The sequence below is a fragment of the Cannabis sativa genome, chromosome 9 (genome assembly GCF_029168945.1).
Source record: "Cannabis sativa cultivar Pink pepper isolate KNU-18-1 chromosome 9, ASM2916894v1, whole genome shotgun sequence".
NCBI lineage: Eukaryota > Viridiplantae > Streptophyta > Magnoliopsida > Rosales > Cannabaceae > Cannabis > Cannabis sativa.
In genome coordinates, this window is record NC_083609.1 from 27,910,838 (window position 1) to 27,982,926 (window position 72,089).

At 30.7% G+C, this 72,089-nt stretch overlaps 5 protein-coding genes and 1 long non-coding RNA gene across 10 annotated transcripts; 4 read left to right on the forward strand and 2 right to left on the reverse strand.

The window, feature by feature from the left end:
* The first annotated feature begins 4,015 nt into the window (after positions 1-4,015).
* Positions 4,016-6,239, forward strand: LOC115723557 (B3 domain-containing protein LOC_Os12g40080-like). 2 transcript variants are annotated; one of them, XM_061103591.1, is made up of 5 exons: positions 4,044-4,530; positions 4,620-4,912; positions 5,000-5,297; positions 5,583-5,683; positions 5,791-6,239. In XM_061103591.1, exons 1-5 carry the CDS (start codon positions 4,470-4,472, stop codon positions 6,061-6,063), a joined length of 1,026 nt encoding a protein of 341 aa, XP_060959574.1. In that variant the 5' UTR covers positions 4,044-4,469; the 3' UTR covers positions 6,064-6,239. The 2 variants fall into 2 exon arrangements, with proteins under 2 accessions (XP_060959575.1, XP_060959574.1); XM_061103592.1 differs by lacking the exon at positions 4,620-4,912 and having other exon boundaries at positions 4,016-4,530.
* A 5,390-nt stretch (positions 6,240-11,629) lies between these two features.
* LOC133031103 (B3 domain-containing protein REM19-like) lies at positions 11,630-13,381 on the reverse strand. The gene is made up of 5 exons (XM_061104422.1): positions 13,220-13,381; positions 12,598-12,714; positions 12,386-12,476; positions 12,118-12,293; positions 11,630-12,022 (listed from the first exon to the last, which is right to left on the reverse strand). The coding sequence occupies exons 1-5, from the start codon at positions 13,325-13,327 to the stop codon at positions 11,756-11,758; spliced, it is 759 nt and encodes a 252-aa protein (XP_060960405.1). The 5' UTR covers positions 13,328-13,381; the 3' UTR covers positions 11,630-11,755.
* Positions 13,382-17,213: 3,832 nt separating this feature from the next.
* On the forward strand, positions 17,214-18,760 carry LOC115723259 (uncharacterized). The gene is made up of 3 exons (XR_004012933.2): positions 17,214-17,916; positions 18,009-18,090; positions 18,174-18,760. It is a non-coding gene; the product is annotated as an uncharacterized LOC115723259 (long non-coding RNA).
* A 570-nt stretch (positions 18,761-19,330) lies between these two features.
* Positions 19,331-20,909, forward strand: LOC115723442 (B3 domain-containing transcription factor VRN1-like). Of its 3 annotated transcripts, none has more exons than XM_061103593.1 (4): positions 19,331-19,638; positions 19,748-19,883; positions 20,036-20,235; positions 20,314-20,909. In XM_061103593.1, the coding sequence occupies exons 1-4, from the start codon at positions 19,618-19,620 to the stop codon at positions 20,542-20,544; spliced, it is 588 nt and encodes a 195-aa protein (XP_060959576.1). In that variant the 5' UTR covers positions 19,331-19,617; the 3' UTR covers positions 20,545-20,909. The 3 variants fall into 3 exon arrangements, with proteins under 3 accessions (XP_060959576.1, XP_060959577.1, XP_060959578.1); XM_061103594.1 differs by having other exon boundaries at positions 20,041-20,235; XM_061103595.1 differs by having other exon boundaries at positions 20,054-20,235.
* LOC133031336 (B3 domain-containing protein REM19-like) lies at positions 20,807-21,769 on the forward strand. Its single transcript, XM_061104819.1, has 3 exons — positions 20,807-20,891; positions 21,246-21,346; positions 21,503-21,769. The coding sequence occupies exons 1-3, from the start codon at positions 20,807-20,809 to the stop codon at positions 21,767-21,769; spliced, it is 453 nt and encodes a 150-aa protein (XP_060960802.1).
* An 11,466-nt stretch (positions 21,770-33,235) lies between these two features.
* Positions 33,236-35,277, reverse strand: LOC115723005 (isocitrate dehydrogenase [NAD] catalytic subunit 5, mitochondrial). Of its 2 annotated transcripts, XR_009684298.1 has the most exons (4): positions 34,947-35,217; positions 34,476-34,796; positions 33,839-34,115; positions 33,236-33,690 (listed from the first exon to the last, which is right to left on the reverse strand). XR_009684298.1 is itself a non-coding variant. In XM_061103603.1 (3 exons), exons 1-3 carry the CDS (start codon positions 35,127-35,129, stop codon positions 34,044-34,046), a joined length of 576 nt encoding a protein of 191 aa, XP_060959586.1. In that variant the 5' UTR covers positions 35,130-35,277; the 3' UTR covers positions 33,236-34,043. The 2 variants fall into 2 exon arrangements, 1 of the variants encoding a protein (XP_060959586.1); XM_061103603.1 differs by having other exon boundaries at positions 33,236-34,115; positions 34,947-35,277.
* Between the last annotated feature and the right edge of the window lie 36,812 nt (positions 35,278-72,089).

The following is a 72,089-nucleotide window of genomic DNA, read 5'->3' on the forward strand; positions in this document are numbered from 1 at the left end:
AACATGTATTTTCAACGTAGAAAATACCCTAAAATCTTACTCCAAGCTCAACAAACATAAGTCCCAACCAAATCATGCAATTTCACCAAGATTAAACACCAAACTTAACAACATGCATACACAAGAACACATCAACTATACATGCTATTAAACCATAAAATTCAGCAAGGAAAATCAATTAGAAACTCAATTAAAAACTGTAGAGACTACCTCAAGACTAAGCAAGAATAATCCCCACAATCAAGCTCCAAAAATTAGCTCCAATTCACATCAATTTTCTTCAAATTCAACTTGAAATAACAAGAGGGTTTGGGAGAGAGAGGGGGTCGGCCAAGAGTGAAAGTAAAACCAGAAAATTGCATTTCATTTCATCAAAAATCAATTTTAATCAAACATAGTAAATAGGGGTCAAATGACCAAAATGCCCTCATGGCTTATTATTCACACCTACACCCTTACAAGGGTAAATAAGTCATTTCAATACTCAATTAATTTCAAATAAATTTCAGATTATCATTCATCAAATAAAATGCCAAATTATCAATCCAATTTACATTTCGGGCCCGAACGCGGTTCGGCCCGAAATTCCTGATTGTGACTATACCGCGCTAACCTGTCAGAACACACCTGAAAAGACAACACATGCATACTATATAATAATATAGTTCTATTAAGCACGTAATTAAATTAATTTCATCATTTTACCCTTCTCGGGTCATAATTACCAAAATACCCCTGGCTCACCAATGGAGTCTTTAATATATTAAAATTCATATAAAATCACATATATTGAACTATATAATAATATAATTCCTCCATTATACATAATTATCTAGTTAGGGTTTTGCTAATCCATTTCTTAATTCCGGGTATTACATTCACAGTGAAAAAGAATCTCAAATTGTTAGCTAACAAATTCAATATGAATAAGACTTAGATGTCAATGTGTAGAACTGGAGAAAAAAGAATTGAGGCAAATAAAAATAATTTCTTATAATTGTCTAGCCACTAAATATTTAGAGTAAAATTCCCAAATTAACAGATGGAAGCATCAAATCTTGGCTTGTAAAAACAAACCTACTGTTGTAAGACTGCAGAGCACATTAACGATTAACCTATTCAAGACCAGCCCTTTTTTTTTATCAACATCACAATAAGCCCTTCCTTAGAATCCTTGATTCCAAGATGTAAAGCAATTTAAGTTATTTTGTCCAAACACTCAAATCTCTCCCTCAATATATTCTTTTAACCGGATATTTCACATATATATAAATTCATAATAGATTTTAGGTACAACTCATGTATGGCTAATGGTAGAGGAAAGGATTTAAAGTGGAGTAATGATGTTTAATCCAACCAATCTGAGCGAAATTACCTTTCGCCGATCAGTTAGTGAGAGAAGAAACACAAACAAGCCAATAAATCATGAAGCTTTAGCATGTATGGTTACCGTCTTCTGCCTCTGAAATGGTGGTTACGAATCCTTAGAAGCTAAACTTCGAAGATCTCAATGGGAGTAGCAGTGTTTTTTGAGAGGTGGAGAAAGGTTTCAGCAAAATCTAAATGAGAGGGGAATAATGGCAGGGACAAAATAGGTACAGTGTTTGAAAATAAAAAGTAGAAATAAAAGACTAAAAAAGAGGGTATAGAGTCTAATTTCCAAACATCAACTCCTCGCAACGCATATAACTATGTCGCAAAAAATGGTACAGATAGTCTTTGTGAAAATTCTTACAAAACAACACTACCACCTAAAACACACATGAAACCTCATGCATCAAAAGAATTCCAAACAACGTACCCATGAAATAAAATAGATTGAAGCCCACCATCATCACACAAAACGTAGTTTAACAGAAACTACTATGACATAGAAAGTGAACCAACCAAAATAATCCCTACTTGAAACTTCATCAAAATGTTCACTTAAAAATTGTCACCACTCCTAACCAAAAACAGAGCCGACTAGTATCAATATCAATGAAATCCTAGACTTTAGCCACAAAGAATACAGCGATCTAAAGTTGACGAAACACAATTAAACCAAATGAAACATAACAATAAAGCTAAAAACAGCATGATATGATAACTATTGAAAAGAAAACAGACTCGTGATTAACAACTCAAAATAAGTCTTCCTACCGATTAAACCAGTTAAATCAAAAGAACCACACTAAATCAAAATAGAATGTAAAAAACTAGATGTAAAATTCTTAAAATGCAGAAACAAATTCATGAAGAACCACATCATGAATCAAAACAGAAAGTAGAAACTAATCTTTAAATTCACTATAAAGCAAACACAAAACAAATCATGAGGTACCTCATGAAGAACATCTCTATTCAACTAAACAGGCAACAATTAAACCCCACCAAAATCCCAACAACACAGTTATCCAACAAACCCCAAAAAATGCTCACCCACAAAATTTTGAATATAAATCTCTGATAAAACATCGAAAACAAAACATTCCAACTAAAAGACAATCACAGAAAAGCCAATAATAACCCCAAATAATATTGCAGAAAGCCCCATAACTTCCAGAAAAATATAAACAAACATCCAGCGATTACCAACCAACAATAAGATAAAAAAAAAAAACCACCAGTAACAACATAGAATATACTTAATAAAACCATGAAAGGGTGAAATTGTTGTACCTTCAAAAAGATGGTTAATCCGCTTGAAGAAACTATATGTTAGATCTATTTTTGGTTCCGCCAAAAAGACAGCCTAGATCCAGTCCTTCACCTAGTAGTTCAAACTCATTACAACTCTCAAAAGACATTCGAAGCTCAAATAAAAACCCAGAAAGCCAAGAGTGTAAAAGGTGTTACTACCAAATCTTAAATTTGAATTTCTTGAAACTATAATGTTTATAGCTGTTGGAGAGAACTTATTTCATTGATTAATATATTATTCATGACTTGTAGAAGAAATCAGTTTACAGAGTCTTGAACACATTGGTTTATTCTCCCTTCAATTAAGTAAAGAACACAGGCATTCAACTTTGATATCTATATAAATAATTTCAGAAGCATTTAGTCAATTACATTTTCTAGATAGAATTCAATGAGTACATAGTAAATATATGAAATTCTTTTTCTTTATTAGTCAAAACCGTTGTCCCCAAATCAGGGACTAAAGCACAAAACACACAACCTATTAGGATAGTCACTGTCTCTTCTCTCTCGGGTCCAAAATTGACTCAAATCCGATTCCAAATATAATAAATCCCCACAATGAGCTTAACTCACAACCAATTCCTCCTAACAAGCTCACAATACTCACCAAACTCTTAGCCACCAACACTATCAACGTAACATCTAACTAAATCTCTTTAGTGAACATACATTGGTAAAATAACACATTACCTAATTCGGATGGTCACTCTCTCTTGATCCAAAACTGACTCAAATCCGATTACAAACATAATGAACTCCACAATGAGATTAACAACCAATCCCTCCTAACAAGCTAACGATAGTCATCTAGCTAATTCCCTTTAGTGAACAAAAAAAATAGTAGAATTCCTTAGTGCACAGCACAAGATACTTGACAGACTAAAAATTCAGCTTCAATTTTGACTCAAACTATCTTTGAATAACAAGACCGCTAGACCAATAGTTCGAAGAAGTCACAGACGACACAAGCTTCCGGCTGAAGAGTATATTCAATACTAAGTTAGGACGCACGACTACTCTTTATCTTTAATATTTTTGTATTTAGTTACTTTTTAACAATGAAAATAAAATGTATGCATAGAACAATTTTAACAGTATAATCTCTCTAAGCAGCAGTATCAAGGACCAAAAATACCGACGAAAATAAAATGTCAACTTCAATAGTTTTGCTAGACCTGATTCAACTTCCTAGCTACTACAGTGCATCCAATAGGCAATATAAGCATAACCTAACATGAATGGCCAGTAGTACTATGCACAGAAAAGTATACAAAATTCCTTATTATAGAGAGCTGAAAGAAAACTTGCATTGTTTCTTCAAGTCCTTCCAATATCTTCAAAATATTATAAGAAAGCAAACGTACTTGACAGGACAAAAAAAGACTGAAGCTCTTACGAGAGCTAAAGGTTTTAAGTCTGATGACCCATTTTTCATTGTTCTAATGCAGCCATCGTTTGTTGGAGCTTCATATAGTATAGTAATTACTTAATTAGATTCTTGTTACAAGTTCATCCTTTGGGAATGTTTGTCATATTGACATTGTTCTTTTGTCAAGGTTGTACCATTTAGCTTTGCGAAAAATCACCTCCTAAGTGTGAGTAAGCATGAAGATGTGATCCTTAAGGTTCAGGATGAGCGGATTTGGCCTGTTAGGTACTATTATAGAAAGTATACAGGGCGTTCGCAATTCAGATTCGAGTGGGGTTGGAAGGCCTTTGCTAGAGACAATGATTTGAAAGTAGGTGATGTTTGTGTCTTTGTTAAGAGACAGAACATTGGGATAATGTTATTCGAAGTTGTTACTTTTTATAAGAATGGAGTACCAAATTCCCCTGTGTTACCAGGTAATTAATCAAGAACTCGATTATTTTATAATAACAATCTAGGTGAGAATTATAATAATGTTGTTGACATATATAAGTGTTGTTTTCAGCTGCAAATAACAGAACCCCTTGTGTGAAAGTTGAGCCTTCTTTTACTAGCAATAATTATGACAATGCAAGTATGATTTCACATGACATAATTCCAAAGAAAGAAGTAATTGAACCTTCATATAAAGTATGTGGAGAATCTCCTGAACTTGAAAATTTTATAAGAAATCAGGAGTTGAGTAGAAAAGAAAAGGATGAAGCTTTCAAGAGAGTAAAAGACTTTAAATCTGAAGATCCCTTTTTCATTGTTCCCATGCAACCATCATTTGTTGGATCCAAATCCAAGTATTGTATGGTAAATAATAAACTTCTTAATTACAAGTTTATCTTTTCAAATATGTTTCTCATATTGATTTTACTCTTGTGTTCATCTAATGTCTAGGGTATGCCATCTCTCTTTGGAAAAAAGTACCTTGTCGGGACCAGTACTAGTCCTCAAGATGTGATCCTTAAGGTTCAGGATGGGAGGACCTGGTGTGTAAAGTACTATGTCAGGCCACTAGGAACATCTTCGAAAGCCACAATCGAGGGTGGTTGGAAGGCATTTGTTCAAGACAATGAGTTGAAAGTAGGTGACGTTTGTGCCTTTGTTTTGAGAAATATCATTGGAATAATATCATTCGAAGTGGTTATTTTTCATGGCAATGGAGTAGCAACTTCCTGTATGTTACCAATACCAGGTAAACAAGAACTCTGATTTTAATAATATACATTCTTGATCATTATAACAGTCCAGGTGAGAATTATAATAATGCTCCTTGCATGAAAATTGAACCTTCTTGTTCTAGCTAGAATTATGATAAAGCCAGTACGATTCCCTATGACATAATTGTAAAGAAAGAAGCAATTGAAAGCACTCCCCAAGAAAAGTCGGCTTATATACATTTTGTTTATATATTTAATTTAGAAAAGTTTACAAAATACTATTAGTCAAGGCATTAATAATAAGATGCTTTCATCTTCAGGATTTGGCATAGTTTCTGAAGCAGCCAGCAAATTTTGCTCAAACAATCCTTACTTCGAAGTGAAATTGAGATCATCTCAAGTGCGTGGACGTCCAACAATGGTATGTAGAAAATGCTGCTCATTCATATACATTATTATAATGACATCTTTGTATCAAAATTGTCTTTTTTCTTAGATAATTCATTATATAAATTCTTGTTTGTGCAGTATATTCCAATGGCTATTGCAAACCCTTGGTTTGAGAAAAAGGCACAAATTGTTACTCTTTGGGTTGGTGAGGAATATTGGCATGTGAATTTAACTGTTAATAAGGGGTCATCATCTTCTGGATTAGATCATAGGTTTTCTGGTGGATGGCATGCATTTGCAAGAGACAACTCTCTTCAGCCAAATGATGAATGCATCTTTGAGCTGATCAACAAGAATAAACCTGAGATTAAAGTTACCATATTTAGACAAAATGGGATTTCTCAAGAATAGGCTGTTGTAATTAATTAGTTTAGCTACAATTTACCACATGTGAAGGGGTTTCTTTTGTTGGGATAGGTAGGTTTAACTGACACTTAATTAATATGAAGACTAAAATGGTTGGTTTTGTACATGTTATTGGTGTTTGTGAGTTTGTGATTCTCTTAAGCTACTACACCCAATTGATTTCTACACTTCACTTGAAAGTACACTTTAAACAACTTGATTTAGCATATCTTTTAAAAGGGAATTCTGTATGCATCAGAAATGAAGGAATCTTATAAAGAAATGTTAATTGCAACTTGGATAATATGGTTTGAAAGGAACAGTAAAACTCATCGCAAACCGCTGAGAAATCCACAACAAGTGATGATATGAGTCTATTCTTATTGTATTGAATACGTAATGAGCAAAATCAAACTAATAGAATGTCTTCAAGAGTGGATATTGTTAAGGCTATCTTTAGTTTAAGTTTCAAGTCGATTTTAGAGTTGTTTCTTTTGTTTATGTTATTTTTTAGAATGGTGTTATACTTGATTTTACTTGTTTCAGGTCCCAGGTATTAGAGTTTAAATTCTACTAATTGGTGAAAAGACGGAATAAACTGGAGAAAAATCTGCTGAAACTGGCAATTTGCTTCAATTGTCGCGACCACCACAATCCATAGTCGCGACGAATTATGTGGTCGCGACTAGGCTTTAGGAAGTTACAAGAATGGGCTAAACACGAGATTTTTGGGTAGTTTTTAAATTTTGCCATTTGAAGATATCAACGTTAATTTCTATATAAGGGTCTCGTGTTTTAGAAGCAAAATACTCAAAAATTAAACCCTAGAACTAAAGAAGGAAGCAAGTGAAGCAATTGTGGCAACTTGGAGCGAGATCACCAACTAGTTCTTTCTTTTCCCTTTTTATTTCTTCATGTTAATTTCTGTTTCAATTTTTATTATGGATGTGAACATGAGTTTTATGAACTAAATTCCCAATTTAGAGATATAATGAATGTTAAATGATGTTTCTTCAATTTAGTTAATGAGATTATTAGTTTTTCTTCTATATATTGTATGATTTGTTCTTATTTGTTTTAATTACATATTTTAGACTGGTCATCTTAAATGTGATTTATGATCTTAATATGAAATCCGAAAATTGAATATTAGAAATGCTCTAATAAGACAAACATAAGTTTTGATGTAAAACGGGAGTATTTACATAGCTTATGCAATTTTTAGATTCTGAATTTAATGCAAATTATATGTTAATTTACTTCAGAGATACAAGTATATAATATATGATTTACGACTTTATTGATCTGAGAAGAGTTAGGGTTAATTTGATAATTTGTCATTACCAAAAGAGAGAGAATTAATAATTAACGTTAACAATTGGGAAACGGAACTAACATGATTCATATTCCTAAACATTCATCCATAATTAATTACACTTTTTATTGTTATTTTTCTGTTTTTCAATTTTTAGTTATTTAATTATTCAACCTTATTATCGATTTTACCAAATAGAAACACAAATCTAATTTAGTGGTATTCAATATTAATTCCCTGGATTGACCTCACCTGTGTGAGTATAAAACTGCAATTTATCACGTATACTTGTGTAGCTGTTTACAATTTGCGTAATAAATGCTTATGCTGCTGCCATGTACTCAGCTCCAACAATTTGCATATTAGACTTCCAACTCACTATGTTTTTACACACACAAAACACCATACTAGTAAGTGATTTTCTTGTATCTACATTTAACAATTGTACGCTCCAATGCACAATAGCAAAATAAAATATAAATTGACATAAAAAATAATTATTAATAATGATAATTAATAAAATAATTATATTTTTTAATTTAAATAATGATAATATTGTAATTAAAAAATATGTTAAAGTTAATTAGTAATGTTAATAGCAATATTATAAGATAAAAAAAAATATATTAATTTCATGTGTGCTAAATTTGACACAATGACATGTTTTATATAAAATTAAAAAACAAAATGCGTTTCATGTACGATTATATTTTGTTGTGATATTTTTTTTTTAAAAAAATTAGTTTTAATTTTTCTAATTATTTTGAACTTTAAAAATAATAATTTTTAATTAATTAATTAAGTTATTATGAATATATCATTTGAATAAATAAATATGAATTTAAAATACATATTTCTAATAATTGATAAATCAAGATATTACACATCATCATTTGAGTTAAAAATTTATTTTCATGACCATATCTTACTTATATTTAAATGAAATCTAATAATTAATAATGACAAAATAAATATAAATATATTTAAGTAAAGGAAGAAAATATTATAAATAAAAAAAATCATCCTACAAAATAAAAATCTATAACAAAGACTATTAATAAATTTATGGAAAACTCATTATATTATTTTAAATTTACTATCATAACTGTATCTCATTTGTAATATTCACTATATTCAAAAATATTATCATCATCACTGTATGTTACTTATAGTCATTACTATTTTTTTAATAGGTTTGTTGTAAGTAAAACAAATTAAATATAGAATTAACTATATATTTATTTTTATACGATCTGTAAAAATATATACCAAATTATTGGAATTAAATTTTGACAAAAAAGACTAAAAGGTTAATGCATGAAGAAGGGAAAGAAGAGAAGATTATAGATAGAGTATAAGAGCTTGACAATTACATACATGTTTTAATGTAGCCTATGTAAAAGCTACAAATAGTTCTTTATATTTTAGCCATATGAGACATCATAAGCAATCTTAGCTTTGACTTTGGTAATTGGTATGTGGTACGGTTATAGTTAACAGATTTTTTTTATTGGTTTATTAATTTATATAAATTATAAAAAATGAGATGCAACACCCTAACTAACATAGGCGTATTACGTGATTTTTAAATATACTGTGCAGCTCGTTGCTAATCAACGAGATTTATGGAAAAACGTGATTAATTAAAATTTTTGCTTTTTAATTAAAACTTATAAAATAATATTACAAAAGACTCGGGATCCCGATTATAAAATCATTTACAAAAGATTTAACTGATTAACTGATACATAAAATAAATGTCGTCTAACGACCAATTACAAAAATCAGCCTCGCTGTCCCGATGATCGTACGCTCGGGCCTAACTTAGCCCCAGACATGTACAATCTTCACAAGCTCGCTCACGGTCCATCGACTTTAGCCTTGCCTTTACCTACACATAAACGTAGATGCGTGAGTCGACGGAATCGAGTAAGAAAAGCATAATAATACTCGTACATAATTCTAGCTGCCGTGTCCAACACGATGCGAGTCCCGCTCTTTGCCGTGTCCAACACGATGCGAGCCCTTCTTGCCATGTCCAACATGGTGCCGAGTTACGAACGTTCATAGGGACGGTACTATTGACACGTAACAACTTTGATCGGTCGAGCCGGTCATACTCATTCTTGGTCATACTCCATCCTGTACCGACGTGTTACTATATCCTCACGATCGGTCGAGCAGGTCATACTCCGTGCTGGTCATGCTCCGGCTGTCAGGCGGGATACGTCAATAGTACGGAACCACCAACCAAGTGTCGGCTGATCGGTCAAGCTAGGTCATACTCGGCTAGCCGGGTCATACTCCGGCTACATGCGACGTGACGAGGGTTGGATGGTTCGAAGCCAACATACATAACTAATGTAATCTAATAGGCTTCCTACATGCACGCTAAACATGTAATCTACATATGCATCTTGTTATACTAATCTTACTGGATTCGAATTCGGGTGTGCGTCAACTTATTTGGAACTTTAGGCTGAGCGGCGGATTACGAGCTCTAAACCATAAAAATCACAACGCTATAAGTGACACGCTAAATCACTTCCCGGGGACTTAAACTAGGAACTAAAAGTTTCCCTATCGATAAAAAGCATGGCAATACCCCTTAAAACATAAAAACGAGGAAAAACACGGGTTACGAAAATTCCCCACGGCGGACGGTTGCTTGATCGGAATTCGGTTCGGGAATTCTTGGACCCTCATCCGGAATTCCGGTTGCACAACCGGAATTCCAGTTCCTCGCAGGAACTTTTCAAAAATTCCTAACTCATTCAAATCGAACCCAATTCAAACCAAACTTTCTAGACCTGCTCTAAATACCCCAAAGAACATTTTCAAGGCACAAAAACAACCCAGAAACCTCAGATACAAAATTTTCCATTAAAGCTCAAGCTTTGAGTTCTAAACTCAAACTTGAGCAAATCCCTCTAACATGCATTCAAACCTGGTTATTTCTACTTAAATATGCATGATTAAGCTTCTGAAAACAACTAAAAATATCATCAACATCACAGCAACAGAATCTAACCAACTTTCTTTGAAAACCATATTTGGAGCTAAAAATTCCAAACTTGAGCAAAGCAATTAACATTCATTACTAACAACCTAAATAACCACAAATTAACATGCTTAAATCTCAGAAACAACAACAAGATTTCAGCAGCAACAAAATCAAAGATTCAAGCATGCATCAACCATTTTCATCATAAATTTCAAGAAAAACAAGGTAAGAAACTAAAACAAAGAAATACCTCAATGAAAATCACTTTGATCTTGCTAAACCACTAGAATCAATCAAGCAAAACCTAGCCCTTTGCACAGCCACAACAGTTAGAAAAGAGAGAGGGAAAAGAGAGAGAAAGCTTTTCCAATTTTTTCTAATTTTTAACTTAGTAATTTTTTTGATAAAATGACATCAACTCACATTACATAAATCTCATTTCAGCCAAATAATACTAAAAATAAACATTTATTTCATTTAATAAACTCACATAAGACAAAACACTAATGGGGCAAAAAGACCATTTTGCCCCTCCACCATAAAACCACATAAATCATACTAAAGGGGTATTTTTGGGAAATTCTAAATTCTCGGCCATTCCCGACATTCCCAATGTCTAATAAACCGTCCCAAACTAAAAACATGCTAAGTTGTGATTTCTCTGCGGCAGAAACGCCGAGGTTCAAAATGCGAGACATAGGAAATGCAAAATATGAAAACTACTGAATAACATAACCATGCATTTCTGAATTCCATAAATAACAGTATAATAAATTATTTAAATAGCTATAAATAATTTCATAATTAATTATAAACAACTGCTAATTTCCAAATTAACTAAGCGGGCTTTACATGAGAAAACTTAAATATATAATGGTTGTGATATTTGGGAATTATACGATCAGTTTGGTGATATAGTTTAGAGATTTTTTTATTGGTTAAATAATTTTTCTGGAGAGTACGGCTGAGAGAAAAAATGTGTTAGATATTTTAATTTTTTTGTAATTTAAAAAGTGATATTATTAATTATGTCAAAAAAAGTAATATTATTAATAAATAAATGGTGTGTTTTAGATTGATTTATAAACCGACTTAACAATGAGAAAAATGGGAGAAATAAGAAGTAAGAAATATTCTTTCAAAAAAAAAAAACAGAGATGAAGTAAGAAAGATGGTTTTAGAAATCAAATATGCATGCATGGCTTACGAGAATTAGTTACAAATTAATAAAACACTAATAACATGTACATTAATTAGCAACCATTTTAGTCCTCATATTAATTAAGGGACAGTTATAAAAAACAAACCCCTTTAGGTGAGTAAATTGTATAAGTAGAAGATTTGGTTGTTAAAACTTGTATATATATAATTACAAGAGTTTATTGTTGAGCCATACTACTTTCACTTTGTCTAAATATGGTAACTTTGATCTCTGCAGATTGATTCTTGTTGATCAGCTCAAAGAAGCAAACATCACTTTTCTGAAGAGAGTTGTCTCTTGCAAATGCAGCCCATCCAGAAGAAAACTTATACTCTGGTCGCTTATTAATAGTTAAATTCACATGCCAATATTTCTCACCAACCCAAAGACTCACAATTTGTGCTTTTTTCTCAAACCAAGAGTTTGCAATAGCCACTGGAATATACTGCACAAACAAGAATTAATATAGTGAATTATCTACAAAGAAAGACAATTTTGATACAAAGATGTCTATGAATGAGAGCAACAACTTGTACATACCAAATTTCCATTTCCACGCAATTGATGTGCTCTCAATTTCACTTGGAAGTAAGGATTGTCTGTAAAGAATTTGGTGGCTGCTTTAGATGAAGGCCTCTTATTATTATTATTAGTGCCTGTGCCTTGATTGTCATGATCAGTATTTGCTTCAGATACTGATTTTGTCTTATTTGTAGCTGAAAACAACAATTGCATAATTAAGTTAACTCTATAGCCATATTTGCATTCAATTATGATGATGATAATAATAATGATGATGAATATATACCTTCAAAATTACCATAAGGACTAGTCTTCCTTATCTTGTTGGGTCGAGAGTCTAAATCTTCATTAGAGTCATCAATATCAACATTATGCTCCTGAAAATGATTAAGATAATTAAATACCATAACATTGAACTCAGAGTTTACTTAAAGAAAAATAACATTAATTAATTGTGTTGTGCAAATTTATTCCAACTCTTTTTCTATTAATTCATACCTTTCCATCACTACTTTTGGTGAATTCTGCCTCCTCTGTTGATCCACATGGAAGCTTAGGAAATATTTGATTCGATAAGGACTCACAATATTTCACCCAAAATGCTTTCGAAATTTGCTGCACAAGATAAAACCATAAAAATAAATTAATTATGGAACATAAATTACCACTAAAGTTAAGCTATTACCAGAAAACATAACTACACACTGCAACCGATAAAAATACATGTATTGTATACATATATTCTACTCATCATACAAATCAAAGAAGCACCTTTTTCAAGTTGCAGAGATTACGATTAGGGATATACAAAGGAATCGAAAATTGAACATATCACAAGAACTTACTTTAACATGCCATCCTCTAATTTTGGCACATTGACAATATTTCCAAAGTAAACAAATTAGACAAACTTAGGGTAAAATTACAAAATCACAAAATCAGGGCTATCTATAAATATATGAATACATAATAAATTTGGACGAATCTAACCACAAAATCAAGGCTATCAAGCTGTAATATCTGGTGTGCATAGATAATAAAATAAATAATCGAAAAATAATGAATTGAAGTTGATGCAGAGAGAGAGAGAGAGAGTAGAGTAGTAACAATGTATGCTTACCAACTTGGTGTTGGGAGGAGTTTGTTCAATAATAATACTGAAAATTTGGTGAGCAGGAAACTGTGTCTCAACCTGGGCAATATGACTATAAGAATCAGAAGAAGCCATTGTTGAACAATTTTTTCGTTTAATTTTGCTGTGAAACAAATGATTTAAACACTATTAAGTAAACAAAAAAGAGGGAAATATATAAGGGAAAGTTTCTTGTGTATCAAGTTTGGGAAACTTTCCTATTTATTGATATAAAAATCTTATAATTCCAAGATTTTTAACGGGAAACTTTCGTGTTTTTTTTTTTTTTTTTTTTTTGAAAAGTCGTTTAAAGGTATAGGTTACAATAAAAAAAATAAGGTTAGGTTTACAAAAATAAGATATGTATTTTTTTTAAAAGAAAAAAAAATTCTGGAAATTTTTTTAGAAAAAAAAAGAATATAGAAAAATGGGAGTTAAATTTACACTCAAAATACCTAAGACTAAAAAATAGGTATGACTGTATGAGTACATTTCAATTTTTTTTTTTTTTTACAGATAAGTTAAAATATATTTTTATTATTTAGTGAAATTGTTAAAATACACAAGTTTTATTTTTATTTTTAATAAATATATTCCCCCAAATTAATGAAACTAAAATTGTTTTTTAGTGCCTGAAACTGTTTTAAAAGAATAAATTCATGTTTAGTGTAAGTTATAATAAGGAATAATTACATAAGACACAATTTTTTTTTTGTAAAATATTTATATTTTTACGTTCAAATAATATATATATTTTTTTTTTACATTTTTACGGTTTTTTGAGAAACAACACGAATCAACATGAAAACGACATAAAAGTAACATCAAAATAACATCAAACTAACAATAAAAAATAACAGATAATAAAAAATCAACAACAAATTAACAAGATTACAATATAAAAAGACCGTATTTTCTGTAAATAAAATAAAAAAAATCGTAAAAATATTTAAAATTCCGTGAAACCGTATTTTTGTAATTTTTTTTTTGTTGTTTTTATGTTTTTGTGAAATAATCCCTTATAATAATTACAGTGTCTATTAATTACATTATGTTTTAAAATATAATGTGGTATGTGTTGTTAATGATATATAAATTCTTAATATTTTATTTGTCAAAATAATTAATAATTATATAAGAAAACAATATTTTTTAATGTTAATATTTAAAATAAAAAAATTATAATAATTACACTCAATTTTCATAGGGCCATAAGATTCGTAGAGTGTAATTGAAACTCCTCAATAACTCTTAATTACACAATTACAGTGTAATTATATACATGGTCATGGTCAACAAACATGTAAATTGTGCAATTATCTCCAACTACACTCATACCCTGTTATCTTTGGTAAGCTTAGAAATACTAACTAATTTTTAGTGATACTTATTTAGTATTGGAGATGGTCTAATAAAAAGATAACAACAATATGTGACTGGTAAAAAAAAAAATTGAGAAAGTTTATTGTCCATTTAAAGGCATATTCAATCAATCCATATATATTGGACTTACATTGAACTTACATGATAAATAGATGTAAAATAAAATAGGCAATAATTAAAATTTTAATATAACTAAAGATAATAATAAGTCTAAATCCGACCATATTTTAAGGAGTTGAAATTGATTTGCTTGTAGGATTGAAAATTGATTTTGATTTTCCTCATTACATATCTCAATACAATAAAAATACTCATATCATCATTACTTGTTAAGATGTAATCTTCTTGTTGGTTTAAAGTATTTTTTAAAGTGAACTTTAGAAATCAAATAGGCATGCATGGCTTAAGAGAATTAATTACAAATTAACAAAACACTAATAACATCAACATTAATTAGCAACCATTTTAGTCCTGATATTGATTAAGGGTCACTTATAAAAAATAAAACCCCTTCAGCTGGGGTAAATTGTATAAGTAGAAGATTTGGTTGTTAAAACTTGTATATATATAATTACAAGAGTTTATTGTTGAGCCATACTACTTTCACTTTGTCTAAATATGGTAACTTTGATCTGTTGATTCTTGTTGATCAGCTCAAAAAAGCAAACATCAATTTTCTGAAGAGAGTTGTCTCTTGCAAATGCAGCCCATCTAGAAGAAAACTTATACTATTGGTGGCTGCTTCAAATGAAGGCCTCTTATTATTATTATTAGTGCCTGTGCCTTGATTGTCATGATCAGTATTTGCTTCAGATACTGATTTTGTCTTATTTGCAGCTGAAAACAAAAATTACATAATTAAGTTAACTCTGTAACCATATTTGCATTCAGTTATGATAATGATGATGATGAATATATACCTTCAGAATTACCATAAGGACTAGTCTTTCTTATCTTGTTGGGTCGAGAGTCTGAATTTTCATTAGAGTCATCAATATCAACATTATGCTCCTAAAAATGATTAGGATAATCAAATACCATAACATTGAACTCAGAGTTTACTTAAAGAATAATAGCATTAATTAATTGTGTTGTGCAAATTTATTCCAACTCTTTTTCTGTTAATTCATACCTTTCCATCACTACTTTTGGCCAACTCTGTCTCCTCTGTTGATCCACATGGAAGATTACGAAATACTTGATTCGATAAGGACTCACAATATTTCACCCAAAATGCCTTTGAAATTTGCTGCACAAGACAACACCATTAAAATAAAATAAGTAATGGAAGATAATTGATGTTAACAATATAATAATGTATGGTTACTTACCAACTTGGTGTTCGGAGGAGTTTGCTCAATAATAATATTGAAAATATGGTGAGCAGTAAGAGGAAACTGTGTCTCAATCTGAGCAATATGGCTACCAGAAAAAGCCATAATTGAAGAGTTTTCCATGCTTTAAAAACACTAAATAATGAAGGGGAAATATGTATGGAAATAATTAAGGTGAAAACGCAGACAACAACTCTTTGTTGTTTCTTGTGTCTATGATCAAGTTTAGTATTCACACCCCAAACTTTCCCTTTTTATAGATATTCAAATCTTATAATTACACCATTTTCATTTTTAACGGCAAACTTTCTTTTTTATAGTTTAAAAAAGTATAGGTCTTTTTTTTAAAAAAAAAAATATTATTTTATGGAAATATCTTTTAAAAAAACGTTAAAAATATAGAAAAATAGGAGCTACATTTCCACTCCAAATACGCGCCTATGAGTACACCCTAATTTTTTTCTTAGAAAAAATAATTAAAAATAATTAATCAATTAACAAAATTATTTAATTAAATTATACATATGACATTCAAAATGCCACATAATCAATTTGTATAACTTAAAATAAGATGAGAAAACAAGAATAGTTCAAAAGAAAAAAAAATCAGACGGCGTAATTTGAAAATAAAAATTGTTCAGAGAAATATATCCAATTTATTATTTATAATTTTAATTAAAACTGACTAGGATAATTTGATAATTTATCTATTTTTTTTTTTTTTAAAAAAAAATATCTCTATTTTCTCTCGACTTCTGGGAGGATATTTTGATGTAGGCCCTACACTATTTTTTTTCTCTCTTAATATTTTCTTTCCTTTGACTTTTCTATTCTACTAAACACAGTCTACAACTAAAGCTGATGATACCCTCTGACTCTGCTGTTTGAGTTTTTGTTTCAGAGAAGAAAAAAAATGAAAAAATTTTCAACCATGGCTTTTGATAGTCATATTGCCGAGGTTCAGATAGAAATTCCTCCTACTGCTCACCATATTTTCAATACTATTCTTGAACAAACTCTTGAGAACACCAAGTTAGTAAGTATACATTATTACTAATCCCTCTCTCTCTCTCTGCATCAACTTCAACACATTACATTTCTATAATTTATTGTGTATTGTATATCTATTCTATATAAAGTGTGCATATATAACTGAAATTTTGGTTTATGAGAAATTCATGAGTGACTTTTTATTTTTATTTAATAAAATAATAAAATATTATTTATATATAATAAAATAATAATAAAACAAATCCTATTAATATTTGAACTGATATTAAATATTCGCTTATACCATCAAAATTTGCACTGCCCACTTCGCCTTCTCTGCCTTTTGATCGATATCAAACCTCAAATCGACGTTTGATGGTGGAGTGACATAGATGAGAGCAGGTTTTTAACTGTTCATGTATGGCTTATTCTAACACAGATATCCATGGAGATGGTAGTGGTTGTGCTATGTGGTTTGGTGACTTAATTGATATTGAATAAATTCCTGGGGGTGGCCAAGATGTATACATGCGAATGCCAGCTTTAGAGTTAAGTAAGTATAAACTTTAGCCTTATATTATATACTATTAAGTGAGATGTTTACATTTATTTGTTGTGTTTGTCCTACAATTTCGCTTTAATTTTCTTCTGTCTCGGGACGATGACAATAAATAAAAAAATTAGAAGCAAAAGGTGATAGTAGATTGTAAACATTGATCGCTGCAAGTGTTATTGGAGCAGTTTGTGGGATGATAATAGCTGGATATTTCATTCGGAGAAGCTTATTTACAGGTAATTATTGCTCAACAGAAGAATAATCCATCTGAATTAATTTGAAATCAGAATGAGTGGCAGTGGAGAAGGTGAGTCCTTGGAGTATACTCCCACATGCTTTTGGCTTTGTTTTCGGTTTATTGCGATTCCTTGGCTCTTGCTGAGTCTCTTACTGTTGCTTTTCCTGTTTCTCGAGCTCCTGAGGTGATTGAAATTTTGGGATCTTTTTTTATGTTTGGGCTGAAATTTTGGATGAATCACTGATTGAATGAAGTGTTTTTGTCTTGTTTGCTTAGGTGAATAGAGTTCAACGAACTCTTGTGGAGGCTTGGGGTTTGATTAGAGAGACATCTGTTGACCCAACATTTAATCATCAAGGTAATGGGTTGTTTGTTTCACAAAGTTATAATTTATAATTTGCAAGTGTTTAGTGAACTAAATTGAAGAGAGTGGTTTTACAGATTGGGATCTGAAGTTGCAGCAGACAATGGTGTAGATGTTTCCCCTTAACTCAGAGTGGTTTTAGTGGTTTTATTTCTTATCTTTTTTTTATTTATTATTTTTTTTTGTTATTTAGCTTTTGTTTTATTTTTTATCTTTTTTTATTTATTATTTAGTTCGCCATAAAGAATTTAAAAATTAAATATCTATGTATTCCTTTTCCTATTATAATTTGGATATTCTTATTCTAATTTATATCAGAGCTAGCTGAGAATAATAATATGTCATCAAAAAACATATGATGTTATTGAAATTAAGTTAAAATAAAAAAATATACTAACAATCTTATTATGCATTTTACAGTGCTATAGCATATGTTGAACTTGATGACAATACAAAGAGCCTATCTGCTGTCATGTTCGCAGATATTGTGAAAAAAATATTTTCGTGTAATGCTGCCCAACTAATGAAATATACTGCAGAGGTGTAGTTTTTAAAAAATTAAATAGTTTTACATGCCTTTCATAAGTTGATTTTTTAATTAAATAAATTATGCACACCATGTCTAATCATCTTAAATGAAAATACATCACTGTTTGCAGGAACACCGCCGCTTTGTCGACACTACTATATTTAATTTATCAAAGAAAAAATGGATAATCCAGATATATGCGGACCCGGCTAGAATGAAAAGTACAAAATACAAAAATTACACTATTGTCTCTATCAAAGAAAATGAAGATTGAAATCCACCAATGACTATCATTAGTTTTCTTATCTACAATTTTTAGACTAATGCTATCTTCAATTATCAACAATTTAGAGATTAATTTTTAATTTTCTTTTATCTTACCCCCATTTAAGTAATGTTTCTTTAAGTATTGGAACATCAATTTTTAGTTTATTTTTGAATTAACTTAAGAACATATTTAAATCATTAAGTTTTCTTAAACACTAATATATTGCATTCAGTAATAATAATCTCACTTTCAAATAACATAAAAAAAACCTAGCATAAAATTTAGTATACGTGCCTCGCACGTAGTTTTTTGCTAGTATTTATATATATGTATGTAATTATTTTGGCAATTTTTTTACCCTAAGTTTGTCTAATGTGCCAAAATTAGAGGATGACATGTTTGTAAACCTGCATGTTAAGTCTTTTTGATATGTTGAATTTTCAATTCCTATATTATAATACTAATCATAGTTTCTACAACATGTAAAAGGTAATTTGTATGATGAGGAGAATGTATGTATACAATACATGTATTTATATAGGTTACAGTTATGTGTAGTTATGTTTTTTGGTAGCTTAACTTTAGTGGTAATTATCCTCCATTAACATTTTTTTTATGGTCTTCTCTTATCCAGCAAATTCCAAAAGCATTTTGGGTGAAATATTGTGACTTTTTATCGAGTCAAGTAAAGCCTCCATGTGGATCAAGAGGGGAGATAGGATTGATGAAAAGTAGTGATGGAAAGGTATTAATAGAACAGGGTTGGAATAATTTTGCACAACACAATTAATGCTATTATTCTTTAAGTAAACTCTGAGTTCAATGTTATGGTATTTACTCATAATCATTTCCAGGAGCATAATGTTGATATTGATGATTCTAATGAAGATCCAGACTTTTCATGGTTTTCTAAAACCAGAGACAAGTCTCCATTACCTTGTTCTCGGCCCCACAAGAAAAGGAAAACTAGTCCTTATGGTAAATCTGAAGGTATTCATGATCATTTTAAAACTGATTAAGCCATATAGTTTTAGCTGTTCTAAGGAGCAAAATAATGCATGACAGTGAAAGATAGATATAATTCTCATGTAATTATTAAATTTTGTTGTATGTTTTGACTAATCTGTTGAATAAGTTTTCAGTGAAGTTTGATTTGTCAGATAACATAAGTGGAGAATCTTCCCTACCAAGATGGAAGGAACCTCAAAATATTGTAAGGAAGCAAATGTTTACTGGAAAAGAAAAGGCTGAAGCTCTTACGAGAGATAAAGGTTTTAAGTCTGATGATCCATTTTTCATTGTTCTCATGCAACCATCGTTTGTTGGAGCTTCGTATAGTATGGTAATTACTTATTAAGCTTCTTCTTACGAATTCATCTTTTGAGAATGTTTGTCATATTGACATTGTTCTTTTGTCAAGGTTGTACCATTTAGCTTTGCAAAAAATCACCTCCTAAGTGTGAGTAAGCATGCAGATGTGATCCTTAAGGTTCAGGGTGAACGGATTTGGCCTGTTAGGTACTATTATAGAAAGTATACAGGGCGTTCACAATTCAGATTCGCCTGGGGTTGGAAAGCCTTTGCAATAGACAATGATTTGAAAGTAGGTGATGTTTGTGTCTTTGTTAAAAGGCAGAACATTAAAGGTTGAAGCTTTGAAGATAGCAAAAGATTTTAAATCTAAAGACCCCTTTTTCATAGATCCCATGCAACCATCATCTGTTGGATCTAAATCCAAGTATAATATGGTAATTAATAAGCTTCTTAATTACAACTTTTATCTTTCAAATATGTTTCTCATATTGATTTTACTCTTGTATTCATCTCATGTCAAGGTTATACCATCTTTGTTTGCGAAAAAGTATCTCTCAGCATCAGTAGTGGTCCTCAAGATGTGATTCTTACGTTTCAGGATGGAAGGACTTGGTCTGTCAAGTACACTGTCTATGTCAGACCGCAGGAATATCTTCGATATTCAGGATCGAGGGTGGTTGGAAGGCATTCGTTCAAGACAATGACTTGAAAGTAGGTGATGTTTGTGCTTTGTTTTGAGAAAGAGCATTGGAATAATATTATTCGAAGTGGTTATTTTTCATGAAAATGGAGTAGCAAATTCCCCTATTGTACCAATTCCAGGTAAACAAGAACCCTATTTTGTAGTAATATACTGTCTTGATCATAATAACAATCTAGGTGAGAATTATAATAATACTCCTAGCCACTATTATTGAATGCAAATATAATTCAACCTTTTTCTACTAGCAATAATTGTAAAGAAAGAAGTTTACAAAACCAGTATCTGAAGAAAATACTGGAAATCAAGGCACTTATACTAAGAGGCCTTCATTTCAGGACTTAGCATAGCCTCTGAGGCTGCCAGCAAATTCTTCTCGAACAATCCTTACTTCCAATTGAATGTGAGATCAGCTCATGTGCGCGGACATGCACAACTGGTACTTAGAAAATGTTGCTCATTCATATCATTCTGAATAAAGTGACATATACATTATTATTATGACATCTTTGTATCAAAATTGTAAATTTTTTTAGATAATTTCATACCATGAATAAAGTACTAATGATGAATGTTTGAATATTGGCCACTGCAGTATATTCCATTGGCTATTGCAAACTCTTGGTTTGAGAAAAAGTCACAAACTGTCATTCTTTGGGTTGGTAAGGAATATTGGCATGTGAATTTAACTATTAATAAGGGATCATCATCTTCTGGATTAGAGCATAGATTTTCTGCTGGATGGCGTGCATTTACAAGAGACAACTCTCTTAACCCAACTGATATATGCATCTTTGAGCTGATCAAGAAGAATCAAGCCGAGGTTAAAGTTATGGGATTTCTCAAGAATAGGCTGTTGTAATTATGTATGGAAGTTAATTATAGGAACCAAATCTTCTACTTATTTAATTAGTTTAGCTACAATTTACTCCAGCTGAAGGGGTTTTGTTTTTATATAACTGACCCTGACCCTTAATCAGTATCAGTATCAGAACTAAAATGGTTGCTAATAAATGTACATGTTATTAGTGTTTTGTTAACTTGTGATTCTCTTAAGCCAAAATGAAGACGTATCTTTTATAGGGATGTTCTTTATGAATCATAAATGAATATGAAAACATATTGAGCAGAATTAAACTAATAGAATGTCTTCAAGAGTGATAACAATTGAGCAGATGAGGGAAGGAGTGGATGAAACAATTTCAACTCCTTGAAATATGGTTGAATTTGGACTTTTTCTTTTCTCTTTAGATAAGCCAATTAAGGCAGCCTTATCTAAACCGCTCTATAATTACTCAATTAACAATTTTATCTATTTATCAAAATGAATGAAATTTTAGATTCTCACCCATGGACTTAGAGACTATAAAATACTAAAATTTAAAATTATATGTTTTTGATTAGGGATTTTTTATGAGGGATGGTTTTTTTGTGTTACAAGTATGCTTTTAGTTTCCAGCAGAAGTTTTAGCTTTTTTGTGGAATTAAAATGGACTCATGATGTTAAATTACCTGCCAATGGGATCTTTTCAAGTTTGTTTTCTTTGGTCTTAACCTTGGAGAGTCCTCTAATTTAGGAGGCAATTCGTGTTGTCGTGTGATATTCGTGTTTGTGTTATGCATATTGATATTGATATTGATATGTATAATTAGTCAATCTTAACTCGACTCATATATATTTCGTGTCAATAAATCTCAATCCGAATAAGAAATAATAATGTATGTGTCACTTTATTCAGAATGATATGTATAATTAGTCAATCCTAGTCCGATTCATATATATTTCGTGTTAATCTAAAATAAGAAATAAATCATAAAATTAAAGAACAATAAAAAAAGAAAAAAATAATTTCCCAAAAAATTTCTCTTTTTCTCGTTCTCTCTCACTGCCCTAAATCTAAGTAGTCGTCCACCACCATTCTCCTCCGTCCCATACATCGCCACCATCTTACGGCCCAGACCTCACCACCTGAGCATCCTTCCTTCTCGTCCAGACCCTTCATCGTGAAGTTTAACCCAAGTCGTTGCGAGCCCAAAATGATCCATCCCAATCGCGAGCCCAAGTCGATCTATCCCCGTCGAAGCCCAAGAAGAAGAAGAAGAAGAAGAAGAAGAAGAAGAAGAAGACCTTACAAACATCAATTGAACGACAATGGTGGCTTGAGAAGAGGCTTTGCGTGATGATGAGAAGCTACATATGGTGATTGTGCGAAGACGAGTGTGAAAGCTCGATAAGCTTGATGAGAGAGTAAGAGATGACTTGTTGAACCCAGATCTGAATGAGGTTAGATATGAGGAAGAAGAACAAAAGGTAAATATGTAATTATAAAACTTTAAAAAAGTATTAAAGAAAATTTTAAAAAGTAAAAATGTTAAAAATTAGAAAGGATAATATAAATGTTAAAAATTGGTCAAAATAGTCATTTTGCGTAAAAATTCTTATTTAAAATTACTTGTAAATGTTTAAAATATTTTGAATAGTTTATAGTATTTTTAGTCGAATTTTTCTTCATTGTGTTTGTTATTATTTAAGTTTATTTGTAAATTTTTTTAAAAAATTAAATAATTTATTGTGTAGAAAATAAATTTTAAATAATTATTTATTATATATTAAAAAAACAGTCATATTTGAAATTTATTTTCGGTACTATTTAGATATGGATAAATACTATTTTGGACCTTGTGTTTTGTAAAAGTTACTGATTGGACTTTTTGTTTTGTTAAATGACAAAATGGACCCTGTATTTTCCAAAATGACAAAAATAGGACACTGAGTTTAATTTTTGGCAACTTTTTTTTTAATATAAGACAATTCCTATTACGGACAAATATAGAAAATGTAAACAGTTTTGTCATAGCACTTTTAGATCGGATTATAAATAAATTTTATTTTGATAAAAAAATTAATTAAGGATCTTATTTGTATCATTTTAAAAAATACAAGGTTCATTTTGTCATTTAACAAAACTCTTTAGATATTTAGTCGTATATCACCTCATAGTAATTGTTGTGTATGTGGTTGTGAGAATGATACTATTGCACTACATTTTTTTTACTTCACTTTTTTCACAAGATATCTGAAATAATTTCATTTTGCATTTCTATTAAGCCAAAACGAAGATGAGGAATTTAAAGAGGTAATCTTTATGGATGGAAATTCTGGAGAAGGAAGCTGACAAATAAATGCTAATTTTTTTATTTTTTCTTTCGCAGTGATAATTAAATATTAATTACAATTTTTAGGGTTCGTTTGGTACGTCGTATTATATTGTATTTTATTGTATAGTATTATATTGAATTGTATTTTATGCAATATTTTTATGTAAAATTATATGTGGTATTAATTTTTATGGACACCTAAGTATATAATATTTTAGGATAAATTAAAGTTTAACATAGTATTATATAAAAATATCATATATAATCTAATTCAATATAATATAATACAATACGACCTAATACGACGTTCCAAACGAGCCCTTATGTGACGTTTGGTTGGAGGTAATGAAATGGAATGGAATGGAAAAGAAATAATTTTTATTCTATTTCTTTGTTTGGTTGCATTTAAAACTATTGGAATACCATTATGATAGAATGACTATTCTATTTTAAAATGGAAGGAAAGACCATTCTAATGCAAGATTTGAAAAAAATTTAATAATTGTTTTTATCAATTTTTTTATGTATTTTAAATTTTATTCCATTTCTATTCTAATTTTCATTAGCATTCATATTTCTACTAGCAAAAAACTACGTGCGAGGCACGTATACTAAATTTTATGCTAATTTTTTTCTATGTTATTTAAAAGTGATACAATTAAAAATTAAAGAAAAAATATTATTAGTTATTAGGTGATATAATTATTATGTGTATCTAAATGTTATAGTTTATAATGTTGTCAATTAAAAGTGAATACCGAATGCAATATATTAGTGTTTAAAAAAGCTTAATGATTTAATTATGTTCTTAAGTTAATCCAAAATAAACTAATAATTGATGTGGGTACCCATGCTTTGTACCTGAATCCACAGAAAGACTAATCAATTTAATAACGCAAGACTAATAAAAGTAACCTAACAAAGCCTAATTCATCATGTGGTTACCTAAAAAATAATACATAATAAGGGGTTTAATTAGACCAAATATTCACATGGTACAGAGACATAAGTGATTGTATTGATTTGTATCATCACTAACCAAATATAATTAGATCTGGAATGTTTATCAGGAAATCTGAACGGGGTTCAACCATGAAATTGTTGGGAATTATTTTACCAGGATCTTAGATCTACTCACAAGTATGTTGTTTAACACCCTAAATATGAACTTTCTAAAACGATAAAATAAACACATATAAAGTTAAGAAAATCTTACATTGGTTGCAGCGGAATTAATGTCTCCTTCCACTCAGATCTCTAACCCTTGTATCCTTTCTGTCGCAGAGTATTATCAAGATCTGAGCCCGAATGTCTTTCTCTTTGTGTGTGATCCTTCACAGTCTTCCAATCTATGATTGAGTTACCACTTGCTGTGTGTGGGTACTTACTCTATCACTAAGGTTCAAAATTTAGAAGAAGAAAAGAGAGAGAGATGATTTCGGCCAATAGAGATAAAAGGGAAGGCTCAGTTTTCTGAAGAGAGAATTTTCTGTCAGAAGATGTTGTGAAAGCATGTATTTTGACTGAGCCATCATTTTCTATTTATAGGCAATTACTAGGTTTAGGTTAGGAATTATTTGGCATTAAAATAATGAAAATATCAATTTGAAAATCCACATAAAGTGGCTGGCCATGGTGTGTGTAATGGGCCCCACTTGGTTTTGCAGTTTTCACAAATTTTATTTCTATTTTCTCAAAAACGCCAATTTTCCAATTCTAACTATTTAAATGCCAAAACTAATTATTTAATAACTAAAATAGATTATTAAATAATATTGTCATTTAATTTAATTATTAACTAGAAATATAAAGTCTATTAATAAATAAATAAACCTAGAATCTCTTTTCTTTACAATTTCGCCCTTACTTAGTGAAAATTCACAAATTAGACACAGTCTAACTTTAGAATTATAATTGATTAATCACAAATCAACTATTGACTCTTACAAGCAGTATGTTCTCAACTAGAATGGGGACCATGGATCTATATGCTGAGCTTCCAATAAGTGAACCAAATTTACTAAGTAAATTCCTACTTATTAATTCTTCGTTGAATCCACTCTTAGAACTTAGAATTGCACTCTCAGACTTATATAGAGCATATTATATGTTCCACGATATAGATATGCTATCTCATTTAACCATTGTTATAATCTTATTGTGATCAAAGATCTTCTATATAGATGATTTACATCGAGATGGGATAATTTTACCGTTCTCACCCCTCAATGTATTTTGCCCCTTAAAACACTTAGCTACCTGTAAATGATGTTTAGTGATCTAAGTATTAGTCACTTAAACAAGAGCTCATCCATTTACTTTTATTTGCTAAGCTCGAAGGGAATCATCACTTGACTTCTATACACCAGTAGAAGCTATAGATTCCATATTTATGTTCAACACTCCCACTCAATCATACTATCATGTTCCCAAAATATACGTATCACCCTGACCCAAAAGTAGGCTTAACTAATAAAAAAAGAACATGAATAGTACTCCTGAGTTGAGCCTAAGCATATCAGGATTTAGATTCTTTTAATCTTAAGATCAACTACTGATATTGACTTGGAAAGATATAACGGTAAGTTTATAATATCTTAACTAAGTTGCAATATCGGTCCAGTCCAATGTATACTCCATACATTCGAAATTAGTATACTTTAATAATGTCCTGGAAAGAGCATAACACTTACTCCAAGTGTAAGTACACATCATCGCTGATTATCACATTAGTGTAAATCGAAAACACTGATGAAACAGGGACTTAGTCTTTTGATTCATATGATCACAATCACATTCCACTGTGTTGACGATACTGTAATTGTGAATAAACATATGATCTGGATTTAACTGATTTTGTGTGTAAATGTAATAAACATATTAAACCATTAGCATGAAAATTCATGCAAATTAACATAAATCACTTCAAATTTCTTATATTGATTACTAATCAGATTGTAAAGAGTTTTATTTAGGGCATAAAATCCAATAGAAATCTAGCACGAAAACAGAGAGAGAGAGCAAACCATAATGTAATAATACAGTTCTAACCAAACAAATCAATCAAATATTTGAATTAACAAAATAGAAATTACAGAATAAGGAATGGCTGAGAAAGGAAGAACCATACCTGCGAAACCCCCAAAAATAAATTAAAAATCAAAATTTTACCATCATAAACACAAGCTTTTTGAACATCTCTATAAAATGAGGTCAAGGGAAAAGTATTTTCAATAAGTTTAATTGTTTAACAACTTTTATAAATACTTTCAACAATATTGAAAACCACAACAGCCTCAACCATGTTCCTTCTACTGTGCTTGTAATCAAATTATTCTTTTCTGAAGCAGTAAGTTCCAAACATTTCTCCTGGAGGAGCCCAATATATTTTCCTTTTTGAAAAATTTTGAATGATAAATTTCAAATAATCCATTTTCCTGTTTGAACCAAATGATAAGATCAGAAAGTAGTATAATTTTTACATGATCAAAGTGATGTTACCTTTCATTGTAAGCACCAGTTTGAATGCATTTCACTTATGCAAAAACAACAGTGTTTGGGTTAGCATAAATAGCCTTTTAGTGCAGCAATGACTCTAAACAAAATAATACCTCTAGAAAAAAATGTGCTCGTCAGTAGTAGTTGAGACCTGCCAACATTTAGTTCACCTATTATACAAATAAAACAATAATTGATTATTGAGATGAAAATGAAAAAGAACTTAAAATATATCTATTCTATATAAAGTGTGCCTATATAACTGAATTCTTGATTTATGAGAAATTCATGGGTGACTTTTTATTTATATTTAATAAAATAATAAAATATTATTTATATATAATAAAATAATAAAATAAAAATAAAACAAATCTCATTTAAACTGATATTTGATATTTGAACTGATATTATTTATATATATATATATATACAATATTATATATTGTTCTCATGTGATATTATTTAAACCATAAATTTTCGCACTCCCTTCAATTTCAAAAGATTAATAAAGATTAGAAGCTATAAATTCAGTGTTATTAATATAAATGTGATACCTACATATATACATATAACTGAACTCCTTTCTGGGTGTTACTTCCTTCACTTTTAATATATACATATAAAGTTAAAATATATACAATAAGTTCATTTCAATTATAACCTTACGTAACATATCTCTCTATATATGTACCACACAAAATAAAACTTACCATAAAAAAAAAATGAAAGGTCACAATATTTATGAATGATTTTTTTTTTTTTGCATGTGTACACAATTTATAATGAGAGGCTTTTAATTTTACCTTCAAACTATATATATTTATATATATATATATGGAAGAGGTTTAAATGGTTACATTTTTATTGTAACCATTATGGTTACATTTTTTTAAGCCATTGGATTACTATTAAATGGTTGTAATTAATTTGGAAATTAAATAAAAATAAATAATAAATAACTTGTAACCTGAAAGTAACCTAATCATTTATTTCCTTATAAAATTTTAATTAAGATTAATTATATTTTAAAATTAAATTAATTATAATTATTAATTAATTTTTTGCAATTTATTACTATATAAGGGATCTTTTAGCAATTTATTTTTTTATACTTAAATTATTTAAAATTTTATAGCAAAATTTTTTATAATTTAAAATTATACACATATAATTTCATAATTTAAATTTTATTATACTTGTAATCTTAATTTTAAATTATTACACTTAATTATTTAATTTTTTTATTTAAATATTTAAAAAGTAAAAAATGAAATAAGTTGAAGGATTTTTTAGAAAAAAAATGGCTGCACTTGTTATCGATTGATTAGCTTGAGGCCTCATACTTAGTTCATATAATTGTAACAAAATAATTAAACATCATTTAAAAATAATTAATTATTTGAAAATTTATTATAAGAAGAGAATTTTTATTTGTGTCAAAATAAGTTTAATTTTTGTAAAAAAAATAAATTTTATTGTAAATATTATAATTAAATGGCTTAATTATTAAAATAATTCAAGTAAGGATTTAAATATAAATATTAACTGCTAAAAGAGTTCTTGTTAGTTAAATATTTAATTAATTATTTTAAGAAAATAGTTAATTATAATTAAATAATTCTAAAAAAGGAATGTCTATTTAATTAATTATTTTAAGAAAATTGTTAATTATAATTAATTAAATCTAAAAAAGGAAAGTCTACCCATTAGTAACCTGCTATTACAGGTTAAAGAAAAATGTAACCATATGGTTACAATAAAAATGTAACCATTGAATAGTCAACCCCTATCTATATCTATATATATAAATATAAATATATCTATTCTATATAAAATGTGTCTATATAACAGAATTCTTGGTTTATGAAAAATTATTGGTGACCAATAATTTAAAAGCCTAAATTTTCTCTATTACTATCCTATTTTATATTGGGTTGAGATGCAAAATAACCCTAAATTTAGTAACTAAGTTAGTAAATGTCCACTTTTTAAAAAAAATAAGAAAATGGCCAAATTTAATAAATTAGGTAATAAAAATTATAAAAATAGATTTATCACATATTTTTTAAAAAACATTATATATAATAACAAAATTAAGTTACATAATTTTTTTAGTATTGCATATTATTATATTGTAACAAAAATAAATAAATATATTAGATCATTTAAATATATACAGTAGTATTAGATATATCGTAGTACAGAAAATTAATATACCGTAGTAATAAAATTATATACCACAAAGAAATTATAACAATACTAAATTAATACTCAAAAAATATATATATCATGCTAACAAAATTATATATATCACCATTAAAATATGAATACATACCAAAAAATTTATATACAATAAAATAGAAACTAAATATCATATTAAATATAAATAATATATTATAAACAACAAAAATCATATACCATACAATAAAACGTATATACCTACAATAAAAAATAAAACAAAATAATGTAATATTATTAAAAAAATTATATATATCATATTAAAAAAAATTATATATCACCTTTTATGTATACTAAAATAAAAACTAAACATACATTATCTAAAATAAAATAATATACTATACAATAAAACTTATATACCATATAACATAAAATATATACCTTACAATAAAAATATATATAATAATAACAACAAATAAAAATAAAAATATATAGGATGCTAATAAAGTTATATATCATGTCAACAAAAGTACAATAGAAAATAAAACTTAAATATTATTTAAAAAAATTATATACCGTATAGCAAAAAATACATATACCATACACCAAAACATATATACAAATAATAATAATAATAATAATAATAATAATATAGATTACTAATACATATATATATATATATGGGTATGCTCTTAATGGGTATTACCCATGTATGGGTATTTTATTCTTGACCATTGGATCAAATATCTAATGGTTGATATTTATAATCATTAATTAAATATTAAAAAATTAATATTTCCTATTTTGTTATTCTCTATATTCCTAAAATAGATAAAACTATTAATAGAAATAAAAAATTTATAAATGGAATTATTATTTAAAAAATAAAACAAACTAAAAAAATTAACAAACTATTTTTTTAATAAAAATCATTTTAAAGATTAAAAAGATAAAAGTGTATATTTATCTTTTTAAAAATTTTCTTCATACTAGAATTCTAAATTGTATTACTGAAAATAAAAAAATAATAATTTTAAGCTTTAAACTGTAATGCACATAAAATGTATAAGATTTTTTTTTAAACCTAAAATCTTTAATTTTATAATAATTAACAATTATTTATATGTTTTTATTTTTTTAAAAAAAATACTTGAGCTTACCAAATCTATAAGAACAAAACCAATGAAGAAAATTTTAACAAAAAAAAAATGAAGGAAGAAAAAAGTGTCATAAACATTATTGAATAATGGCAATTGCCAACACAAGAATTTCATGACAAAAATTATATTTGACCCCTAGACAAGATTATCATCTTCCAATCCTAAAAATATAAATAATGAACAACACTTCATTAGTTATTCTAGGAGAATGATTCATGGTAATATCAAAAAAATCATTGGATGGTATAATATTTTAGCCTAAGTAAGAACTAAGAAGTATTGTAGCATTTTATTTTTAAGAATATAAATAATATTAAGACAATTGGATTCCACAATCAAGCTCCTATTCTTCTAATAAAAAAAAATACATTAATATACATGTAAATGATTTTTAGTTGTACAATAATAAATTATTAATAAACTCATAATTTCATAAAATAATAAAGTAGTAATTTTAATTAATTTTTAAAAATAATTTATAATTTTTTTTTCAAATTATTAGTTGTAATTATTATTTCCAATTTTATAAAAAATAAATATAATTTTTTTTTAAAAAAAATAATTTTTAGAAACTTTCCATAAAAAGATTATTGGATTATTACCTTATTAATTTTTTTTAGTTCCCATCAATGGGTATTACCCATTAAGAAGTGTTCCATATACATATATGTATGTATACTATACTAACTAAATTATATACCACAATTAAAATATATATACCATGACCATTGTATATAATAAAATAAAAACTAATTAAATATTATTTAAAATAAATAATCATACAATCAAAAAAAATATAAAAATAATAATTAAATATATGTAGCATGACAATAAAATTATATACATACATTAAAATATTTTTATTATGCTAATAAAATTATATACCACTATTATACATATCATAATAAAAAATAAATATCATCTAAGAATAATAATATACCATACAACAAAATAGAAATATACCGTACAACAAAATCTATATACCAACAACCCAAAACAACTCATAAAAAATTAAAAAAATTGACATAACTTTAAAATAAAAAAGATTTTAACAAAACTAATATAGATATACCATAATGTTTAAATAATTTGCTTCTAATTCTAAAAAAATTAAAAAAAAAAAAAATTGAAATAAGGACATTTACTAACATAGTCTTATGATTTAGGGCCATTTGCTATATTTTTTTGAAAAGATGACATAAACTAACATACTCCTATGATTTGGGGTCATTTACTATAATTTCCCTTTTATATTTTTGTACGTATATCTCTCATTTTTTCTATTTTTTTTTATTAAAGTTAATTATTTAAGTAAATAAAATTCCATAATAAAAATCTAATACCTAAATTTTCTCTATTACTATCTTATTTTGAATTTAATTAAAACCAACAAAATATAGGTACGTAATCTTGTACGTATATCTCTCATTTTAATTTTCTAAATTTTTTTTATTAAAGATAATTATTTTAAATAAATAAAAATCCATGATAAAAATCTAATTCCCAAATTTTCTCTATTACTATCCTATTTTGAATTTAATTAAAACCAACAAAATATATATACCTAATCTTGTACGTATATCTCTCATTTTTTCTAATTTTTTTTTATTAAAGTTAATTATTTTAAATAAATAAAAATTCATAATAAAAATCTAATTTCTAAATTTTCTCTATTACTATAATATTTTAAATTTAATTAACAACAATAAAATATATGTACGTATATTTTTCATTTTTTTTAATATAAATTCTCTATATACATATATATTTATACAAAAAAAAAAAATAGAGATAAAAAATAGTAGTGAAGAAATTCAAAAAATTTCACATAAGTTTCAAACACACTCTAAAAAAAGTATCATTTATAATTCTATGTGTAACTAATTTATTTGTTTATTTGGATGATTTTAGTCTATATATCTCAAATTATACTTTTTAATTTTTATAATTCGGTTATAGCAAGTAAGAATATTTGGGTTGATGTAATCATATCAGTATATATATAGCTTTAGTTGAGCTGAATTGTCCATTTGATTTTATTTTAAGTTTAGATTTTACAATTGTATTTGAATACTTAGCTATATATACATATGTGTGTGTGTGGATCTTGAGTTTATCGGGTTAATTTGTTGAAAATATATGTTTACTGATTTGCTCAAAACAAATATACATAAACACATATATTTTGTTGAGTTTATCATGGAGTGCTATGAGATTGATGAGAGGCTTCAAGAGATATTTTCCCATCCCATTTTGGATTGGCTGCAATCTAGTTGCGTACGTGTGTATATTGTTCTGAGACAATAACAAAAAGCAAATATGATGCTACTATGTACTAACAGAAGAAAATAGTTGTGAATTAATAAGAATCATAAATTACATTCTTATGCTATCTTAATGTAACCAGAAGACTAAAAAACCTTATACATAGAGTTTAAAGGATAATTCACAACGATCATAAAATGATATGTATTACACAAGTAACTTTAAAATGCTTTATACAAATAAGAAGAAGACCAAGTAATTTCCAAAGCTAAACCTAAAGTAAATCAGGTTCACATCTGAAGAAATCAAAGTGTATACTACGAAAAAAGTGTATATGTCTTAATTAGTACCATAGTTAATGTCTTAGACTAATAATTTATACACACCATTGTTCGCTTTGCTCGAAAGAGATGAAATCAAATCGAAAATCGCTCCATCAATCGTCTCCTTGGGCTCAGACGAAATCAAAATCTTTACATATGAGTAGGGTTGATTGAAAAGAACAATTCTCTTCATCAATTTCCTGTAACAATACAAATAATTATAATTTAAATCTTTACATATAAATATAAAATTTTGGAAACAACATCAACCCTACTCAAACATGGGTCTGAAAGAGGAAAAAAAAACTCATTTCGTAATCGCCATAGCGGCTCTAAGTTTCATTAAACCTAGGCAACAGTCGACCCACTAATCAATGAATCAAGAAGTCCCCCTTCAACGATTTTTGCCTCTTCAACGATAGTAAGTATGAAATAGGAGAACTCCCCTTCTCCTTGAATTGTGAAGCTCCAACCCACTAATCAATGAATCAAGAACTCCACTAATCACTGCATTGACCATTTCGACAACAAATTTCCTTTCGGTAGTGAGAGACTAAACGTCGTGGCTTTGGTCAGGGACGTTGATGGTGATAGAGATAGACGATGCTGAACAGGGAGTTTTCGCCTGCAAACCAAAAAAAAAAAAATGAGAAAGAAAAAAAAGAGAGATGTTGTCATTGGTACCATAACACATTGAGATTGAAATAATGTGCATCTCGAAAGCTAGATTATTCTTTTATTTTATCATCAATAAAGAGGTTGTGTGTGAGGATTTCATAACTCTGTGAGAATATCTTATCGGTATCAATTTCCATGTCCCTTTGCGAATAGGAGAGTATATATATACTTGAGAGTCATCGATTACATAGCTAACTTGTTAGTTCCCACTAATAACCACAATTTCAATTATCATATGTAACTTTCCATAGGCTCCTTAATGTTCAAGATATATAATTAAGATCAAAACATATAGAAGAACACTTACTTGATGCTCAAGTCCATTGTACTCTCCCTCAGTGTTTTCACGTATAGTGATGAGATCAACATCATCATAACGAGTCTTATAGCCAGGCAGACTGTAGCAAGGTCTAACATTGGCAAACAAGTTAAGCTCTTTCCTTAAAGTAAGATTCAAAGAACGATGGCCTTTCCCAATTGGTGTAGCCATTGGACCTTTCAACCCGACCTTGTTTCGACACACTGATTCCAAACTTTCCCACGTTAAAAAGCTCTGTGTTTTCGGATCAATTTCCGTTCCAACATAATGTTCTTCCCATACAATCGGTACTTCAGCTTTTCTAAACACCTAAATCAATATAAAATCACAAACCTAAGATTCTAATAAAAACCACAAATCTTCACCGACAAAACCCTAATAAATTCAATTGTATTCGAAAATGCGAAGAAAAGAAAACAAAATATTATAATAATAAGAGTGTTAATTCTGATGAAACACCTGTTTGACGGACTCCGCTATCTCGGGCCCAATACCGTCTCCGGGGAAAAGGGTGACCGTGATCGGAGCTGTAACCGACGATAAAAGCCTAGCCGCGGCCGCAAGTGGTGATGCCGGGCTGGTCGAGGAGATGATCTGGTTGGAGCGGGTTCCGAGGACGCGCCTCAGCAGGTGGGAAGCCATTGAAGCGTTATTTACGCGAGCCAACCACGAAGTATATATGCAAAATTTAAGGTTCACCGAAAGTTTATAGCTTTAGCAAAATCTCGTTCATCTGAAATAAAAATAAATTGGGGATTTAACCCGCAAAAAATTACTCATGAATTTTTCATAAACCAAGAATTCAGTTATATAGGCACACTTTAAATAGAATAGATAGATTTGTTTTATTATTTAATTAAATAAAAATAAAAAATTACCCATAAATTTCTCATAAACAAGGGCACACTTTATATTGAATAAATATTTTCATTTCTCCCAACCAAACGCCACCTAATTCCTATTGTACCATGTAATTAGTGGAATCAAACTAATAGAAGGTCTCAATTAAAGAAGCAGATACTCATATTTTCAACCCTATGTGGATGCATCGATTTTAACTTAAAATATAGTTGAATTTGGAGTTGTTATTTTCTACAAACTGTAATTTTTACGTTTATGGATAAAAATAATAACAATATTTTTTTCAATAAAAATTAAGTCGGTCAGAAAAAAACACTTTATGAAAAAAAAAACTCTAAGTAGTAATTAAATTATATAATTAATAAAAATAATTTAAGAATAAGTAAATAATATTATTTGTTTATCTAAAAAATAATTTTAGAAAACGTGATAGTGTGACCTTTTTTCGGTTAGGTATTTGTTTGTTATTATTTTTCAATGTGATTAATAGTGAATGTGTGATATTTTTATACTTTAAAATTTTGAAAATACTTTTGTTGTGTTGGTCACTAATAGAAGAATGACACATCACCTAAGTCTAAATCCTACACAACTAAACATAACGGTTTTACCTAACTGTCTGTTATGACAGTTAGGATCGAACCTTGTAGGATAAGGCTATAAATAGCCATCTGCTGCAACATTGAATAGGTGTGGTTTATGGGAACTTAGAGAGAGCTAGTTCAGTGTTTCATAGAGAGAAATTTTGTGTGAGATGAGTTGTTATTGAAGCATGGCTTCTTGAGTGTATGTGTGTCATGAACACTTTGTAAAACAACTTGTAATTCTCTCTCAATCTAGCATTAATAAAGACTCAAAGCCTTTGGGGGTAAATTTACGTAGAGGAGTAGGCAAATGATCAACAGATCACTTGTTCGAACCTCGTAAATCTATTGTGTTTGATCTCTCTTCTCTAAATCTCTTACTGTTAAAATTGATTGTCCATTGTTGCCATATTCAAGTTCTTGTTCTTGGTTTTACGCATTTGGTTTTCTATGTTCTTGTTCACTGTTGCATTGATTAATTTTAGTTGCTAGTTCTGGTCTTAATCAAGTTCTTTGCATTGTGTTATTTGCGAGGTGTTCGATCATGCATTGATCACATCAAATGGTATCAGAGCTCAGTCGAAAGGGATCATCAAAGAACTGAAACAAGGACATCAAGAACTTCAAGAACAGAACCAAGAACTAATCTGCTATGGCTTCTACCAGGTTTGAAGTTGACAAATTCAATGGGACAAACGACTTTGGTCTATGGAGAATTAAAATGAAGGCATTTCTGGTACATCAAGGAATATCAGAGGCAATTGATAGAGATGAGCTTGCTGCTTTAGGAGATGACAAGAAGAAACTTAAGGAAATTCAAAACAAGGCACACAGTGCCATTCTGTTGAGTCTGGGAGATGAAGTTCTCAGAGAAGTGTCAAATGAGGACACTGCAGTAGGGTTATGGGAATGGTTGGCATCGATTTACTTGAAGAAATCACTGGCCAACAAGCTCTACCTGAAGAAGAAACTGTATACTATGAGAATGGATGAATCAAAGGATTTAAGAAAGCATCTTGATGAGTTCAATCGAATAATCTTGGACCTAAGTAATATTGGTGTCAAGATTGAAGATGAAGATCAAGGAATACTGTTGCTCAGCACACTACCAAAGAGTTATGAACACTTTGTGGACACAATTCTTTATGGAAAAGAATCTCTGTCCATGATAGAAGTGAAATCTGCACTGAATTCCAAGGAAATTCAGAAAAGAAATGAAGACAAGTCAAATGGCTATGGTGAAGGTTTGTTTGTCAGAGGTAGATCAGAAACCAGAGAAAACAAAGGTGGATTTCACAAATCCAATCACAGAAACAAACAGTACAGGTGTTCAAGTCAATCACACAAGTCAAAACCTAACTCAAAGGCAGGGAAACAATGCTATTACTGTAAGAAAGAGGGACATTTCAGGGATGAATGCAGGGCTCTCAAAGCTAAACTTCAAAGAGACAAGAGTAAAGATAGAGGAGATCTTTGGTGTGGCAACTGATGGATATGAGTCAGCTGATGTCTTGGTTGTATCTAGCCAAGAATCAGGTGATTCATGGATTCTTGACTCAGGGTGTTCATTTCACATGACACCAAGAAGAGATCTGTTCACAACTTTCAAGAAATTAGATGGTGGATCAGTCTTGTTAGGAGACAACAAAGCATGCAAGGTTGCTGGAATTGGAACAGTGAGATTGAAACTACATGATGATCAAGTGAGAAGCATACAGGAAGTCAGGTATGTACCAGATTTAAAAAGAAATTTACTCTCTATTGGTGAATTGATTGAGAAGGGTCATACCATAAAGATTGATAGTTCTTTCAAAGTCATGAAAGGATCTTTAGTTGTCATGAAAGGGGAACTTAAGAATGGGATTTATTATCTCAAGGGAAAGACAATCACTGGTGAAAATGACATGGTAGTTAAAGGGCCTGACATGGAAAGCACTAGGTTATGGCACCTAAGATTAGGTCATGTGAGTGAAAGAGGCATGAGTGAATTGGAAAAGCAAGGTATTCTCAAGGGAAAACTTGGTGAAAAGCTGGAATTCTGTGATGACTGTGTATATGGCAAATGTTGCAAGTTAAAATTCTCACCTGGAAAACACACAACAAAAGGCAAACTAGACTACATACACTCTGATCTCTGGGGGGCTTCAAGAACTCAAACACTAGGAGGTGCAAGTTATTTCATGAGTATAGTTGATGACTATACCAGAAAAGTGTGGGTTTTCTTACTCAAAACCAAGAATGAGGCCTTTAATACCTTTGTCACTTGGAAAAGGCTCATTGAAAACCAAACTGGAAGGAAAATAAAGAAACTAAGAACAGATAATGGACTTGAGTTCTGTTCTGATGAGTTCAATAGATTCTGTCAATTAGAAGGGATTGACAGACACAAAACTGTTGTGAAGAATCCACAGCAAAATGGACTTGCTGAAAGGATGAATAGAATTCTATTGGAAAGAGTAAGGTGCATGCTAAAGGGTGCTGCACTTAACAAGAAATTTTGGGGAGAAGCATTGAAAACTGCTTGCTACCTAATTAATAGGTGTCCATCCACAGCCCTGAAATTTAAAACACCACGAAGTACGGTGGACATGTTCCAAGTGTTGACCATCTCAAAGTGTTTGGTTGTACAGCCTTTGCACATACCAGACAAGACAAACTAGAGCCAAGAGCTCTCAAGTGCTTGTTCCTTGGTTACCCTGAAGGGGTAAAAGGATACAAACTGTGGTGTTTAGAAGATGGCCATAGAAAATGCATTATCAGCAGGGATGTAGTTTTCAAAGAACATGAAATGGCCATGAAAACTGATGTTGCAAATCATAAACAAACTGACAGAGAAACAGCAGGATTAGAAATTCAAAGCAACAGGGAAAAGGAAGACACTACAGATCAGGTGGATACTCAAGAACAGTCACATTCAGAAATTGATGAACATGCAACTGGGGAAGAGAACTTACCTGATGACTCACAAGAATACATGCTGGTTAGAGACAGAGAAAGAAGACAAATCAAGCCACCAGAAAGATTTGGCTTTGCTGATTGCACAGCTTTTGCTCTTGCATCAGCAGAAGAAATTGATACTACTACTCCTAGTTCATACCTGGAAGCTATCAACTCGAGAAATAAAAGGAAATGGCTTGCTGCAATCAATGAAGAAATGAATTCTCTACTCAAGAACAAGACCTGGAAAACTGTAACAAGACCACCAGGACAGAAATTGATAGGCTGCAAGTGGATTTTTAGAGAAAAGGAAGGTCTACCAGGTGAAGAAATCAGATTTAAGGCTAGGTTAGTTGCAAAGGGCTTCAATCAAAGAGAGGGTATTGATTTCAATGACATTTTTTCCCCTGTGGTCAGACAGACATCAATAAGGATAATGATGACCAAAGTAGCCAAGTTCAACCTAGAAATGGACCAAATGGATGTGAAGACAGCATTCTTACATGGCAAACTTGAAGAACAAATCTACATGGAAGAACCAGATGGATTCAAAAGTAACAAACCAAATCAGGTTTGTCTTCTACAGAAATCTCTTTATGGTCTCAAGCAAGCTCCAAGGCAATGGAACTTGAGATTTCATGAATTCATGATGAGCATTGGGTTTACCAGAAGCAACTATGATCCATGTGTCTATTTCAACAATGAACCAATCTGGTTATTGTTGTATGTGGATGACATACTGATAATTGGTGAGAAAAGACAGGCCATTGACAAGCTGAAGCAAAATCTAAGTGATGAATTCGAAATGAAGGACCTTGGTGAAGCCAAGAGAATACTTGGGATTGATATCAAAAGAACCAGACCTGAAAGACTTTCACTATCTCAAAAGAGTTACATTCAGAAATTGATAGACAAGTTCTGTATGAATGAGGCTAAATCTGTTAGCACTCCTCTGGCTCAGCATTTCAAACTGACTCAAAATCAGTCACCAAAAACAGAGGAGGACAAGATGTACATGGATTCCATGCCCTATGCATCTTGTGTTGGAAGTTTGATGTACTGCATGGTGTGCACTAGACCTGATCTAGCCTATGCACTCAGCATGGTTAGTAGATTCATAGCAGATCCTGGAAAGGAACATTGGTCTGCAGTAAAATGGATACTCAGATACCTAAAAGGATCTATGGACATTGGTCTTGTCTATGATAACAAGTTTCAAGAAGGAATTGAAGTAAATGGATATGTTGACTCTGATTATGCAGGTAGTATAGACACAAGAAGGTCTATAACTGGTTATGCTTTCACTGTTCTAGGTGGATGCATCAGTTGGAAATCGAATTTGCAAAAGGTTGTGGCCCTGTCTTCAACTGAAGCAGAATACATGGCTGCTACTGAAGCCATTAAGGAAGCTATTTGGCTCAAAGGATTCACACATGAACTGGGGTTCAAATCTGAAAGTATAACAGTGCACTGTGACAATCAAAGTGCACTGCATTTGATGAAAAACCCCATGTTCCATGAAAGATCAAAACACATAGATATCAAGCTGCATTTTATCAGAGATATCATTGCTGAAAAGGAGGTTTGTGTGAAGAAAATTGGAACCAAGGAGAACCCTGCTGACATGATGACAAAATATGTTAGTTTAGCCAAGTTTAGGCTTTGCCTAGATTTGCTAAACATCCTCAATTGCTGAGTGAGGATTCAAGACCAGTTCAGTCCCTAAGCATCATCAAATCTTTCTTTCTATTAATGACCAAGGTGGATAATTGTTGTGTTGGTCACTAATAGAAGAATGACACATCACCTAAGTCTAAATCCTACACAACTAAACATAACGGTTTTACCTAACTATCTGTTATGACAGTTAGGATCGAACCTTGTAGGATAAGGCTATAAATAGCCATTTGCTGCAACATTGAATAGGTGTGGTTTATGGGAACTTAGAGAGAGCTAGTTCAGTGTTTCATAGAGAGAAATTTTGTGTGAGATGAGTTGTTATTGAAGCATGGCTTCTTGAGTGTATGTGTGTCATGAACACTTTGTAAAACAACTTGTAATTCTCTCTCAATCTAGCATTAATAAAGACTCAAAGCCTTTGGGGCTGTTCTGGCCGAGGAGTAGGCAAATGATCAGCAGATCACTTGTTCGAACCTCGTAAATCTATTGTGTTTGATCTCTCTTCTCTAAATCTCTTACTGTTAAAATTGATTGTCCATTATTGCCATATTCAAGTTCTTGTTACTGGTTTTCTGCAACTGGTTTTACTGTTCTTGTTCACTGTTGCATTGATTAATTTTAGTTGCTAGTTCTGGTCTTAATCAAGTTCTTTGCATTGTGTTATTTGCGAGGTGTTTGATCATGCATTGATCACATCAACTTTTAATATTTTATATGTTTAAGTGTGAAATCTAAGTTTATAGTGTGATATTTTTAAATTTGTTATATACTTATATTTTTTAAATTAATTAATATTTATATTGATTATAAATGTGAAAAAAAGAAAAAAAAATTGAGTAAAATAAAATTATTTTAGAGTGTAATACTGGAAAAGATATATATTTATTTATATATGTATATTTATATACTAGATGAATGTTACGTGCCGAGCCACGTATTGTTAGTTTTATTTAAGGTGTTAGTTTTTTTTAGTTATCTATAAGTAAAGTGGTATGATTTTTTAAACAATTTATTTTATAAAGGTAAATTGTGGATTAATGTATTTAATAAGTAAAACATAATTGTGTCTATAAACGTATGATATGTACATTGTTATTAGTAAAAAAATTACATTAATTTCAATATATCCCAATATCATTGTCTCACCAAGCATAAACAAATAGAATATCCCAAAGTTTTCCTTTATGAGCTTCCTTCTCATAAAAGGCAAGTGCTCAATCTGTTCGAGCCACATCTAATCCTACAATGGCGAATTCCAAAGGCCAAGTTAGAGTATCAATCAATAAAGTATCACACCAGATCAATAATACACATGTCAATTGATTTTAGAAAACACAAACAGAATTTTGTTGAGACAACTGAAGTAGTAATTCAAGTAGAGCAAAATTTTTAAGGACAGCAAAAATGTAATCTTTAGTTCCCATGGTGCAAGTAAAGCAAGCATTTAACCATCAAGGCAGAGTTTTTCAAACCGCATCACACCATACCGATCTCTTTCTACACCCGAAAATATTGCAGCATAGTATCAGATACAACATGAACCCAACCCCCCACTTGAACACTATCTTGGATCATAACAAAAAGCCCCTTCAGATGTTTGGAGCATATTTTAAGACCAAAATACAGTTAAACAAATACCTTACCTCTGCGCTGTCTAAGGATATTTTGCTCTTCAAAGGTGTTATTTGGATCATAACAACCTAACAAGAATTCTCATACCGCTCCTTTAATCGAAGGATGAACGCCCTGGCATAGAAAGTCATGTTAAACAATTTATGATTGTACCGATTCTTAAGACACAACAAGATGACTGCACCTAGTGTTAATTAATCAAAGTACAAGCTGGTTCAGTAAAAAAAAAAAAAAAAAAAAAAAAAAAAAAAGGGTACCCCTCTTTGGATCCTTCTAAGAACTTTGGCTATATCGAGATGACCATCTTCAGAGAAAGCAGCATTCCATCTTCTTGGGCTTGAGTTTTCCCTGCTTGTCAAAGTAGGTTTTAAACCAACACTAACGACAGTTGCAACAAATCAATAAAATCCCAAAATTTTTGATATTAAAACACTCAGAACTTTTTAGTATCCTAAATCCCAAATGATTAAGAATAAGATTTATTTTTATCAAGTTAATTACACCAAACACAACATTTACCCAATTATCAAAATTCTATTATGGGTGCTTGGTAGTTGTAAAGTATAATATAACACACATGTCTTCTCTTTTTTATCAATTTAATTACACTAAACACAGTATTTACCAATTACCAAAATCCTATTCGGGTTAAGAGATGATTAAGAAAATATATAAAATCCAATCATCAAATTCAACTAAGATTAAACATAAACTCTATCTGAGATTAAAATGCATACCTCGAGCTTAAAACGGGTCTTGGGTACATCTTCTTGGCATTCTGTCCTAATTGGGTAAAAAACCTCTAATTCAGTTGTTGATGCTTTCCTCATAAAAAGTGATACCATTTTCTCACACCCAATCATCCAAAATAAGAAGAAGAAAAATAATAAAAAAAAAATATTTCGTTTCCTCTTTGCCTGACATCAAATTTAATCACAAGATAAAGATTATAAAAAACCCATAAAAAAAATTAGTATTTCTTCTGAAAAAAAATGTCATATTATACTTTAAGAGTCTATTTGTGAGGCTAATATGTATTTATTTGAGGAGATTTTTTTTTTTAATTTCACTGGACTCAAAGAGTGTGTTGAACCAAAAGAAAATTAGATATGAAGAAATAGAGAACAACAAAGAAAGATGATAAATATGATATGGGCAAAAAGATAATTCAAAGGTAGAAAAAATAGCTCGATTTTAGGATAAGAGAAGACAAATATTAGATTAATCCATTATAGATAAATACTAACATATTTATTATTCACTTGCCTCAATCTTCTTACGTTTCCTGTTATAAGAATCGATTTTCTCAAATGATCTATTAAAAGACCAGCCCTCTTCCTCTCCTCTCTTTTAGCTTCTCCTCTCTTTTAGCCTGTTATTTTCCCAAAATCAATTTGAAGACCGAATCAAATCTCATGAAACAAAAGATAGGATTGGAATTAATTATAATAATCAAATAAATCAATAACCAAACCAAAAATCAAAGAATTTCAAATCTCATTTTTGATATGTACAATATAAATGATTCAGTAAATTACAATAATAAAAGCAATTTTTAAATCAAAAATTACAAAACTAAACCATCCTCACACCTAGATGTTATTGATGCAAACTTACCTGAGACTCAGAAGTCGATGATGGAATTTGAATAGAGTGCGGCAAATAGAGAGACGGGAGTATCAATTTTAGGGTTGGAAAAAGAATTTGCTATGCGTAGAAGAAAGAAGAATTGTAGAGAATGGTATTTCTTATTTTAGAAAGCGCAAACAATGGAGATTAAAATCGCAAGGTGGGTTTTGGGTGAATTGCAATAGTTAACGGAAGAGTTAGTCTCTCCGTTAAAACTAACAGAATTAAAAAAAGATTCTGTTAAACCAAGAATTGACGTTAGATAGGCACTTTTAATATATAAAGATAAATTTACTCTCTTAGAAGAGTTGCACTACGAAACTGTTGAACGAATTTTTTTTAATAACAATAATAATAATAATTATTATAATAGGAATGAGTCAGTCAAAAAAGAGGAGAGAAAATTAAGGAGATATTTTCTCCACCTCCACCACTTTCACGTTAAGTGGATTTTATCAACAAAAAAAAAATAAATAAAAAAATTGGCTATAAAGAGAGAGAGGGTGGGGGACGGTTAGAGAAAAAAGGAAAAAAAGGTTTTGGAAAAAATATCTTTGGCAATTGATACGTAAGAGTGAACAGAGAAAATAGATCTGAGAGAAGAGAGAAAAGAGAAAAGAAAAAAGAGAGAAAAGAAAAAAGAAAAAAAACTGCATTATTCCAAGTGATTTTTCAAGTTTGTAGGTAAGCAAAGATCCATAAATGGATCTACCTCTCTTTCTTCTTTCTCTTTATTTTTGTTTACTGCAAATAGTCATTCCAGTCTCCTTTTTTTTTTTTTTTTGACAATGAACTTTCATTGAATATAATCAGAGTTTAGTACATCATAGAGAAATGGAGGAAAATCATCCATCCAAACTAATTCGCCATCCACCCTGAGTGCACGAACTGCTAACTCATGTGCAGTCATTCCAATCTCCTTTGATTCACTAAACTTCAGAAAATAAGTTGATGTGATATATAATCAAAGGGAAAGGAAGAGACTAATATTTTTATGCTGCCAATTTCATCATTAATTTCTTTATTTCTCTTCGATTCACTTGACTTCAGAAAATAAGTCAATATGTGATATATAATCGAAGAGAATAATATAAATTTTATGGTGTTATTTTATATTTCTCTTCGATTCACTAGACTTCAGAAAATAAGTCAATATGTGATATATAATCGAAGAGAATAATATAAATTTTATGGTGTTATTCTGTCTAATTCATTGTAAATTCCTATGATTTTCTTTTGGTTCACTAGACTTCTGAAAATAAGTCGACAATATGATACATAACCAAAGAGAAGAATATAAGATTTAAAGAAATTATTATGCCACCAAAATTATCATAAAATGTAGATTCTCATACCAAAGAAATGAGAGCAATATAAGAAAGTTGATTGATTACTTACTAAACACTCCAAAAATAATATAGGTTCAATCGATTATATTCTAAGCCAAATTCACTTTGTCGATATGATAATTAATGGTGAAAATTCTCTCTGCAAAAAAAACAAGAGAAGAATAGGCGATTAGTGACTATATATATACTTATATATGTGAATATTATTATTCATATAAAAAAATGACAATTATGTATATATATATATCATTAAGCATATATAAAAAATATATTCATGAGTGATGACGAAAAAGAATTTAACTTATTGGTATATGTATATATAAAGGAATTTAAATATATATACATAAAAGATTTAAATATATGTATAAAATATTCTGGGCTTGTTTGGAACGCCGTATTAGGTCGTATTGTATTGTATTATATTGAATTAGATTATATATCATATTTTTATATAATACTATGTTAAACTTTAATTTATACTAAAATATTATATATATATAGGTGTCCATAAAAGTTGATACCACATATAGTTTTACATAAAAATATTGCATAAAATACAATTCAATATAATACAATACAATACGACCTAATACGACGTTCCAAACGCAGCTTTTCTTCTCAATTTCATTCTTTGTCTCTTTTTCTTGCTCAAATCAAAAAGAGGTGTGCATTATTTTATACATAAAATTTTGGAAAACATCATTTACCCATTTTTTTTTTTTTTGAAATCAATGAAAGATAAAATTTGCCGTGTATGTACATATATGTGTATATGAGAGAGAGCTCTCTCTTAGAAATTTCAGAACTTCCCATTGCTTTCAGTTTCAGGTGGCTGAATAACTCTTCACTTCGCTTTCAGTCGTCGGGCTCGACTCCACTCAGTGCTGGTGAGATTCTTTACTGTTAATCTACATGGGTGTACGAACGTATCAATTTGATAATTGATCTTTTTTTTTTCCGAATCTATGGGGATTTTGCTTTCAATCTGTACTCATCTAAAGCTTTCCACCCGATTAGTAGCCAGTTCTTTGGATTTCTACTAACCTTTTTCTTTCTTTCTTTTGGATTTCTTTTAATTTGATTTCTTTCAGTTTCAGGTCGCTGTTCGCTTCGCTTTCAGTCGTCGGAGAATGGCTCGACTCCACTCGCTGCTGTTGTCTGGTGAGATTTTTCTTTCTTTCTTTCTAATTCTTATAACTAAATAATAAACCTGTACTTTCCGCTTATAAAATCCTTTATAAAATTCTTATTATACACAGAATTATCATTTAAATAAATGCAAATCTATATGATAATTGTAGTGTTTGGATTATAAGAATATTTTTTATTTAAGGAAATATATTTTCATTTAAAGAAATAAATTTCTATTTAAGGAAATAAATAAATAATTGATTTTCTGATAAATGAATATTTTATATTCATTGAATCTGGAAAAAATCAATTATGTAATATTCTATATATGGTCAGATTTCTATATTCATTACCTGATTTGATTTCCTGAATTAATTGTCAAAATATTCTGACAATTAATGTGGCGCAGATACTGATGCAGTATCTCACCTATAAATATAGGGTCTCGGTACCCGAGCTCCTCACTTATTCTGTTCATAACAGCAAATTTCATCTAAAGAGAGTTGAGAGAGCGAGGAAGCCCGATTACCCATGGTAGTCAATTTCCTTTGCAGATCAAAGCTTATGTGGGTTTGAAGCTCAAGAATCAATGGCTGGAGGTATTTCGATCCTTATTCTTAGTGTATATATGTTTGATTTAATTCCGCATTTTATATATACACATACATATATTTCAGTTTATACATATAAATTGTCTAACAGTTGGTATCAGAGCGGATTATATATCTCTGCCTTGATTTATTTTGAGTTTTATAGATATATATACATTTACGGGGTTCTTTATTTATAATATAAATTATATATATTTTATATATATATTTATATTATATATATTTATATATATTTTATATATATATATTATATATATAAATTATATATATTTTATATATATATTATATATAAATTATATATATTATATATATATTTATATTATATAATCTCGATTATATACATATTCATACTCAATTTTTTTATATATATACATATATATATTCATCATCATATTTACATTCATATATATATATATTATATACATTTATTTATACCGTATAATATATATATATTTCTGAGTATACACTTTCATATTATATTCATTGATTTCTTTCCATATAATTGATTATCATATTCTTTTATATATTTTTATGATATTTTATATGGTTTAATGTGTATATGCAAGTATATATGTATATATATACATATACAGTATTGGTTTTTGTTTATATATATATTTTATATACATTTTCTTTTTATTTACGTATATATATTCATATTTATATATATAGTTTTATATTAATATTTCATAATCTATATGTTCATATATATATACATTCATATTTATATTCATATACTGTGTGTATACATATAATTTTCATGTATATATGTTTATATATAATACTCAATGCTTTCATATTTTTATTGCATAAAATTGTATGTAATACTCTATTTCATACATTAATGATGATTTTATGCAGTATATATTCATTGTATACGAGTATATATATACATGAAAGTTTTATTTTTCGGTCTGTAATTTTTTCGTTTTCATTTTCGGTATTTATTTTGAATCCTCTATTCATTACTATATTTATAAGATATTATAGATCGATTTTGTGCATTAAAATAATTTTAATACTTTAAAATCTGAAAATTTTACTGGAAAAATCCATTCGGACCCGAGAACACTTTTTGAAATTAAAGTATACATTTTGCGTGTTTTCAATGCTTGAAATCAATATAGATCTCTTAATTTTTTTCATTTAGATCATTTTTGAATTGATTTCATGATTTTTAGAAGTTTAAGAAAAATTTATTATTTCGGTTTTCAGGGCAGATTTTTCAAAAAAAAAAAAAGGAAAATTAAGAAAAATTTAAGAAAATTCCGAAATTTTATTATTTTGATTTATTTTTGGAATTTTATTTTATTTTCTTATTTTTGTTTATTTAGTCAATTAAATTACATTTGTTTAAACTTTCCATTCTTATTTAACATATATCTTCATATATTATATGTTATTTAGTAATAAATTATTATGGAAAGTTTTTAATTTGGTAAATTAATTACATGCTTTATTTTTATATGTAATTACAATAATTGTGATATTTTAAGAATGTGAATATTTAATTATTCTACAATTAAGTGCGCAATTATTATATTTATTTACCAATTAAGTAATTTATTGATTAAATTAATTGATAATCTGTCATTAAGTATATTCTTTAATTTTGCATTTAATTCATTTCATATAATTAATTGTACTAATTTGTATATTTACCTTATTTATACAAATTAATTATTAGTACAAATACTTAAGATATTATATGGTTATAAATGCATAATTAATTACATATCATGGAATTAAGCATTTAATTTATTATCATACAATAATTGTTTTAATTTGTATTTATTTGGTAAATTTATTTTTAATATAATTAATTTTGATTTGTATGATTTAAATGCTATACATAAATTCCTTTTATAGTGCTAGATATATTTAGAAATATTCAAACATTAAGATAGGTTGAATATTTTATGTAGCACATTAAGTTTCATAAAACTTAATAAAATTATTCATAAAATATTCATAAAACTTCCTAAAATGAATAAAATATGAATAAGATGTAAGTAATTTTGTGGTTTGACATAAGAAAACATGAATTTGGGACAAATGCTCGTATCTAGAACGGTTTTTAATGATCTTCGGACGACCACACTAGGAGCACTAATCTCGGTGATTGTCTATTATGTTAATAATGAAATTACTTTTAAGTAGATTTCAATACCTAATGTCAAAGTGAAAATATAATTTTATATAATTAGGGAGTAGCCACAGCATCCTTATTTGTATAAAATTATATATTAATTAAAATTTACCTTAATGTACATAACTTGTAATTAATTATATAGTATAATAATTTTACCCCACATGGATTTTATTATATTTGTATAATTAATTAGGATAATATGTTAAATTAAATTCTCTTAATTTATCCCACAGGGAGTTATGGGGATTTAATTTAATAGTGTTATCACAAATTTAATAAAGATAGATAATAAACCTTCATTTTCCTAAACTAATTGTTTAATTAAATCTATCATAAAGTTCATCTAATTTTATTAAATTTAAAATTTAGCCCACAGGCAATTTTGGATTTAGTAAAATTTTAATCTTCAGTTTATACTTTGGTGTCTAGTGAACCACATAATTTTAAATAATTAGGGAGTAGCCACAACATCCTTAATTATATAAAATTATATATATTAAGTGGATCAAGATCACATAATGGACATGAATTATGTGAACATAATAATCTTACCATACAGGGATTTTATTATATTTACATAATTAATATGTTAAATTAAATTCTCTTAGTTTATCCCACAGGATATTATGTAGATTTAATTTAATAGTTTTATCATAAAGTATAAAATTTTGAAACATTTATAAATAATTAAGTGTTTCATACCTTTCATTGAGATAGAAATATTAAACTTTAAGTTTTTCATAAATTGTGTAAATTTATCATAATCTACATCTAAATCTAATCTTATTAAATTAAAAATTTAGCCCACAGGCAATTTTTGTTTAATAAGATTTCATATTTAAGCATGTTTATTCATTGGTAAAAACATGATTCATTTAAACCTCAAAACTATAAATGTAATTTTATTACATCACTATTCATAAATTTCTTCTATACGAGTAGAAATTTCCAAAATTTATTCTGTTAACTTCATCTAAAATGTACAATTTTTACTGTATAATTAAGAAAAGTAAATCACACTTTATTATCACCAATAAATTTTGATTTATTGTGTATGAATTCATTCTAATATAGTTAATGTGATTATTAACACATAGTGGATTATTTTAGATTGTTATTCCACATTCATAATTTCTTGCAAGGTTTACAAATAAACCTAAGAAAGTCAGTAACTGTGAGCAAATCTTATCCACAGACAAGATAAGTTCTCACATTTAGAAGTTTAAGGAACAAGCAATATAGTAGTGACTTTGTTTTAAAATTGGCAAAGACCTTTATGTTCCAAGATTCTATTGAAACTTGATTTAGACACATTTAGAGGTCTTTACTACAAAATGATGTCACTCATAAAGATATGCAAGTTCAATCTGACAATAAGAAATGTGTTATTAATAAGAATTCTTCTACATTATAGCACCAAAAATTATGGAACATATATCCATAAATAGAATAAATGTTAGTAAATGGTGGGGATATTCATTACACTGATTTTACTAACTTTATTTAGAACTTGTGTGAAATTCATTAAGAATATGTATTCCAACAAGTCAAAATCGGTGCACATTAGAATTCTATCATATTAGAAATCATACAAGTCAATTAATTTTGAAGAGATGGACTCAAATTTTGCATCTCTTTTTTAACGATTACTCACATAAATTATTTTTCTACAAAAGTATAGATTTATATGTTTCAAAGACATTTAAATCTTAAGTAGAGAAATAGTGCATTTTGCATATTAAGATAGTGAGATCAATTATAAAATGGATAAAACTACATTAAAATTCATGAGTATGGATAAACTCCCAGTCCATTTGCAAATTTTCTTTAAAAGCATGGATTCATTGTCCAATACATATGCCTGGTACACCTAAATCATAGTGTGTGACAAATTTAAGAAACTAAACATTTTTTGGACATGGGGTGGAGCCTACATAGAAAACTCCAAACCTTCCTAAATCTTTGTCTATTGATACTCTTTTAATGGGGTGTACATATCGAATCGTGTTCTAACCAAAGTTGTTTCTCAAATATATTTTGAGTTGTGATAAGGTTGAAAACTGACTTGATGACATGTACACATTTTATAAATACCCATATATAGTTAGAGTACAATTGTCAAAGAAAAGATTTGGGCCCAAAACCATAAATGAGCATATTTCATTTGAAAAGCTATAAGGTTTAAGGGTTACATATTTTATTATCCATCTCACAACACTAGAACTGTGGAATTAAGAATTGACTTGATTAGTGGGAGTGATCTATCTAGGAACCTAGTTTCCGAGAAAGATCATTCATATTTTCTCAAACTTCCACCTCAAGTGTTAGATTAATTATGATTCACAACAACCCTTAAGATTAATGGTTATTGAGAATTCATAACTAATCATTAATAATCTACAAGTCATTGATAAAATTCTAATAAGTTATGTTATTTAGTAATTGCTTATAATTTCTAAAATAACATGCATATTGAACCATTTGCTCTTTTAAGAGTTTGTTGGTCCATCCTTAAGATGACTTATTAGAACAATAAGATCAATGTTTTCTAGTGATTACATTTTGTACAATAAGAGTTCAACTACAATATTAATTTGAGACACAAATTAAATTATAGGATGATAAAGAATTGAAGTTGTAGTACAACATGCCATGAATGAAGAAATGAATATCTTAAAGAGCAATAAAGTTTATCTTTAGTAAAGTTGCCTAATGGGGTGGAGAACATTAATTAAGCATAAGATTTTTCACCAATAATATTCATTAGGCAACATTGAGAAACATAAAGATATAAAAGAATATTCATTGCTAAGAAGTTCATTTTTGAAATAAGAATCAATAATAAAGGAGATTTACATTCTCACTTGTTTTTATAAAAGATTCTATTATAGACCTTGACATTTGTTGCTTGTTTTAATTCATAAATCAATTCCAAACAGTGAACTAGAGGAGAAGGTATACAGACTGCCATAAAGATTTTCCTCTAACAAGTGGTGAACATATGCAAGCTTAAAGTGTCTAAATATTGATTAAAACAAACATCTCACAAATTGGTAGTATATCACCTTTTCCTTTAGGTTTGAAAAGAGAATTATGGAAATAATTATATACCAGAAGGTTAGTGGGAGTAATATTTGTTTTATACGTAGACAATATGTTACTTGCAAATGATGATAAAAGTTTTCTATATAAGTTGAAATAATTCATATCTCAAATTATTATTTTGAGATAAGGAATATAAATAATATATATAATTTTAATTAATTAGAGAGTAGCCACAACATCTCTGATTAAATAAAATTATGTATTATTCATCTGATATAACTTTTATCTTTAAGTGTGATAAATTCAACTCGAACCAGCATCTGAAAAATAATCTAGAGTGAGAATAAATTAAGAACATTCATTTGCTTCTATTTTAGAAGCCTAATGTATGCCTAAGAGTCTGAATAAGACTTTGCATTACATTTGTTTCAGGATCGTTAAGTAGTATCAGAATAACTAAAGTTAAGACCACTTTATTCTTCATACAAAGTGATGAGGTGTCTTTAAGATACTAAAACTTATATTCATACATATTTTGTTAAGATGAATTGACCATCTGGAAATATAGTTAACCAATCAGATTCTAACGTACTTCACTGGTTGTATTGATTCACGTAAATCAATATTTTATTACAACCTTAAGATTACCAGTAAGATTATATTGTGGAGAATCTTGATTGTTATTTCCACTATAGAAGTCACATTCATTTATTGTTTTGAGGATACATCTCGTATGATGTATTATAGAGTTTCATAGTAGGCCTGGAGTTCAGAATTACAGTTTCATTAGGCCATTAAGAAAATTTTGCGATAAATTCAGCTACAATATTTATGGCTAATAACTATAAGAAAACTGGTCGAAGCTAGCATATCGACATTAAGTATTTAGCCATAAAAAAAAGGCGTGATAAGTGGTCATTAATCACCCAAACTGAATTGGGTGATCGCATATATCCTTTACTAAAGGCATGCCGCAACACAAATTCAAGGATCATTAAGTAAATATAGGATTCAGTTAACCCATATGCAGTTTTTTATTTGTACAACCAAAAATTATTCAATGAAACTCTAATTTCAATATTTTCTCATATTTATGTGCACTTTAATTTCATCTGAGAAAATTATCGTAAGAGGACCTGAATAAACATAAGGGTTAGGGTTTATTCGCTTAAGTATATTGCCACATAAAGTACATTGTTATATAATAAATATATCGTAATACATGGAAGATAATACTCGACTTATAATGAGGACATGTCGCTATGATTCGTATGTTTATTATATAATGAGGAACGTTTGGGTTTGAATGTTTTAGTCTAAATGCTGACCAAGTGGGAGAATATAAGAATATTTTTTATTTAAGGAAATATATTTCTATTTAAAGAAATAAATTTCTATTTAAGGAAATAAATAAATAATTGATTTTCTGATAAATGAATATTTTATATTCATTGAATCTGGACAAAATCAATTATGTAATATTCTATATATGGTCAGATTTCTATATTCATTACCTGATTTGATTTCCTGAATTAAATGTCAAAATATTCTGACAATTAATGTGGCGCAGATACTGATGGAGTATCTCACCTATAAATATAGGGTCTCGGTCCCCGAGCTCCTCACTTATTCTGTTCATAACAGCAAATTCCATCTAAAGAGAGTTGAGAGAGCGAGGAAGCCCGATTACCCATGGTAGTCAATTTCCTTTGCAGATCAAAGCTTATGTGGGTTTGAAGCTCAAGAATCAATGGCTGGAGGTATTTCGATCCTTATTCTCAGTGTATATATGTTTGATTTAATTCCGCAGTTTATATATACACATACATATATTTCAGTTTATACATATAAATTGTCTAACATGGATTGGGTGGATGGTCCCCTTTATATATAAGATTATTTGCCAAATGTTTCATCAACAAAAGAAATATTAACTTTTTTCTTTCTTTCATTCATTTTTATATTAAAATTGGATTTGGTTTTCTTCATAGGCTTTAATTTTCTCACTTTTTTTTCGTTCTTTCTCCAGGGGCTCTGCTGAAACTGATATAATGGATATTTTATGTATTATAATGATGGTTTTTTATGTTTTTAGTTGCACAATTCTACCGTTTCTTATGTATTTCATGTACTACTTATATAAATGGTCCTATTTTAATATATTTTTTTCCACGATCAATTTACTCCTTTCTAATTTGTTCATGGACTACAATGTTGTGTCAAAAAACTGGTGGGGCATTACTTTTTTCCTAACCACAATAGTTATCATATTTGATTTTCTTCAAATGTATGAGTTTATTCTTTTTTATGTTAATTGTTAGGCTAATTTTAGTCTAAGTTTTGGGTCTTATTTTCGGTTAGTTTTTACTCTTTGTTTCTAATTTTAGGACTATATTACGCTTGATTCTTTTGTTTCAGGTCCTCGGGTGTTTAAAGAAAGTATGTACAAGAATTGAGGAAAAGTGGTGAAAGAATCGAGAAGAAAAACCAAAAATTGTGTCGCTGCCTGTTCCAGTCGCGACGGTAAACATGCCTGTAACACCCTAACTAACATAGGCGTATTACGTGATTTTTAAACATGCTGTGCAGCTCGTTGCTAATCAACGAGGTTTATGGAAAATGTGATTAATTAAATTTTTTTGCTTTTTAATTAAACTTATAAAATATTTATACAAAAGACTCGGGATCCCGATTACAAAATCATTTACAAAAGTTTATTGTTCATACAAAATAATTGTCGCCTAGCGACTAGTTACAAAAATCAGCCTTGCTGTCCCGAGGATCGTACGCTCCAGGCCTAACCGCCCCGACATGTACAATCTTCATAGGCTCGTTCACGGTCCATTAGCTCTAGCCTTGCCTTTACGTACACATAAACATAGCACTGTGAGTCGACAGACTCAGTAAGAAAAGCATAAGAATACTCATACATAAATCCTGGTCATGATCAGATGCCCATACCCCTGATCATAACCCTAACTGCCGTGTCCAACACGATAATGAGTCCCCCTAACTGCCGTGTCCAACACGGTACTGAGTTCTGAACGTTCATAGGGACGGTACTATTGACAAGTAACAGCCTGATCGGTCGAACCGGTCATACTCATTCTTGGTCATACTCCGGCTGTCTGCAGAGCGTGTTACGATATCGGCTGATCGGTCGAGCCGGTCATACTCCGGCTGGCGGTCATACTCCGGCTGTACCGACGTGATACGTCAAATAGTACGGAACCACCAACCTAAGTATCGGCTGATCGGTCGAGCCGGTCATACTCATTCTTGGTCATACTCCGGCTGTCCGACGTGTTACGATATCGGCTGATCGGTCGAGCCGGTCATACTCATTCTTGGTCATACTCCGGCCTGTACCTACGTGATACGTCAAATAGTACGGAACCACCAACCTAAGTATCGGCTGATCGGTCGAACCGGTCATACTCATTGCTGGTCATACTCCAGCCTGTACCGACGTGACACAGTTGGATGGTTCGAAGCCAACATACATATCTAATGTAATCTAACAGGCTTCCTACATGCACGCTAAACATGTAATCTACATATGCATCTTGTTATACTAATCTTACACGGATTCCGAATTCGGGTGTCGGTCAACTTATTTGGAACTATCTGCGCGGCGGATTACAGGCTCCTAAACCATAAAAATCACAACACTATAAGCGACACGCTAAATCACTTCTCGGGGACTTAAACTAGGAACTAAAAGTTTCCCTATCGATAAAAAGCATGGCAATACCCCCAAAAACATAAAAACGAGGAAAACTAGGGTTTCAGAATTTTCCCCAACCGGTAGACCGGTTGCCCAACCGGAATTACGGTTGCAGGAAATTTCGAACCCCATCCGAATACGGATGTACAACCGGAATTCCGGTTCCTCCCAGGCAGCAACATCAAAATTTCATATCTTGCTCAAATCAACTCCAATTCACATGAAACCTTCCAGACCTGTTCTATATATCCCCTAGAACATTTCTAAAGCTTCAAAACCACCCAGATTGCACATAATCAAAAATCACCATTAAAGCTCAAGCTTTGAGTTCTAAACTCAAACTTGAGTAAACCTAGCTAACATGCAATCAAACCAGTCCAAACCTACTTAAACAAGCATAATATAGCCTCTGGAAACAACTACAAACATCAACAACATCACAGCAACAGAACATACAATTTTCATGTTGAAAACCAAACTTTTGCATAAGAAAACTTTAGCTTTACTTAACCTAACTATCATGCTTCACAAACAGCTCATTTAACTTCAATTAAACATGCTTAAATTACAGAATTTAACAACAAAACACAGCAGCAACAACATCCAAATAATCCATGCATAACTCATATTTTCACTATTTTTTTCAAGAAAAAAAGGAGAAAAGCTAGAGAGAACATACCACAACAAGAGTTCACAAATTTAGGTTGAAGCTAGCTTGAAAATCAATGAAAACCAGCCCTAGAATTCCATGCAACCGGCCGAGAGAGAGAGAGAGAGAGAGGAAAAGAGAGAGCTTGAGAGGGTTTTGAAATTTCTATTTTCTAAACTTAGAATTTTGAAATGAAAATGAATTACATGCAACATCTTATTCTTTATTTCAGCCAATATTTAAAATCAAATAACATTTATTTTTCAATTAATAAGTCACAAAAAGACAAAATATCATTGGGGAAAAAGACCATTTTGCCCCTCCACACTAAAACCACATAAATAATACTAAAGGGTATTTTTGGGAAATTCTAAATTCCCGGCCATTCCCGACATTCCCAATGTCTAATAAACCGCCCCAAACTACTAACATACTAAGTTGTGATTTCTACTGAGCCAAACACCGAGTTCCAAAATACCGGGCACCGGAAATGCAAAAATATGAAAACTACTGAATGACATAGAAATGCATCTCTGAATTCAATAATAACAGTACAATAAATTATTTAAATAGCTATAAATAATTTCATAATTAAACGTGATTAACTGCTAATTTCCAAATTAAACTAAGATGTCTTTACAACTATTCCCCCTTAAAAGGATTTCGTCCCCGAAATCTAACCTGAATAACTCTGGATATTGAGCTCTCATATCTGACTCTAGCTCCCAGGTGGATTCCTCCACCTTGCTGTTTCTCCAGAGAACTTTGACCAATGCTATGGTCTTATTCCGAAGGACTTTATCCTCTCTATCCAGGATCTGCACTGGCTGTTCTTCATAAGTCATGTCTGGCTGCAGCTCAAGGCTCTCATAGCGAGTATATGAGAGGGATCTGAAACGTATTTTCTCAACATCGAGACATGGAATACGTTGTGAACTGCTGATAAAGCTGGAGGCAATGCTAACCGGTATGCCACTTGACCTATCTTCTCGAGAATCTCGAAAGGTCCTGTAAATCTAGGGCATAACTTGCCTCTTTTCCCGAAACGTTTGATCCCCTTCATCGGAGATACCCGTAAAAACACATGGTCCCCTACTTGGAACTCAACATCTCTGCGTTTCTGATCTGCGTAACTCTTCTGTCTACTCTGTGAGGCAAGCATTCTAGCTTTTATTTTCTCTATTGCCTCACTGGTCCGCTGCACTGATTCTTGACCTAAGTATTTCCTCTCCCCTGTCTCATCCCAGTGAATGGGAGATCTACACTTTCTACCGTATAACAGTTCATAGGGAGTCATCCCTATCGTACTCTGATAACTGTTGTTGTAAGAAAATTCTATCAACGGTAGATACTTATTCCATGAGCCTTCAAAATCCATAACACAGGCTCGCAACATGTCCTCCAATATCTGAATTGTCCTTTCGGACTGACCATCTGTCTGAGGATGGAATGCTGTACTGAATTTCAGCTTTGTACCCATTGCTCGCTGCAAACTCTGCCAAAATTTGGAGGTGAACTTCGGATCCCTGTCCGAAACTATAGACTTTGGTACCCCGTGAAGTCTTACGATCTCTCTGACATACAACTCTGCCAACTGATCCACTGTAAATGTTGTTCTAACCGGCAGAAAATGAGCAGATTTCGTAAATCGATCCACCACTACCCAGATGGAATCAAATAAACCCGTGGTCCTAGGTAACCCGACCACAAAATCGATCGTGATATCTTCCCACTTCCATTCTGGTAGGGTTAGAGGCTGCAACAACCCTGCTGGTCTCTGATGTTCAGCCTTAATCTGTTGATAGGTGAGGCATCTCGATACGAATTCTACCAAATTCTTCTTCATACCGCTCCACCAGAAGTACAGTTTAAGATCTTGGTACATCTTAGTGGTGCCGGGATGCAGAGAATACGGGGTAGAATGAGCCTCCTCAAAGATCTCATTCCTGAGTTCCACATTATTCGGAACACAAACCCTAGCTTTATATAGAAGCATCCCGCTGTCTGACACTGAAAAGTCCTTGGCTTGACCCGCCAACACCTCATCTCTGATCTTCACTAACTTTGGATCCGTCATCTGAGCGACTTTTATTCTTTCCAACAGATCAGATTGTAGCGTTAAGTTGTGAAGCTGACCTACCACAAACTCAATGCTGGATCTAACCATATCCTCTGCTAATTGAGGCGAGATCTGAACCATACTTGCTACTTGCCCGGGACCCTTTCTGCTCAGGGCATCAGCCACTACATTGGCCTTCCCAGGGTGATAAAGAATCTCGCAGTCATAATCTTTCACTAATTCCAACCAACGTCTCTGTCTCATGTTCAAATCTTTCTGAGTAAAGAAATACTTGAGACTTTTATGGTCGGTATAGATTTCACACCTTCTCCGTAAAGGTAATGCCGCCAAATCTTCAAAGCAAAAACTACCACAGCCAACTCTAGATCATGAGTCGGGTATCACTGTTCATAATCCTTTAACTGACGGAAAGCATAAGCGATAACCCGATCGGCTTGCATCAACACACATCCCAGACCCTGTCTGGATGCATCACAATAAACTACAAACTTCTCATTGTCTGAAGGCAAAGCTAGCACTGGAGCGGTAATCAACCTCTGCCTCAGCTCCTGAACACTAGCTTCGCACTTGTCTGACCAGACAAACCGCTGATTCTTCTTTGTAAGTTCGGTTAGGGGCATTGAAATTTTAGAGAATCCTTCCACAAACCTACGGTAGTACCCAGCTAAACCCAAGAAGATTCTAATCTCTGTCACTGTCTTCGGTTTCGGCCAATCCCTGACGGATTCGATCTTCCCGGGATCCACCTTGATCCCATCGTTGCTCACAATGTGCCCTAGGAAGGACACCTGAGATAGCCAAAATTCGCATTTCTTGAACTTGGCATAAAGCTTGTGTTCCCGAAGCCGTTGCAGTACCATCTGAAGATGTAATTCATGCTCCTCTTCTGATTGAGAGTACACGAGGATGTCGTCGATAAACACAATCACCCCGATATCGAGGAAATCCTTGAATACTCTACTTATCAAATCCATGGATGCTGCAGGAGCATTGGTTAGTCCAAATGACATAACCAGGAATTCATAATGTCCATACCTAGTGCGGAAATCCGTCTTCGAAATGTCCTCCTCTCGGATTCTCAACTGATGATAACCCGAACGGAGATCAATCTTAGAAAAGACCGTCTTTCCCTGAAGCTGATCGAACAAATCATCGATCCTAGGTAATGGATATTTATTCTTCACTGTCAGCTTGTTCAATTCCCTGTAGTCGATGCACATCCTCATAGATCCATCTTTCTTCTTGACGAATAAAACCGGGGCTCCCCAGGGTGATACACTGGGCCGAATAAACCCTATGTCAAGCAACCCTTGGAGCTGAATCTTTAACTCCTTAAGTTCAGCTGGAGCCATTCTACATGGGGCTTTGGAAACCGGTTCCACCCCTGGTGCCAAGTCTATCACAAAGTCAATCTCCCGCTGAGATGGTAACCCTGGAAGTTCTTCAGGAAAAACATCCAAAAATTCCCGAACCACCTTGATGTCCTCTGGCCGAATGGTATCTGGCCGAGCCGTGTCCACCACCACGGCCAGAAACCCTAAGCATCCGCCATGTAATAATTCTCTAGCTGACATAGCCGAAATCACCGGGATCCGAGATCCCCGAACTGAACCAACAAACACGAAAGGTTCCTCACTTTCCGGTTGGAAGATCACCATCTTCCTTTTGCAATCAATACTCGCCGAATATTTAGATAGGAAATCCATTCCTTAAATAATATCGAACTCTACTAAGCTCATCTCTATCAAGTCAGCACTTAACTCTCTACCATCTATTCTGATCGGCATAGACCTAATCCACCTTTTGGAGATAACTAACTCTCCGCCAGGAAAAAGGGTTCCAAACCCTGATTCATATCTATCATACGGTCTTTCCAATTTTCTAAAGACTCTGGCTGCCACATAAGAACATCCTTGACCTAAACGCTCACCCGGAGGATGCCTCTTACTAATGAGACACTCCAGTAGGAATAACGGGTCTCAACACTACCCTGACGACCGTCTTGATTCTGGTTCCCTCGGAACCTCTTGTTCTGCCCCGAGCCACCGGATGCAGTGGATGATTTCCTCCTCTAGTCCATGCCCGAACCACTACCTCCCCTGCTGAAACCTGACGCAGGAGGGGTAGGAGCCCCGCCACATTCTAGAGTCCTAACTGATTCCAACATACATCTAACTGCGCCCTCAGCTTGCACTGCCTTCTCCACCATCACAGCATACGTGGTCTTGTCGTCGGTAGTAACCATAAGGTCATACTTGATCTTCACATTAACTCCATCAAGAAATTTTTCTTTCTTACTGAAATCGGTTGGCATAATTCCCGATGCCAACCTCGCCAACCGATCGAACTGAGTAGTATATTCTGTCATGCTCATATTCTCTCGCTGGGCCAGGTGAGCGAACTCTTCCCTCTTGGCGCTTCTGACCGCCTCGTTATAATACCTGGCGTTGAAGAGTTCCTGGAACCTTTCCCAGGTCATGGTGGTGACGTCATGGATCTGAGACACCATGTCCCACCAGACCAGAGCGTCTTCTTTAAACTGGAAGGTGGCACACACCACTCTGTCGTTCCCGATGACACCCGTAAAATTCAGAATTTCGGTGATCACCGTTAGCCACTGTTCGGCCTTCATCACATCTGGACCTCCCAAAAAGACCGGAGGTGCTTGCTTTCGAAACCGTTGCTACAAAGGTTCCATTCACTTTGCCGCTACCACTAACTCGGCCTGAGCAGCAGGGGCGGGTGCTACTGGAACTTCTGGCACCGGCATTGCAGGAGCACCCTGCTGCCGCAATCTTTGAATCTCATTATCTTGCTCCTCTATTCTGGCTTGCATTTCAGCAAACCTAACTTCCCGATTCTGAGCTTCCTGATTGACTTGGGCAACCTGTGGCGAGTTAACATCACCCCGACCACGAGCCCTGCCCCTGGGACCTCTACCTCGGCCCATAACACTTGGGGGAAAAATTGAGCTCCTTGACCTTGATCTGACCCGACTGAGATGCCCTGACTCCTAATATTTTGTCTGGCGTCCATCTAGTCTGAACCGCCTCGAAATCCCGAGTTGGCACTTCAGGTCAAAATCATCGAGAGCTTACTAATGCCGCTTAATTTGGAAATTAAAACGAAACATGCGCCTATTCTACTATCAGGCTACTAACATGCTTCCTATCAGGCTTTTCTTATTCATAAAATAAATAAATAAACTGCTAAAGCAATAAAGGCTTACTGAACCGTGGAACGAGCTAACTGCTGATGAAGATTGTACATGTCGTGACGATCTTCGGAAGACAACCTGGCGGCTCTGATACCAAATTGTAACACCCTAACTAATATAGGCGTATTACGTGATTTTTAAACATGCTGTGCAGCTCGTTGCTAATCAACGAGGTTTATGGAAAACGTGATTAATTAAATTTTTTTTGCTTTTTAATTAAACTTATAAAATATTTATACAAAAGACTCGGGATCCCGATTACAAAATCATTTACAAAAGTTTACTGTTCATACAAAATAATTGTCGCCTAGCGACTAGTTACAAAAATCAGCCTTGCTGTCCCGAGGATCGTACGCTCCAGGCCTAACCGCCCCGACATGTACAATCTTCATAGGCTCGTTCACGGTCCATTAGCTCTAGCCTTGCCTTTACCTACACATAAACATAGCACTGTGAGTCGACAGACTCAGTAAGAAAAGCATAAGAATACTCATACATAAATCCCGGTCATGATCAGATGCCCATACCCCTGATCATAACCCTAACTGCCGTGTCCAACACGATACTGAGTCCCCCTAACTACCGTGTCCAACACGGTACTGAGTTCTGAACGTTCATAGGGACGGTACTATTGACAAGTAACAGCCTGATCGGTCGAACCGGTCATACTCATTTCTTGGTCATACTCCAGCCTGTACCGACGTGTTACAGTATCAGCCTGATCGGTCGAACCGGTCATACTCCGGCTGCTGGTCATACTCCAGCCTGTACCGACGTGATACGTCAAATAGTACGGACCACCAACCTAAGTCAATCATTTCAGATAGAGACCCTAAATTTACATCAAAGTTTTGGATGAGTTTGCAAAAGGCTATGGGAACTAATCTGAAATTTAGCACAGCCTTTCATCCTCAAACAGATGGGCAATCTGAACGAACCATTCAAATACTTGAAGATTTGTTACGAGCTTGTGTCATGGATTTTGGAGGGTCATGGAGTAAGTATTTGCCTTTGATTGAATTTTCCTATAACAATAGCTATCAAAGTACCATAGGAATGGCTCCCTATGAGCTGCTCTATGGCAGGAACTGTCGTTCCCCAATTCATTGAGACGAAACAGGAGAACGGAAATACCTAGGCCCTGAATTAGTCCAGAAGACGAATGAAGCAATAGACAAGTGTTGGGTTTTATGCCCTAAATAAAATATAATCAGATTTACTTATTAATATAGATCAGAAATAACATTTAATGTTGCATGGTTCACATGATTTATTTCATGATTATATGTACATAATGTATAAATTCATCTGAAACCCTTTTCACATACTTGATCCTGTTTATTGTGCCGTCAACACATTGGAAAGTAAACATGACTATGTGAATAAAGTTTCCTAGATTTATCAGACACAGGGTTTTACTGATATGATAATCTACAACAAGAGTTTACTTGTATTTGGGGAAATACTATGTTCTTTCCAGAACATTGGTTAAAGTAAAGCTCAGGTTGGATGCATGGAGTATGCATCGGAAGGGACCGATATTGAAGTTTGACTTAGATTTATTAAACTTACCGTAATATCTATTCAAGTCAATATCGCCTAGTTGATCCTAGATCAAATGTTCTTAATCCTGTTATGATTAGGCTCAATCTTGAAAGGCTATTCGTGTTCTTTGATTTGTTAGTTAAGCCTACTTTTAGGTCAGGGTGATAGGTACATTTTGGGAACACGGTAGTGCAATTGAGTGGGAGCGCTAGCATAAACATGGAATCTATAGCTTCTATCTGGCAAATAGTAAGCAAAGGATGATCACCTTCGAGCTTGACCAAACGAAAATAAATGGTGGAGATCTCATTTCACATAAGCTGAAATATCATTTATACGGGGTCAAGTGTTTTAAGGATAAAATACATAGTAGGGTGTTACGGTAATTTAATCCCTTTACTGTGTAGATCATTCATATAGAGGATAATTGATCACATTAGGATTATAACAATGGATAACTAATGATGTGTCTATATGGTGGAACATATAGAGCATTCTATATACTGAGAGTGCAATTCTAAGTTCTATGCGTGGATTCAACGAAGAATTAATAAGTTAGTGAATTTTAGTGCTAAATTCTTGATCTACTTATTGGAAGCTCGGTTATATAGACCCATGGTCCCCCCACTAGTTGAGATAATATTGCTTGTAATACTCATGTAATTGGTTTTGATTAATCAATTATAATTCACAAATTAGACTATGTCTATGTGAATTTTTCACTAAGTAAGGGCGAAATTGTAAAGAAAGAGTTTATAAGGGCATATTTGTTAATTATGATACTTTATATGGTTCAATTAATAAATATGATAAGTGACAATATTATTTAATAATTATTTATAGTTATTAAATAGTTAGAATTGGCATTTAAATGGTTGAATTAGGAAATTGGCATTTTTGAGAAAATCAGATACAAAAGGTGTTAAAACTGCAAAATTGCAAAAAGTGAGGCCCAAATCCACTAAGCATGGCCCAACCACTTTTGTAGGCAATTTAATCTGATATTTTCATTATTTTAATGCCAAATAATTCAAACCTAACCCTAGTGGAATGCTATAAATAGATAGTGAAGGCTTCAGGAAAAATAGACTTTTCTTCAGACACTTCTTCTGATTCAGAAAAACTGAGCCTTCTCTCTCCCTATCTTTAGCTGCCACTTCTTCTTTCTTCTTCCTTTGAATTTCGAAATCCTTAGTGTATGAGTAGTGCCCACACATAGCAAGTGATACCTCAATCATAGTGAGGAAGATCGTGAAGAAAGATCATCAGCAAAGGAGTTTCAGCATCAAAGATTCAGAGAAAGAGATCCAGGTTCAGATATTGATAATGCTCTGCTATAGAAAGGAATCAAGGGCTAGATATCTGAACGGAAGGAGTCATTATGTTCCGCTGCACCCAATGTAAGGTTTCTTAAACTTTATATGTGTTTAATTTATCGTTTTAGAAAGTTCTTATTTAGGATGTTAATAAACATACTTGTGAGTAGATATAAGATCCTGGTAAAATAATTTCCAACAACTGGCCTCAGAGCCATGGTAATTGATTTACTTGCAAGAAATTTGGACTTTAAAACGATTGTTTGTATGTTCTTTGGATGGTATCATGTTGTATTGAGTGTTATTTGATGATTGATTGATGTTTGTAAATTTTCGTGAAAAATAATTGCGATTTTGTTTCTGGAATTATTTTTATTGGATAGTATGGGAAAAATTAAGCAAGTTAGCCTTTTACAGAACTCAATTTGGATTTTACTTGAATTAGTTATGAATTTTTGAAGATTTGAAAAAATCGGGGCTGTGCTGATATTTTCCTGCGATCGCAAATCTGTCCGTACAGTTCACAATTTTTTTGTTTTTCTTCGATTTTTCATGCTTTTTCATGGAATTAACTTCCGATTTTTGGTATAGTTTTGTATTTATACTATTACTATTCCTAATTCAATTCTAATTATCATTTTGAATTAATTTAATATTTTTTAAATTTTAATTCAAGATATTAGTGTAATTTGAATTTGAATAGAATTAGTATCTATCTTCTTGCTTAAAAATCTATCTTATTTTAAAATTTGATTATATCTTATCTTATTTTAAATTTAAAAATAAGATATTTATAATCATGTAATTTTTAAATGATATAAGATATTTTGCTAATTTTTAAATTTTGTTATTTTATGTATTTAAATTACATTTAAAATTTGAAAAAGATATTTATTTATCTTTTCTAATTTTTTATTTAATTTTTATTTATAAAATAACATTTAAAATTTAAAAGTAGTTAGCAAATTTTTGAAATGATATTGAGGTTGGTTGAAACCTAATTTTCAAAAATTGTAGGTTTAATTTTAAATTTAAATTTTTTTTAAATTTCGAAATTTTTTTTTAATTTTTTTTTTAAATTTTTGAAAATTATTTTGTTTAATTAATTATTTTCGAAATTAATAATTTAATTTAAAATTAAATAAATCCTACATCCAACTATCCAGCTAACCTTGTTGCAGGAGTATGTGTTTTAGCTTGTTTGTAAGTTTTCAAAACCTATTATTACTTGATTGCAAATAGCCATGGTTACTTTTTGCCAGATCTAATGATTTGATGGTTCCCTTGGTCAAGTTAATAATTTGTAACAGGTATATTTACAATCTTCTTTCATCTGTGTATGACCTAGCAACATGATAGGACCCATCCAAAGTGTGCCTGTGTGAGCCTATGTGTTTAATTTGATTATAGATACATATAGGTTGTTGTTGCTAAAATAAATTATCATAGTTCTTGATAGAATTTATTTAGGCCCATTTAGTTATTGGGCTTATTCAATTAATAACAGTTGTTCTTATTAAGGTTAAATTCCTCTCTTTTGGGCCTTGTGTGAGAGTTGGGAGCCATAGAAGTGGGTACGACATACTGAACCCAGCACCCCCTCACATGAACCACCCCAATTGTGAAGTCCCATTTGCCTGATTTGAATGACTGTACTAGGTTAATTAAACTAGTTTAACCTAATAAAATTGATTAGCAACATAATTAATTTCATTTTTTTTTTGAAATTAATTTAAGAAAATTATAGTTTAAAGAATTTTTTATTCTAAGCTAAACTATATGTATTTTCTTGTATTTAATTAAATATAGAATTATAACCATCTAGATTCTTTCTGGAACTTAATTTAAATTTTTCATTAAATATTCTTATTTAAGTTGATATTTAGTTATCTATAACTAACCAACTTAAATCTGAATATCTTTTGAATTTCAAATTTCAAAATTAAGTTGAGGAATTTTAGGCATTGGTTATTAAGATTCTTTAGATATTTTTTAAGTTAATATCTTTTCGAATATTAACTTAAAATGGAATATTTTCAAATTAAGTGGTTACAACTTAATTTTTGATATTTAATTAAATTTAAATTTGAAAAATATTTAAGTTCTAGATTTTTTCTAATACAACTTAAATTAGATATTTTTTCAAATTTTGTGGAAAAGATACTTAGTTAAATAAGATATTTTCTAGATAGTTATTTCTAGACTACTTATTATTTCTAATATTAAATAGGAAAATTATATAAATTGTGAAATTAATTATTTAAATAATTAATTTTGGTACAATTTATTTTAAGTATATTTTTTCCTAGTATTAAACTAGAGATTAATAATTAAGCCTTCTCTACACTTAATTATTTATTTCTTGAATTTAATACATTTAATTAATTTGAAAAATTAAATATCTAAGTTGATTTTCATCATCATACTTAAATATTTCTTTTTCATGACATTTAATTAAATAGAAAATTATTTTTAGTTGAAATTTATTTTTTCAACTAAATTTAAATAATTTTCAAATATATTTTTTCTTTATTTTATTAATCAATTTTCAAAATTGCATTTCTTAAATGCTAGAATTTCGAATTTTATCTTGAAAAATAGATTAAGTTGTAAATTAATTATTTATTTTAATTAATTCTTGGATCAACTTAAATCAATGATTTTTTCATTTATTGATTAATTTAAAATAAATTGAATTAAAGTATATTATTAGAAATTGAATTAATTAGTCAAAGGAAAATCTAGATAGATGAATTTTTGCTTGAAGTATTTTTCTAGTGTATTTAATTAAATAGAAAATTAATATTTAAGTTGATTTTCATCATCATACTAAAATATTTGAAATTTTTCTTATATATTTAATTAAATAGGAAAATTATATTTTTTGTTGTAAATTAATTTTATTAATTAATTTTGGACCAACATTAAATTAGAATAATTTTTCTAGGATTAATTTTTTATTTTAACATGCATTTTCGAAAATTGTATTCTTAAATACTTTAATTTTTCGAAATGCAATATATATTTATAGAAAATTAAATTTGAGTTGTAAATTAATTTATATTAATTTTGTAACAACTTAAATTGAATATTTTTCTAAATATTTATTGGAAATTATTACTAAGATGGAAATAATTCATGTTATTTTTATATCCATCTAAGTAAAATTTATAAATATTAAATTAAAATTTATATTTAGAATTTTTCATTCTAAATTGGAAATTTTAAATAAATATATATTTAAAATAAATAAATTAAATAAAGAGAATCAAAGAAAATACAACTCACTTTAAATAATGAGCTTGATTATTATTAAGATATTCGATCTCTATTGTTGGTCTTACCAAAGTTAAATGTTTTCAATATAACCTCGAGACGCTAGACTTCGTCCCCCTATGGATGGTTATTCGTTGAACGCATTTAACACCGTAAGATTTCATTTGATAAGTGTTTTGTAAGTTTTCATCTCTATTAGACTCTCCCCTACGGTGACTACTTAGAGATAAACTTATGAAACATGAAACAATGGTGGAAGCTCATAAAATGAGAATAACCTTGACTCTCGCCTACCGGGACAACGTTGGATTCTTATTTTGATCGAATAAAAGGTTGCTAGAATGGTTTCTATTTTAGATGAGCTGACAACTCTATTCAATAAATGATGCTTTGACTCTCGCCTACGGGACCTTTGTATCAGTTTGTTGAAAACCTTGGAAATTATTTAGGATTGTAAGTTTTAGTATTTTCACTTGTCATTCCTACTTGCTATATGTTTATAATTTCTGAATTGTGTATGAATTTATATTGAACCATGTTATTTTCTGTTATTAAGTTGTAGTTTAATTTCGAATCTTCATTGTTGGTCTAACATGTTTGTTTTTCTAATGAGATAAATCCATAATGGATTTTCACCATTAGACATACATAATAGTGTAAGATCTCGAAAGATAAGTATTGTATATGCGACATCTAACTGTTCATCAATTGATGACACCTTAGACTAGTATTTTTACAATATGAAACAAGAAGATTACATAAATAAGATTACTTTGACTTTCGCTAATCGAAGCATTGTTGGATTCTTATTTTAAACGAAATTATCCTAATTCCTCTTAGCTTATTCATTTCGAATTAGCTTTAAAAACATATCATTGGATGAATGGTCTATAAATCATTTCATGTCATTATATTTTCTCTTTAGAAATTATATGACGCATATGATTATAATCCCGAAATTCTATTCCCAATTGATATAAATCCTCAATCTTAGAAATCTCCTACTTGTATGGGCATATCTGACTTAGAGTTTGTATTAGTAGTGGTGGTCCAAGAAAGAATTACTCATTATATTTGGTTGAATTTAAGTCTTTGACTTTAATTTTAGAATCCAAACAGAAATTTTCTTATATTTCTAATTCCAGATACAATACAGTTACACTTTCTCAAGTGTTTAATATCCATCTTCTATTAATGGATTCAAACTGTATGGAATATGAGTTAGGTATTCTGTGACCAGGATCCACTTGCACTATTCTAAGAACTCTTTGATGTAACTAAACCTATGTCATCATAGACACTACCACATTTTTTTTAATCTATGGCATTTGTATCTTGTTCATAGTGGAGTTGACAAGATCAATCTCTGCAAAGAGTTAATATGCCTATATCCACTGAAAGTAGTTCATCTCATTCGCAGATAAATGTACATTCAGGGGTGGATATGAGTTTTTCGTTGTATTCTTAAAACGATAACTCTAGATTATACCTTTTAGCAAGAAATTTCAAATGTTTGAAAAATTTCATTAATTTCTAGCAATGGTTAAAACCATTAAGGTAAGTGGTTAAAGATCTTGCGAACTAATAGGGGTGGAGAAATAGTTAGTAGATATGCAGTTCAAAGATCATTAAATTGATTTTTGAATTATATCCAAACTTACCTCCCCAGAAATTTCGAGTTGCATATTGATGATTAGTTACTAGTCGTTGGCTAAATCCTTCTATGGTAATACAATTTCAGAATGATGTAATGGTTGTATACTTAATGTAAATCATTACTAGATTCATGGATGACCTAATCAAAATCTTAAGAAAAGCTAGAACTGTTAACCATGGTTTGTTAGCTATTCTAAGTGATTAGGGGTGGACCATCCCAATGTCAATAGATAAGAAAGTGTTTGTTCAAACAAATACTACTTTTCTAAGATAATGACTAAGTCTGAAAAACAAGTAGCAAATAAAGGAGATATTTAATTCTTGATTCCAAAAGTGTTCTATCATCTTATATAACATATGATGATCCCACTGCCTCTGTTGTCTTGTCACAACCAAAGAGGTTAATACCATTTTCTTAGACATAATTCACGGTACCTTGTCGTAGTGGGAGAGTTTCTAGGAACTCACCTTCTTATGACTTGGGAGACACTAGTGATTAAAATCCATTGTGAGTTTAAACAAGTAATGGATTGTCAAGATAACAAACTAAGAAGAAAGCCAATAGAACTATGGTTTAATCCATTCACATGGAGTAACCTAAAGTTTTCTATTACAAGGACATAAAAGGAAATTTTCGTTTATAAGTCCATTCAATGGACTTAACAAAACTTTCTGTTCCTAGTATTATAGGTTTGAGTTTATCTAAACCTATGGCTTGTGGTATACCTGGTAATTACTTACTCTAATGCAAGAAACTTACTTTAGTAAGATGCTGAAGCATTTTCTTTCTAATGGCAATCTATAGAAGCTTCACAACTTCTTAGGTATAGATTTTATTTATCTAAGGAAAAGTCTTAACTATTCCAGAAAAGATAAAGCCATGAAAGAATTTCTTATATCAACAGTGAGAGGTCTTAGATATGCTTTTGCATGCCTTAGACCAGACACCTGCTGTTGAGTGGGAGTAATGAGTAGGTATCAGATTAATCCAGGAGAAGAACATTGGAAGACAATCAAGTAAATCCTAAGATTAAGAAGAGGAACTATATGTTAGTCTATAAGAGTGTGTTTAAAACTCTTAGACTACACCACATCAGATTTCGAAATTTGCCTATGTGCTAGTAAATATTTCTGATAAGATGGTGATTACTCTGGGGGTGGAATAGTGATTTTGGAGAAGTGTAAAAACCTATCTGAAGTCTCTAGGTCTACCAGAGAGAGACTGAATGTTAAAGCTGCAGGAAAGGTACTTATTCAGTCTAAGGCAAGTTCTATACATCTTTGGCACCATTCCAAATTGCCTTAAACTACTAGTGTTAATTTCCTGATTAACCAAAAGTAGTTGCCAAAGGTATAGAATCCAGTATCCCAAGAGAGTAGACATATAGAGAGGAATTTCACATCATCAATGATTTTGTGATTAAAGGAAGAGTAATGGTGGAGAAAAGGTTGTGGTTAATTCAACCTTTCAGATCCTATTACGAGGAGTTTACTACTACTACACTTGATTTGTATATCAAGGTGTTGAGATTATTTGAAACGCACTTTTTGTTTTATATTAGTGCAATTGGGAGTTTGTTGGGTTTTATGCCCTAAATAAAACTCATTTCAATATAATCAGATTTACTTATTAATATAGATCAGAAATAACATTTAATGTTGCATGGTTCACATGATTTATTTCATGATTATATGTACATAATGTATAAATTCATCTGAAACCCTTTTCACATACTTGATCCTGTTTATTGTGCCGTCAACACATTGGAAAGTAAACATGACTATGTGAATAAAGTTTCCTAGATTTATCAGACACAGGGTTTTACTGATATGATAATCTACAACAAGAGTTTACTTGTATTTGGAGAAATACTATGTTCTTTCTAGAACATTGGTTAAAGTAAAGCTCAGGTTGGATGCATGGAGTATGCATCGGAAGGGACCGATATTGAAGTTTGACTTAGATTTATTAAACTTACCGTAATATCTATTCAAGTCAATATCGCCTAGTTGATCCTAGATCAAATGTTCTTAATCCTGTTATGATTAGGCTCAATCTTGAAAGGCTATTCGTGTTCTTTGATTTGTTAGTTAAGCCTACTTTTAGGTCAGGGTGATACGTACATTTTGGGAACACGGTAGTGCAATTGAGTGGGAGCGCTAGCATAAACATGGAATCTATAGCTTCTATCTGGCAAATAGTAAGCAAAGGATGATCTCCTTCGAGCTTGACCAAACGAAAATAAATGGTGGAGATCTCATTTCACATAAGCTGAAATATCATTTATACGGGGTCAAGTGTTTTAAGGATAAAAATACATAGTAGGGTGTTACGGTAATTTAATCCCTTTACTGTGTAGATCATTCATATAGAGGATAATTGATCACATTAGGATTATAACAATGGATAACTAATGATGTGTCTATATGGTCGAACATATAGAGCATTCTATATACTGAGAGTGCAATTCTAAGTTCTATGCGTGGATTCAACGAAGAATTAATAAGTTAGTGAATTTTAGTGC

Excerpts from the sequence above, each read along its gene's own strand:
- LOC115723442 (XM_061103593.1), top strand. The coding sequence starts at position 19,618 with ATGAAAAGTAGTGATGGAAAG. Across the intron at positions 19,639-19,747 it reads TGAAAAGTAGTGATGGAAAG|GAGCATAATGTTGATATTGA; the intron begins GTATTAATAGAA and ends AATCATTTCCAG. Across the intron at positions 19,884-20,035 it reads TCCTTATGGTAAATCTGAAG|TGAAGTTTGATTTGTCAGAT; the intron begins GTATTCATGATC and ends ATAAGTTTTCAG.
- LOC133031336 (XM_061104819.1), top strand. The coding sequence starts at position 20,807 with ATGGAAGGACTTGGTCTGTCAAGTACACTGTCTATGTCAGACCGCAGG. Across the intron at positions 20,892-21,245 it reads GGATCGAGGGTGGTTGGAAG|GACTTAGCATAGCCTCTGAG; the intron begins GCATTCGTTCAA and ends CCTTCATTTCAG. Across the intron at positions 21,347-21,502 it reads TGCGCGGACATGCACAACTG|TATATTCCATTGGCTATTGC; the intron begins GTACTTAGAAAA and ends TGGCCACTGCAG.
- LOC133031103 (XM_061104422.1), bottom strand. The coding sequence starts at position 13,327 with ATGGCTTCTTCTGATTCTTATAGTCATATTGCCCAGGTTGAGACACAG. Across the intron at positions 12,715-13,219 it reads CTCCTCCCAACACCAAGTTG|CAAATTTCGAAAGCATTTTG; the intron begins GTAAGCATACAT and ends TATCTTGTGCAG. Across the intron at positions 12,477-12,597 it reads CCAAAAGTAGTGATGGAAAG|GAGCATAATGTTGATATTGA; the intron begins GTATGAATTAAT and ends AATCATTTTCAG.
- LOC115723557 (XM_061103591.1), top strand. The coding sequence starts at position 4,470 with ATGTTATTCGAAGTTGTTACTTTTTATAAGAATGGAGTACCAAATTCC. Across the intron at positions 4,531-4,619 it reads AAATTCCCCTGTGTTACCAG|CTGCAAATAACAGAACCCCT; the intron begins GTAATTAATCAA and ends TGTTGTTTTCAG. Across the intron at positions 4,913-4,999 it reads CCAAATCCAAGTATTGTATG|GGTATGCCATCTCTCTTTGG; the intron begins GTAAATAATAAA and ends TCTAATGTCTAG.
- LOC115723005 (XM_061103603.1), bottom strand. The coding sequence starts at position 35,129 with ATGGCTTCCCACCTGCTGAGGCGCGTCCTCGGAACCCGCTCCAACCAG. Across the intron at positions 34,797-34,946 it reads TAGCGGAGTCCGTCAAACAG|GTGTTTAGAAAAGCTGAAGT; the intron begins GTGTTTCATCAG and ends ATATTGATTTAG. Across the intron at positions 34,116-34,475 it reads ACAATGGACTTGAGCATCAA|GCGAAAACTCCCTGTTCAGC; the intron begins GTAAGTGTTCTT and ends TTTGGTTTGCAG.